Source organism: Cherax quadricarinatus, chromosome 11 (assembly GCF_038502225.1).
Source record: "Cherax quadricarinatus isolate ZL_2023a chromosome 11, ASM3850222v1, whole genome shotgun sequence".
NCBI classification, from domain to species: domain Eukaryota; kingdom Metazoa; phylum Arthropoda; class Malacostraca; order Decapoda; family Parastacidae; genus Cherax; species Cherax quadricarinatus.
This window is the reverse complement of record NC_091302.1, coordinates 44,271,500-44,343,588: the sequence shown is the minus strand read 5'-3', so window position 1 is coordinate 44,343,588 and position 72,089 is coordinate 44,271,500. Positions and strand designations below refer to the sequence as shown.

The 72,089-nt window shown below is 43.7% G+C and overlaps 1 long non-coding RNA gene across 1 annotated transcript; it reads right to left on the bottom strand.

Annotated features, from left to right (window-relative positions):
* Positions 1 to 26,339: 26,339 nt before the first annotated feature.
* On the bottom strand, positions 26,340 to 57,544 carry LOC128687628 (uncharacterized). The gene is made up of 2 exons (XR_008406867.1): positions 57,246 to 57,544; positions 26,340 to 26,781 (listed from the first exon to the last, which is right to left on the bottom strand). It is a non-coding gene; the product is annotated as an uncharacterized lncRNA (long non-coding RNA).
* Positions 57,545 to 72,089: the final 14,545 nt, after the last annotated feature.

Below are 72,089 nucleotides of genomic sequence, written 5' to 3'. Positions count from 1 at the left end.
TAAAAACCTCTCATAAGCTACCTTTTTCTCTTTTATCACACCCTTTACTTCATCATTCCACCAATCACTCCTCTTTCCTCCTGCCCCTACCCTCCTATAACCACAAACTTCTGCCCCACATTCTAATACTGCATTTTTAAAACTATTCCAACCCTCTTCAACCCCCCCCCCCCCCCACTACTCATCTTTGCACTAGCCCACCTTTCTGCCAATAGTCGCTTATATCTCACCCGATCTTCCTCCTCCCTTAGTTTATACACTTTCACCTCCCTCTTACTTGTTGTTGCCACCTTCCTCTTTTCCCATCTACCTCTTACTCTAACTGTAGCTACAACTAAATAATGATCCGATATATCAGTTGCCCCTCTATAAACATGTACATCCTGGAGCCTACCCATCAACCTTTTATCCACTAATACATAATCTAATAAACTACTTTCATTACGTGCTACATCATACCTTGTATATTTATTTATCCTCTTTTTCATAAAATATGTATTACTTATTACCAAATCTCTTTCTACACATAGCTCAATTAAAGGCTCCCCATTTACATTTACCCCTGGCAACCCAAATTTACCTACTACTCCCTCCATAACATTTTTACCCACTTTAGCATTGAAATCCCCAACCACCATTACTCTCACACTTGATTCAAAACCCCCCCACGCATTCACTCAACATTTCCTAAAATCTCTCTCTCTCCTCTACACTTCTCTCTTCTCCAGGTGCATACACACTTATTATAACCCACTTTTCACATCCAATCTTTATTTTACTCCACGTAATCCTTGAATTAATACATTTATAGTCCCTCTTTTCCTGCCATAGCTTATCCTTCAACATTATTGCTACTCCTTCTTTAGCTCTAACTCTATTTGAAACCCCTGACCTAATCCCATTTATTCCTCTCCACTGAAACTCTCCCACCCCCTTCAGCTTTGTTTCACTTAAAGCCAGGACATCCAGCTTCTTCTCATTCATAACATCCACAATCATCTCTTTCTTATCTGCACAACATCCACGCACATTCAGACTTCCCACTTTGACAATTTTCTTCTTATTTTTTTTTAGTAATCTTTACAGGAAAAGGGGTTACTAGCCCATTGTTCCCGGCATTTTAGTTGACTTTTACAACACGCATGGCTTACGGAGGAAAGATTCTTATTCCACTTCCCCATGGATATAAAAGGAAAAGTAATAAGACCAAGAACTATTAAGATAAAATCAAAGAAAACTCAGATGAGTGTGTATAAATAAATGTGTACATGTATGTGTTGTGTGACCTAAGTGTAAGTAGAAGTAGCAAGACATACCTGCAATCTTGCATATTTATGAGACAGACAAAAGACATCAGCAATCCTACCATCATGTAAAACAATCACAGGCTTTCGTTTTACACTCACTTGGCAGGACGGTAGTACCTCCCTGGGTGGTTGCTGTCTACCAACCTACTACCATTGTTTATATTTAATTATCTGAAATCAGTAGAAAGGGTGACTGGTCCTGCTGGGCCAAGGTTGGTGGTTGTGGATGGGGAGGTACTGTTAAACGGTAGGGATCTTGTATTGATGTCAATGCTATATTGTTAGTTGATGGTTGCACTGATGTACTCTGGTATTGTCATGTGTCTGTTTTACAGCAAATGATAAGGCCCAAGTACCTGCTCTTGTGTGTGCTTCATAACACTCACTAGAGCAGGTACTTAGGCTTTATCAGTGAGTCATGGTACCTTTCAATACACAAATCTACAACTTTATCTATCATTCAGCAACTTGTGTATCTCTTGGGGTGGGAGGCACCAACATTGTCATCGTCATCTGTTCTCTGCATCCCTTCCATCCAGGAGTTGAATTCCTGCCACAGTTCCTCTGTGATTAGTTTATCATCTAGTTCATTCATCCTTTGGTTACATATCTTCAAATCCCTCATTTGGCAGTCTGCTTGCTAGATCAACAAGCCTGACTCTCCACTGAGGGGAAAAACCCTGTGAATCACACACCACATTAGGCCATACGTTTCTTCAGCATCTGTATTTATTGTCCCATGCAAATTTCATGTAGGCTGTTCCATATGTAGTGTTAAATTTATACCAGAACCCTGGCACTCTACTGTGTTAGTCATCTGTTGTGAAGTGTTTCTGCACAGTCCTGCATGTGTAGTGACACTTAAATATTTTAATCACTCCATGATGCAGTGGTTATATCGAGGATGTTGCATTAGGTTGTTAAAAAAAAATCTTTCACTTGACTCCACATTCTCTGGAAGTTGAGGATGACTATAACAACTATTAAGATAGAGAACCTTGACTGTAAGATTATTCAGGGTCAGGTACATCCTGACTTCAGGAATAAAATGAAGGCCTCAATCACCCATACTGTGGTGTTAGACTTCCAAATAGCAGGCAACATGTTCTTGTCTACTTTTTAAAGTACAGTGATTCTTAGATCAACAAATAAGCATGGATTTACAAGTCACCAGATGCATTACTACACACAAGCCAGCTGAAATGATCTTTCACAGTCTTGAATCCAGCTGTGATTCTCTCTGGCTTGCTGATGTAAGTTCTAGATGATATCTTCCAGAATAACTATCTTATCAACATTGAACACTTCTTGCTCATGTTCGTAGCTGTTTTCAAAAAAAAATTTTGCCAGCTTGGGTGAGAACTTCTCAGCAGTATGGTAGGCAGTGTCACTTTCCTCACTGAATTTTGCTTTATTACCTGGAGTTTACCTGGAGAGAGTTCCGGGGGTCAACGCCCCCGCGGCCCGGTCTGTGACCAGGCCTCCTTAGGTCAGTGTCCCAGGATGCGACCCACACCAGTCGACTAACACCCAGGTACCCATTTTACTGATGGGGAACATAGACAACAGGTGGAAAGAAACACGTCCAATGTTTCTACTCTGGCTGGGAATCGAACCCAGGCCCTCACCGTGTGAAGCGAGAGCGTTAACCACCAGGCCACCAGAGTCAATGTACATATTAAAGTGGTTAATCCATCCAGTACTAAATATACACTTGATTTTCACATACTGTTTTATAGTATGATGGCTTTTTTACCTGATTAAGGCCAAGATGGAACACCTTTTTTGTTGCCCTTATTGGGGATGTTCTAGATTTCCTGGATGTGCTTTTGATGTGGGCATGCCATCAATACTATTCTCAAGAAACAGGCACAACCAAGTCCTCACTGAATTTTCACACACATCATCAGCATCTACTGTTTCCTTCATTTGATGGCCTACTTTGTTATCAAATGATCTATGCAATTGTCTCTTGAGTCAGCAATTTATTCCCTCCCACATTAATTTGTGAGTTGGCAAAAATGTCTGGGGAAACTCAGTAGTCAAGGCCACTGGGTGCAGGGGTCACACAAATCCAGCCATAACACAAGTATAGAAGGCACTTAGATACAGCTGGTAGCCTTACAGAATTCTGATACATCCCACCACAAGTTGCCAGGCCAGCATAATGTTGTCTATTTGAAACATCTACCATTAAAGTATGCCAAGTGCTTTCCATCTATCAAGCTATAGTGTCAAATGCTAATGCTGTATAGCCCTTGTGGCTTAGCGCTTCTTTTTGATTATAATAATAATATAGTGTCAAATACTGTAGTTTATTAAAACCAACTGAGGTTGAGGTTATGTGCCTAATACAGGTAGTTCTTAATCCTGCAGTAGTATTTCCTTTCCACCGTAGGAGGCCTGGCCTGAGACTGGGCTGCAGGGACAGTAATCTCCAGCACCACTAACAGATAACAGTGATTATGTCACTGTATTGTACTGTATGCCTGGTGGGTCCCTGTTTGTGCTCCCAAAATTCCTATCATTTTCATATACATATTCCATTTATTACCACTATTTATTGCTGCCTCTATCACTGTTGCAATTTTTTTTTTACTACTACTACTACTACTACTACTACCACCACCACCACCACCAGCACTGCCACTTTATACTATTCCCTCCTCTCTTTACAATACTTCCATCACTACCTCCCTCCTGTATATATTCTGACTCCCTTCTCTTCGCACTTCTGCATGTCTAGTTAATGTTGAAGCTGAACTGTAACATCATCATGAGTTTTTGTATGTGTAAATTATTTGTGTATTGTTGCAGTCATGGGATTGTGCCTTTTTATTCTTCATAGCCAATCAGCTAATCCTTAAGAGGATGGGTTGATACATAATGTATAATATTTTATTAAGAGAGAGTGTGAGTGAGTAAAATTTTAATGTAAATGGTTTTCAAAGAACATGTATGATAGTTTAACCAAGAATTGGAGAGATGTACTGAGTGGTGACAGTTCTTTAGTCTTTAATAATGAAAACACAGCATTATATATAAATAACTTGCTTAAGTCAAATTTTCTGAAAAAAAAAAAAGTGGGGGATGTATATTTTAAAACCTTTAACCTTTTCAGGGTCGACAGGCCCTCTCAGAGACTTGTTCTCAGGGTCGGCCAAATTTAAAAAAAAAAAAAAAAATTTTTCTTATGGAAAGATTGAGAATCTTTTCCCAATCATAATGACACCAAAAGTGTGAAATTTGATGGAAAACTTACGGAATTATGCTCTCGCGAAGTTAGCGGTCTTGACGATGTTTACATATTGGTGATTTTGCCCACTTTGAGCCCTATTTTCATCCAATTCCAGTGTACTAGTCGACAAAAATCATAACTATTTTCTTTAGAATCCATTTTTTCTATCGAATGAGTACAAGAAACCACCCATTTACCGATTTCAACTATCCAATACAGTGGTCAGAATTTAGCAATTTTGCCAATTCCACACAAATTTCAAAAGATGCCAATTTCCAAATAGGGTCCAGAATAAACAAGAAAGACATTCCTGGCACTAAAATAACATTTCCTATGTTCATTAGTCATGTTCCCACGCCCCTCTTACATTCTTTTGCTTTCCATTTTGAATTTTTATTCTCACAAAAAAACAAGATTTACTGTTACGCAGGCTACTGCATTAGTGTAGAAATGGTATAAATAATATCAGCGCACTTGTGAAAGAATATTAGACTCACCAGTTGATGTGTATTGGATGCATAGCATGATTTGTTGACTTTTGAACTTTGGTAAAAATCAAATATTTTTACTACTTTGAGCTCAATTTCAAGGTACAGTGGAACCTCAAATATCGAACTTTCTTCGGTCCAGAAGTCTGTTCGAGTGGCTTTACCGAATTAATTTATTCCCATCAGGAATAATGTAAATTAGATTAGTCCATTTCAGACCCTTAAAAATACACTTATAAAAGCACTTACAAAAATACACTTACATAATTGGTTGTGTTGGGAGCCGTTCGATTTTTGAGGTTCCACTGTACTTTTCATTGTAAAACCAGTCAAAATCATCTCAATTTCTGTAATATGTCTTCCATTCTGTAAAATGAGACCAGGAAAACTAGAATACAACAATAAATACCATACGAAAATACAGTGCAAAGTCGCTGTTTTAATCCAAAAACACGGTCAAAGTTTGTTTTTTCACATTACGCACTGTGTGCTACAGGATTTTTTTTTATACTGCGCACTCTGACCACATAGACCCATTCTTTCATATGTAGGCCTACCAGCTTTCTCTCATTAGATTTGAGGGTGCTAGAATTTAAGCGTACTAGTATGTCAAAAACCCTGGTGCGTAAGCCATACTAGTACGGCTGAAACCCTAAAAGGGTTAAGACAGAGAGCACATTTTCATGTTAGATGTAGAAGATAGCTGAAGATAAAGGCCTCTTCAAGGGGGGCTCCTTGGTGTGGTGAAGAGGCTCTTGGTCTGAGGAATTTGACATGTTGGTCTCCTTCCTCTGACCAAACCTAATTACCCCCCAATCCCACCTTCCCTATCCCATCCTTCCTTTTTCCTTTCCTCCCCCCCCCCATCCCTCCCTTATTCCCTTCCTCTTTTTGGCTTTTGGGATTCTTCCCACAGGCCTACTGGTTCCTAGGTAGGGGGAAGGGTACCGGGGTCAGTCCCATTCCGTTGAGGTTCTTGGCGGTGGTGTAGTTTGCCGTGGAATCTGGATCACCTGGGGATATCTCGTTCTCTCTCCGGTCTTCCAGGGGGTGGCTTTGGGTGTCTTTCGGGTGGCGGGTGTATCTCTGGAGGCCGCCTTACGGATTCCGGGGTAGTGGCCAAAGGAGGTATGCTTTGTGGAGGATATCCGGCCGCCGTCTCTTTTGTCCACGGAGGTAGCTCGGCAGATGGGAGGTTGCTATCCTGGATTGCTGGTTTACTGGCATGAAGGGTAGGGTATGGCACGGGTTCCATGCTGCACCTGCACTACTTGCGGTCTTGAGGTCCTCTTGGGCACTTTCATTCCTCCTAGGAACTATTCCTCCCCTTTCCCCCTTTTTGTGTTTTTATTTTATTTTATTTTATTTTTTTTTCTTAAAAACAAAAAGAAAAAAGTAACCTAACCATGGAAGCCCTAATCCATGAACCTGCTACCCCCGGGCCCCTTACTGATACCTCACCCCGTTCTGACCCTGCCTCGTTTTTTGACCACTCTTTGGACACTCCTGATGCCCCTGTAAATCTTGCTGGTGCTGTTTCATCACCAGCTTCAGGTACCGGGGTCTCGACTGACTCCTCCGATTTGTCTGACCTCTTCCCTCCTTTGACTATGCTTCCGGCCTCTCCCTCTACGGTGCAGCAATTTTCGAATTGCCAGCCCGTCCCACGTCGGACCAACTCTGGTCCCACTTCTAAACGCCAACGACAATCTCCTCATGATGCTACTTCATTACCTTCCCATTCTGTTCGGAAAAAACCAACATGTCATGCACTCACTCTCCACGCTCAGTTTCAGACCACACAATGGACTAAATTCTTTACTTTAAGACCGACGACTTCTACTGCCAACCATAGTACAGTGGACCCTCGCATAACGCTATTAATCCGTTCCTGAGAGCTCAATGTTATGCGAATGAATTTTCCCCATAAGAAATAATGGAAATCAAATTAATCCGTTCCTGACACCCAAAAGTATGAAAAAAAAAAAATTTTTACCTCATGAAATATTAATTTTAATACACAAAAACTGAAGAAGACATGCACAGTTACATGACACTTACCTTTATTGAAGATCTGGTGATGATTGATGGGATGGGAGGAGGGGAGTGTTGATGGTCTTAGTGTTTAGAAGGGGAATTCCCTTCCATTAGGACTTGAGGTGGCAAGTCCTTTTCCTGGGTTACTTCCCTTCTTCTTTTAATGCCACTAGGACCAGCTTCAGAGTCACTGGACTTCTGTCACACAACATATCTGTCCATAGAGGCCTGTACCTCTCGTTCCTTTATGACTTTCCTAAAGTGGTTCACAACACTGTCAGTGTACAGGTTGCCAACACGGCTTGCAACAGCTGTCTGAGGGTGATTTTCATCCATAAAGGTTTGCACTTTAAGCCACATTGCACAGATTTCCTTAATCTTTGAAGTAGGCAACTTTTGTGTACAGTTTTTTGAAGTTTGCAATAACCTGCTGGTCCATGGGCTACAGGAGAGGAGTGGTATTAGGAGGCAAAAACTTGACCTTAATGAAGCTCATGTCCCCACAAAGTCGCTCTGCCAAGTCTGTAGGATGACCAGGGGCATTGTCTAACACCAGGAGGCACTTAAGGTCTAATTTCTTTTCAGTTAGGTAATTTTTCACATTGGGGGCAAATGCTTGGTGTAACCAGTCATAGAAAAAGTCCCTAGTGACCCATGCCTTGCTGTTTGCCCTCCACAGCACACACAAATTAGCCTTGAGGATATTCTTTTGCCTGAACGCTCTGGGAGTTTCAGAGTGATACACTAATAAAGGCTTCACTTTGCAATCACCACTAGCATTGGCACACATGAGAAGAGTAAGCCTGTCTTTCATAGGCTTATGTCCTGGAAGTGCCTTTTCCTCCTGAGTAATGTAGGTCCTGCTTGGCATTTTCTTCCAAAACAGACCTGTTTCGTCACAAACACTTGTTCAGGTTTCAGTCCTTCACTGTCTATGTACTCCTTGAATTCATGCACATATTTTTCAGCTGCTTTGTGGTCCGAACTGGCAGCCTCACCATGCCTTATCACACTATGTATGCCACTACGCTTCTTAAATCTCTCAAACCAACCTTTGCTGGCCTTAAATTCACTCACATCATCACTAGTTGCAGGCATTTTTCTAATTAAATCCTGATGCAACTTCCTAGCCTTTTCACTTATGATCGCTTGAGAGATGCTATCTGTTTTTTGTTTATCCACACCAATAAGAGTCTCTCAACATCTTCTATCACTTGCGATCTGTTTCAAAAACCCAGTTGCACCTTTGGCAAGAACAGCTTCCTTGATTGCCGTTTTCTTGGACACAATAGTAGCGATGGTTGATTGGGGTTTACTATACAGCCTGGCCAGCTCGGAGACATGTACTCCACTTTCATACTTAGCAATGATCTCTTTCTTCATCTCTATAGTAATTCTCACCTTTATACCTGTAGGGTTGGCACTAGAAGCTTTCTTGGGGCCCATGGTCACTTATTTTGCAGATGAAATCACCAAAAACGCTGTAATAATACGAAATGTTCCGATTGTATGCTTAGATGTTACCGCGGAGGCTGGCTGGTAAACAATGCCATCGGCGGAACGTGAGGCTGGCTCAGGCCGCACATTAGACGCGTCTCGGACGAATAGCGTTGAGCGAGTTTTTTAGCGGTATGCAAGGCAAAATTTTAGCGATAAAATATATCAGTATGCGGATTTAACGTTATGTGATGCCAGCGGTATGCGAGGGTCCACTGTATTGGCAAAGCGCTCCTACGCCATGTTGGTAGAGATATTTCATTTCATGCTCTCAAGAACGGTACACACATCGTCACTGTCCAGAATGCTACCCAAGCTCATACTCTCTCTCCTTTCGCATATCGATAGTACTCCTATCACTATTGAAAAACATCTTTCTCTCAATTCATGTAGTGGTACTGTCATTCTGCCCCATACCATAGTCCAACAGAATTTCCAGACATGTGGCAATGATATTCTTGAACAGCTGAAACTCCAGGATCTCCCAATCCTCAAAGTAGACACGTATGTCCTTCCTGTCCTTCTGTGGAGACGATACTCTTGCAATGTGGCTCGATTAACTTTCGACAGCCGTGAACTCCCGTTCTCTATTTATGTTGCAGGACATCGGTTACAAGTTCGAAAGGTAATCCCTACACCGCAGCAGTGTAGAAATTGCTGGCGTTTTGGTCACCCAGCGAAATATTGCAGATCTATAGCTGAATGCCCAGTCTGTGGTGCCGATGACCATTCTAATACGTCTTGCAGTTGACCTCCCTCTTGCCTTAATTGTCATGAGGCTCACCCTTTGTACTCTCGCCGTTGCCAGGTCTACTTAAATGAGCGTGAAATCCGTTGCCTCAAAGAAGCAGAAGGTCTCCCTTATGCTATGGCAGTTTCTCATCTCCGCCTCCAAGGGAGACTACCCCGTGTTTCTTATTCTTGTGTTTCAAAACATCCCCCCACTTCTGGGGTCCCATCTTTTGCAGCCTCCTCTGTTGTTACCCCTCCCATAGTCACTTCTGTATCTAATTCTTTTGCTGTCCTGGGCTCAGACGTCCCTACTTCAACACCTCAGTCTGTTCTGACATCTTCGAGTTCTCGCTCACAAGCCCCGGTATCGACAAGATCTCGTATAACACCTTCTACCAATCGCCCCTCTACTTCTCAGAAGTCCAAAAAATCCTCTTTGCTCAAATCTTCCTTGCCCCCTCCTTCCCTTCTTCTGCCCCCACATTTTACCTTTCCAGTTTCTGTACCTGGTTCTTCCCCTCTCACTGGCTATTGCAAGTGCGGAGGTTCACCCCCCTCCTCGTTCTGTGCCTCCCTCCCCTGTCCCCTCTCGTGTCTCTCCCTCTTCTGCCGCCTCCCAGGTTTCCGCCTCTTCTGTCCCCTCCCACACTTCTCCAGTTCCCAACACGCTTTCGTCCTCCCCCCCCTACTTTAGTACAGTCCATTACTGTCCCAATCTTTACTCACCCTCCTCCTTCTATCTCCAATATTGTCTCCTATACAACATCTTAGCAACGCTCCGTTCCTTTGTTGCTTGAACGTCTTCCAATGTCACCGCATGTAGACTTTTCTAACCCCTCTAGTCTGTAGGCACCCTTCCCTATGGATTCCTGGTATTTTCCTCGTTGCCAATCATGGCTTATTTACAGTGGAATACCCGTGGCCTCGGGTAATCGGGGTGAGCTTCAGATATTGCTTTCCAGGTTTTCCCCTGTTGGTGTTTGCTTACAAGAACCAAAATTACACTCGGCTGTTTTCCAACCTATCTCAGGCTATAATTTATTGTATTCTTTGGATTCTTTCTCATTGCCAATCATGGCTTATTTACAGTGGAATATCCGCGGCCTCGGGTAATCGGGGTGAACTTCAGATGTTGCTTTCCAGGTTTTCCCCTGTTGGTGTTTGCTTACAAGAACCAAAATTACACTCAACTGTTTTCCAACCTATCTCAGGCTATAATTAATTGTATTCTTCGGATCCTTTCTCAGATGGGACCTTTAATGAAAGTGCCCTTCTTCTAGGCAATGATATTCTGTACTGTCAACTATTTGTCCATACCTCGCTGCATTACACTGCAGCCTGTATCCACTTGAATAAGTGGTTTACAAACAAAGAGGGATAGTAGAGGGCAACGAGTGACTAGCTCCCTTAAGGTTTATTATACAAATAGTAGGAGTCTAAGAAATAAGATAGATGAGCTAAGATTACTTGCAAGTGTAGGTAATATAGATAATATTGGTATAACAGAGACCTGGTTGAACCTGAAAGATAGAGAAATGCCTTCTGAATGCAACATACAGGGTTATAAACTATTCCACACTGATAGGGTCAGCAGGAAGGGTGGTGGTGTGGTGATGTATGTCAGAGAAAATTTAAATTGTTGTCTTAGACATGATATAAGATTAGAAACATCGAACACAGAATCTGTTTGGCTACAGTTTCTCGAGGGACATGACAAATTAATTTTGGGTGTGATTTATAGGCCCCCAAACCTTGTTAGGGAGGGCAGTAAGCTGTTATGGGATGAAATTCATAAGGCATCTAGATATGAAAATGTTGTGATAATGGGAGATTTTAACTTTAGAGAAATTGATTGGAACAATATGACAGGAAATCTTGAGTCTAGTGACTTTCTTTGTCACCAGTGTCGAGGTTGGGAGACTACTCTCTCCCGTCTTCGCATTGGCCATACTCGTCTTACTCATGGATATCTCATGGAGAGGCGCCCTGCTCCTCTGTGAGAATTGTCAGGTTCCATTATCAGTCAACCACATTCTGTTGGACTGCCCACTTTATCAACGAGCACGCAGAATTTATCTCCGTCGTCGTCTTCGCTCCGCTGCTCTCTCTTTACCTTCCCTTCTCGCTGATGGACCCACCTTTCATCCGGACTCTTTCATTGACTTTTTGACAACAACTGACTTGCTTCACAAACTCTGATACCTTCAGCCCTTTCTACCTCGATCTCTTGCTACCCTCTACCCCCGCACTATCCCCTGCCCCGCTGTTTTCTGTAACCTACAGATCATCCCTCCCCCCTTCTGCCGCCCAATACCCTCGCTTCCTTCCCTACCCTGCAGCTCTGTATAGCCCTTGTGGCTTGGCGCTTCTTTTTGATTATAATAATAATAGTGACTTTCTTGATACGGTTCAGGATTGCTTTTTAGAACAGGTTGTGACAACCAACTAGAGGAAACAGTCTGCTTGACTTGGTTCTTGCCAACAAAGATTCACTAATTAATAATCTTGAGGTTAATGATGAGCTTGGGGAAAGTGATCACAAATCACTTAGTTTTAATATATCATGGAATTACCCAGATAACTGCAATCAAATCTCTGTCCCAGATTTTTGCTTGGCCGACTTCATGGGACTGAAAAATTACCTGGCTGGGCTAAATTGGGATGTCCTGACTATGGGTCAGGTAGGTGATCTTGGTTGCCAATATGACGTTTTTCAGAGCATAGTTCTAGCTGCCCAGACAATTTTTGTTCCGAGTAGGGAAATTATATCTAACAAAAATTATCCTAAATGGATGAACAATAGATTAAAACATCTCATTGGGCAAAAGTTAGGCACATATAGGCGTATCAAAAGAGGGGATGGGCAGTTAAGAAATCAATATATTCGATTAAAGAGAGAAATAAAGAAAGGAATAAAAAAAGCAAAAAAGGATTATGAGGCTAAGGTGTAATGGATTCAAAGACTAACCCAAAAGGGTTCTTTCAGGTATACAGAAGTAAGATTAGGGACAAGATTGGCCCACTTAAGAGTAACTCTGGTCAGATCACTGACAGTGATAAGGATATGTGTGAAATTCTAAATACCTACTTCCTCTCAGTTTTCACCCAGGAAAATACTAGCGATATTCCTGAAATAATAGATTATGTAGAACAGGATGATGATAAATTATGTACGGTTGCGGTAACTAGTGACATGGTCCTCAGACAAATAGAGAAATTAAAACCTAACAAATCCCCAGGCCCTGATGAACTGTTCTCTGTGAGAATTGTCAGGTTCCATTATCAGTCAACCTCATTCTGTTAGACTGCCCGCTTTATCAACGAGCACGCAGAATTTACCTCCGTCATCGTCTTCGCTCCGCTGCTCTCTCTCTACCTTCCCTTCTCGCTGATGGACCCACCTTTCATCCGGACTCTCTCATTGACTTTTTGACAACAACTGACTGACTTCACAAACTCTGATACCTTCAGCCCTTTCTAACTCAATCTCTTGCTACCCTCTACCCCAGCACTATCCTCTGCGCCGCTGTTTTCTGTAACCTACTGATCGTCCCTCCCCCCTCCTGCCGCCCAGTACCCTCGCTTCCTTACCTACCCTGCAGCGCTGTATAGCCCTTGTGGCTTAGCACTTCTTTTTGATTATAATAATAATAATGATGAACTGTTTGCAAGGGTGTTAAAGGAATGTAAAGAGGAACTTAGCATACCTTTGGCTAATCTTTTTAACATATCACTACAAACTGGCATAGTGCCTGATAAGTGGAAAATGGCAAATGTAATGCCTATTTACAAGGCAGGTGACAGGCCCTTGGCTTCGAACTATAGACCAATAAGCCTTACCTCCATAGTGGGAAAATTTATGGAATCGATAATTGCCGAAGCAGTTCGTAGCCATCTTGACAGGCACAGATTGATTAATGAATCTCAACACAGTTTTACAAAGGGGCGTTCCTGTCTTAGGAATTTACTAACTTCTTTCACTAAGGTGTTTGAGGAGGTAGATCATGGTAATGAATATGATATTGTGTATATGGACTTCAGTAAGGCTTTCGATAGAGTTCCACACCAGAGGCTATTGAGGAAACTTAAGGCACGTGGAATAGGAGGAGAAATTTTTTCCTGGGTAGAGGCATGTCTGACAAATAGACAGAGTTTGCATAAATGGGGAGAAATCAGAATGGGGGCACATCACAAGCGGTGTTCCTCAGGGGTCAGTGTTGGGCCCGTTGTTGTTCACAATTTACATAAACGACATAGATGAGGGAATAAATAGCGACATAAGCAAATTTGCTGATGACACCAAAATAGGCCGTCCAGTTCATTCTAATGAGGACACTAGAGCACTCCAGGATGATTTGAATCGACTGATGCAATGGTCAGAGAAGTGGCAGATGCAGTTTAATATTGACAAATGCAAAGTTCTAAATGTTGGACAGGTAAATAATCATCCCACATATAAACTAAATAATGTAGATCTTAATACTACTGATTGCGAAAAGGATTTAGGAATTCTGGTTAGCAGTAATCTAAAACCAAGACAACAGTGCATTAGTGTTCGCATTAGAGCTAACAGAATTCTTGGCTTCATATCTAGAAGTATAAATAATAGAAGTCCTCAGGTTGTTCTTCAACTCTATATATCCTTGGTTAGGCCTCATTTAGACTATGCTGCTCAGTTCTGGTCACCGTATTACAGAATGGATATAAATGCTCTGGAAAACGTACAGAGGAGGATGACAAAGATGATCCCATGTATCAGAAATCTTCCCTATGAGGATAGACTGAGGGCCCTGAATCTGCACTCTCTCGAAAGGCGTAGAATTAGGGGGGATATGATTGAGGTGTATAAATGGAAAACAGGAATAAATAAAGGGGATGTAAATAGCGTGCTGAAAATTTCCAGCCAAGACAGGACTCGCAGCAATGGTTTCAAGTTGGAAAAATTCAGATTCAGAAAGGATATAGGAAAGCACTGGTTTGGTAATAGAGTTGTGGATGAGTGGAACAAACTCCCGAGTACAGTTATTCAGGCTAAAACGTTGTGTACTTTTAAAAATAGGTTAGATAAATACATGAGTGGGTGTGAGTTGGACCTGACTAGCTTGTGCTGCTGGGTCTGGTGCAGTGCTCCGTCCTTGAGTGGAGAGGATCAGACTGGATGGGTCATTGGGCTAATCCGGGGGGAGTCATTGGTCTAATCCGTGGGAGGGGACATGGACCTGCTCCACATGGGTCAGTAGGCCTGTTGTAGTGTTCATTCTTTCTTATGTTCTTATATGTTCTTTATATCTTTCTCCTTCTCGGGCATTTTCTATCCCAGATTTTGCCTTTCTTGTTTCATCCTTACCACCACCACCACTTCTGTTACTTGGCGATTTTAATGCCCACCATTTCCTCTGGGGGGGTCTCATTGTGACTCGTGTGGCATCCAGTTGGAGGCTTTTCTCGCCTCACCCCTTCCATGTTTTAAATACGTGTACTCCCACCCATTTTGATCCTCATACTCATACTCTCTCTTGCATCGATCTATTGGTCTGCTCTTCCTCCACTACACTAGACTTTGCCTGGTCTGTTCTACCAGACTTGCATGACAGCGATCATTTTCCAGTCATTCTTACTTTTCATTCATATTCACCACCTTTCCATAGCCCTCGCTGGCAATTTGATCGGGCAAATTGGGACCTTTACTCGCAACTCACTGCTTTTAGTGAGGTTCCTTCTTCATCCTCCATTGATGAGCTCCTACGCCTCTTCTCGACATCAGTTTTAACCGCAGCTTCTCATTCTGTACTCCAAACCTCAGGCAGGCATTCTCAGAAGTGCATGCCTTGGTGGTCTCCTGCTTGTGCTCGTGCAGTACGTTTGAAACACGCTGCATGGGGCAGGTACCGGTAGAATAGAACCGATGAGAGACTTCTTGATTTTAAGCAGAAGCGTACAGTCGCTCGCCGTGTCATCCGTGACGCTAAACGCACTTGCTGGCGAGATTGTTTCAACCATCACCTCTGCTTCCTCTGTGAGTGCAGTCTGGAAAGCAGTGAGGAAATTGAGTGGTAAATACTCTCCTGACCCGGCTCCTGTTCTACGGGTCGCCGGTGTTGATATAGCAAACCCTCTTGACGTTGCCATTGAAACTGGCACTCATCTCGTCCGTATTTCCCGGGGGTTCCATCTATGCCCCTCGTTTCTTTCCTCAAAGTCCGCCAGAGAGTTGGTACCCTTGGACTTTTCTTCTCTCAGAGAAGAACAGTATAATGTGCCTTTTACACTTTGGGAACTGGAGGCAACACTCTCAGCTTGCTGACTACAGTCAGCCCCTGTAGTCCTCTTACACCTCTTCAATCTTATTTGGTCACAAGGAGTTCTTCCCCAGCTGTGGAAATCTGTCATTGTTCACCCTTTCCGCAAACCGAGTACTACGGGACATGATGCCTCCCACTATCGTCCCATTGCTCTTATTAGTGCAGTTTGCAAAGTGATGGAACATCTGGTAAATCGACATTTAATGTGATATTTAGAGAGACACAACAGTATCTCCACTAGTCAATATGGCACTCAACTACCATAAAGCCCTTACTACGCTTGGATACGTATGTTCATAATGCCTTTGCGAATAACCACTCGGTTATTGCCATATTTTTTGACCTTGAGAAGGCATATGACAACTTGGAGGTATAATATTTTGGCCCAAGCCCACTTCTTAGGCCTCCAAGGCAATCTGCCATCCTTCCTTAAGAACTTTTTAACTGACAGACATTTCCATGTTCGAGTCAATAATGTGCTCTCCCCGGACTTTGTCCGAGCTGAAGGTGTCCCTCAGGAATGTGTTCTGAGCACAACACTTTTTCTCTTTGCTATAAATAATTTGGCCTCTTCTTGCAGCCAATATTTGGTCATCACTCTATGTAGATGACTTCACTATTGCTTGTGCAGGCACTGACTGTCACCTCATTACAGTTTCTCTCCAGCATGCGGTTGACCGTGTTTCCAATTGGGCCACCATGCATGGGTTTAAATTTTCCAGTACCAAAACTCGCCAAATTACTTTCACTAGACACTCTGTCATCTCCGATCATCCTTTGTACCTCTATGGCTCCCGTATCCCAGAATGTGATACAGTCAGGTTTCTAGGCCTTCTCTTTGACCGTAGGTTATCCTGGAAACCCCACATTACCTCTCTGAAGGCAACTTGTCACAGCCGGCTGAACCTTCTTAAAACCCTTGCTCATCTTTCATGGGGAGCTGATCATCGAACTCTGCTTCGCCTACATTCTGCCCTCATTTTATTGAAACTCGATTATGGTGACCAGATCTATTCAGCGGCCTCTCCTGCTATTCTCTCTAGCCTTAACCCCATCCATCACCAAGGATTACGTTTATGCCTTGGTGCTTTTCACTCTTCCCCTGTTGAGAGCCTCTATGCAGAATCGAATGTTCCATCCTTGTCTGATCGCCGTGATGCCCATTGCCTTCGCTACTATGTACGCTCTCACGATCTCCGCAATCCTTCCATTTATAGAATGGTCACTGATATTAGTAGACATTTTTTATTTATTCGCCGCCCCTGTTTGCTCCATCCCTTCTCTCTTCACCTACATTCGCTCTTGTATTCTCTTCATTTACCGCCTTTATATGTTCATGTAGCATCTCACTTTTCCCTACCATCCTGGGAAGTTCCAGTTCGGGTCTGCTCTTTCTCACTCCCTTGCTCGAAAGCCCAACTGCCTACGGTAGCTTCCCACTCTCTTTTTCTTGACCACTTCCACTCTCATTCTCATGCCATCGCAGTGTACACAGATGGCTCTAAGTCTTCTGACGGCGTCGGATTCACAGCAATGTTTCCGGACAGCGTCATGCGAGGGCATTTACTATTTTTGGCTAGCATTTTTACTGCTGAATTGTATGCCATTCTTGCAGCACTTATTCGTATCGCATCTATGCCTGTGTTATCATTTGTGGTTGTCTCAGACTCCCTTAGTGCTCTACAGGCTATACAGAAATTTGATACACCTCACCCCCTAGTTCTCCGTATCCAACTTTGGCTACGCCGTATCTCTACCAAGCATAAAGATATTGTTTTTTGTTGGGTCCCTGGTCATGTTGACGTACAGGGCAATGAACAGGCAGACACTGTTGCGCGGTCAGCAGTAAATGACCTACCAATTTCATATAGAGGTGTTCCATTTCTGGACTATTTTGCTGTAATAGCTACCCACCTTCACACCCGTTGGCGACAACGTTGGTCAACTCTACTTGGTAACAAACTTCATTCTATTAAACCGAGCATAGGTTACTGGCCGTCGTCTTGTCATCATTGCCGAGGTTGGGAGACTACTCTCTCCTGCCTTCATGTTGATCACACTCGTCTTACTCATGGGTATCTCATGGAGAGGCACCCTGTTCCTCTCTGTGAGAAGTGTCAAGTTCCAGTATCGATTAGCCACATTCTGTTAGACTGCCCTCTCTATCAACGAGCACTCAGAATTTACCTCCAACGTCGTCTCCGCTCTACCACTCTCTCTTTATCTTCCCTTCTTGCTGATGGACCCTCCTTTAATCCTGACTCTCTCATTGACTTCTTGGCAACGGCTGATTTACTCCACAAACTCTGATGATGATACCTTACGCACTCCCCTCAGCCCTTTCTACCTCAATCTCTTGCTGCCCTCTACCCTTTCACCATCCAGTGCCCCACTGTTCTCCATAACCTATTACTCATCCATCTCCTTTTTACCACCTGATACCCTCGCTTCCTGCCCTGCAGCACTGTATAGCCCTTGTGGTTTAGCGCTTCTTTTTGATTATAATAATAATGAAGATAAAGGCAGCAGTGGTGACAGCCAGAGCCTTAGCAGTCTTGTGAATATGTAAATTTTTCAGAATTTGGAGCATCTGTAAGTCCAAAAAATTTATTTCATGATCTTTGGAATTCTCATATTAAATTCTCATTTAAAATTTTCCTCCTCTTAACTGCTGGACCTGCATTGATGCATGTCCCTTGACGCTTTACTTCAAAGTGCAGTCATAGCTGACTAGGATGATCAAATTTATTCTCAAAATAGGGTTAGAGTACCAGTAATTATGAACAAACACCTCTTCAAGGGGGGCTCCTTGGCATGGTGAAGAGGCTCTTAGTCTGAGGAATTAGACCTGTTGGTCTCCTTCCTCAGACCGAACCTAATTACCCCCCAATCCCCCCTCCCTTATCCCATCCTCCCTTTTTCTTTTCCTCCTCCTCCTCCCCACCCCTCCCTATTACCCTTCCTTTTTTTTTTTTTCCACAGGCATGCTAGTTCCTGGGTAGGGGAAAGGGTACTGGGGTCTATCCCATTCCATTGAGGTTCTTGGCGGTGGTGTAGTTTGCCGTGGAATCTGGATTGCCTGGGGATGTCCCAATCTCTCTCCGGTCTCCCGGGGAGTGGCTTTGGGTATCTTTCAGGCGACGGGTGTATCTCTGGAGGCTGCCTTTCAGATTCCGGGGGTGGTGACCAAAGGAGGTATGCTTTGTGGCGGATATCTGGCCGCCCTCTCTTTTGTTCACCGAGGTAGCTCGGCAGATGTGAAGTTGCTATCCCGGATTGCTGGTTTACTGGCATGATGGGTAGGGTATGGCACGGGTTCCATGCTGCATCTGCACTACTTGCGGTGCTGAGGTCCTCTTGGGCGCGGAGGGAGATTTCTGGCCCTTTCATTCCCCCCAGGAACTATCCCTCCCCAGTCCCCCCTTTTTTTATTCTTTTTTTTTTTTAAAAACAAAAAGGAAGAAGTAACCTAACCATGGAAGCCCTAGTCCATGAACCTGCTACCCCCGGACCCCTTCTTGATACCGCACCCTGTTCTGACCCCGCCTCGTCTTTGGACCACTCATCGGCCACTCCTAATGCCTCTGTACCTCTTGCCGGAGCTGATTCCTCACCCGCTTCAGGTACTGAGGTCTCAACTGACTCCTTCGATTTATCTGACCTCCGCTCTCCTTTGACTATGCTTCCGGCCTCTCCCTCTACGGTGCGGCAGAAATTTGGTATGGCAATGGGAAATCCTCTTTCACCTGTTCTTAGTAATCTATACATGGAATTATTTGAAACAAGATTGCTTAACACAATCCTCCCTAATAGAGCAAAATGGTTCAGATATGTTGATATTTTATGTCTTATGCCCAAGAATGTAGATATACACCATTTCCTTGGCAAATTAAATATCTTAGCCCATTCTATAAACTTTACTGTTTAGTTTGAGGAAAATAACTCATTGCCTTTTCTAGATGTTTTAATTATTAAGAGTAATAATGAATTAAAATTTAAAATTTACAGAAAACCTACAAATAACTGTTCCTTTGTACACTATTATTCTTCCCATCAAGATAGAGTTAAACTGTCTGTTTTCTCATCAATGTTTTTTTTTGAGAGCTTTACGTATTTGTAGTCCAGAGTTCATAGATGAAGAAATATCCAAAATTTATGAAATAGCCCCTCTTCAAGGGGGGCTCCTTGGCGTGGTGAAGAGGCTGTTGGTCTGAGGAATTAGACCTGTCGGTCTCCTTCCTCAGACCGAACCTAATTACCCCCCAATCCCCTGTTCCCTATCCCATCCTCCCCTTTTTCCTTTCCTCCTCCTCCTCCCCACCCCTCCCTTTTGCCCTTCCTTTTTGGCCTTTGGGATTTTTTTTTTCTCTTTCCCACAGGCACGCTAGTTCCTAGGTAGGGGAAAGGGTACCGGGGTCCACCCCATTCCGTTGAGGTTCTTGGCGGTGGCGTAGTTTGCCATGGAATCTGGATTGCCTGGGGATGTCCCGATCCCTCTCCGGTATCCCGGAGGGTGGCTTTGGGTGTGTCTCGGGCGATGGGTGTATCTATGGAAGCCACCTTTCGGATTCCGGGGGTGGTGGCCGAAGGAGGTATGCTTTGTGGCGGATTTCCGGCCGCCCTCTTTTGTCCACCGAGGTAGCTCGGCAGATGTGAGGTTGCTATCCCGGATTGTCTGTTTACTGGCATGATGGGTAGGGTATGGCACGGATTCCATGCTGCATCTGCGCTACTTGCGGTGCTGAGGTCCTCTTGGGCGTGGAGGGAGATTTCTGGCCCTTTCATTCCTCCTAGGAACGATCCCTCCCCGGTCCCCCCTTTTTTTATTCTTTTTTTATTTTTATTTTCTTCTTTCTTTTTTTTTCTTAAAAACAAAAAGAAAGAAGTAACCTAACCATGGCAGCCCTAGTCCATGAACCTGCTACCCCCGGGCCCCTTCTTGATACCGCACCCCATTCTGACCCCGCCTCGTCTTTGGACCACTCTTCGGACACTCCTCATGCCTCTGTACCTCTTGCCGATGCTGTTTCCTCACCCGCTTCAGGTACTGAGGCCTCGACTGACTCCTTCGATTTATCTGACCTTCGCTCTCCTCTGACTATGCTTCCGGCCTCTCCCTCTACGGTGCGGCAATTTTCGAATCGCCGGCCCGTTCCACGTCGGACCACCTCTGGTCCCACACCTAAACGCCAACAACAATTACCTGCTGATGATACTTCTCCACCTTCTCGTTCTTCTCAGAAAAGATCGACACGTCCTTCACTACCTTTCTACGCTCAGTTTCAGACTGCACATAATGGACTGAATTCTTCACTTTACGACCGACTTCCTCTACTGCCTATCTTTCTGACCACAGTATTGGCAAGGCACTCCTACGCCATGTTGGTGAAGATATTTCTTTTCATGCTCTTAAGAGCGGTACGCGCATCATCAGAATGCTACCCAGGCTCATGAGCTTTCTCGTCTTTCCCATATCGATACTGTTCCTGTCACTATTGAAAAACATCATTCCCTCAATTCTTGTAGTGGTACCGTCATTCTGCCCCATACCATAGTTCAACAAAATTTCCAGACATGTGGCACTGACATTCTTGAACAGCTGGAACTCGAAGATCTCCCAATCCTCAAGGTTGACACTTATGTTCTTCCTGCCCGCGGGAGGAGAAGATACCCTAGCAATGTGGCTCGTTTAACTTTTGACAACCGTGAACTCCCATCCTCAGTTTATGTAGCAGGACATCAGTTACAAGTTCGAAAGGTGATCCCTACACCGCAACAGTGTAGAAATATATATATATATATATATATATATATATATATATATATATATTTTTTTTTTTTTTTCAACAAGTCGGCCGTCCGAATGCGACCAATTATGTAAGTGTATTTATGTAAGTGCGTTTGTACGTGTATGTTTGGGGGTCTGAAATGGACTAATCTACTTCACAATATTCCTTATGGGAACAAATTCGGTCAGTACTGGCACCTGAACATACTTCTGGAGTGAAAAAATATCGTTAACCAGGGGTCCACTGTATATATATATCTTTTTCCTAGCTTTCAAGAGGGTGCTTTCATAATAGGGAGGGTGTCTTGATCTGAGAATTTGGAGCTATCATATTTTTTATAATATGCAATACCAACAAGTTACTGAACAGGACTCGTTTGCAATATTTGAGTATCTTCATTATGGAAATGTTTTGCTTGCACTTCAGGCTGCTTCAGGGACTGACAACCTCCCACCAAGTGATGGACTGATAACATCAATGCTACTTCGACTGCTTCCTGTCTTTGACGGAAGAAGCCTGTTGTGCAAGTGAAAAGTTTTGGTAGTAAAGAAACCCAAGTGCTTCAAATGTTTTCTTCATCAATTTGGAGCTACCGTCCCCTCCCCTCCCCTTCGTTGCCGTACCCCTGAATGCTTCCCATTCCCCAGGTGTAGCATGCCTCATCAATATAGTGATTAGATTCGTTGATACAAGTAGTGAAGAAATATGATCCTTTGTAATATATCAGATGCAGACAAAAATGGCTTTATCTTAAAAAAAAAAATCATTACTAATATATTACATAAAAAATAACAGCTAGCCTAACAGCAGCAGAATACCAGAATTTTGTCAATATAGTCATGGACTTGCAGCTGCAAGATTGCTGATTTAGTTGAGTAGTCCTTACACACACACATTTTTTTTACAATATGGTGAAATTCTCATTTCTTGGCATTGTTAAATTTTGTGCTGTTCTTAGTTTTTAACCTCGATAATGTAATTCTTCATTAGGAAATGTTCATCTTGTGAAATTGATGTCTAGCAATGTCACCCCTAGGCACAAAAATTAATTTCAGTAATAAATGACTATTCAATTTATTTCTAAGTCTTGTAAAATATTTTTTTTTTTTTTTTTTTTTTTCATTAGGAGATTTTCTCGCCTCTCACCCCCTCCATGTTTTAAATACGGGTACTCCCACCCATTTTGATCCTCGTACTCATACTCTCTCTTGCATCGATCTATCAGTCTGCTCTTCCTCCACTGCACTAGACTTCACCTGGTCTGTTCTACCAGATCATTCTTACTTCTCCTTCCTATTCACCACCTTTCCGTAGCCCTCGCTGGCAATTTGATCGGGCAAATTGGGATCTTTACTCACACCTCACTGCTTTTAGTGAGGTTCCTTCTTCATCCTCCATTGATGAGCTCCTACACATCTTCTCGACATCAGTTTATACCGCAGCTTCTCATTCTATACCCCAAACCTCAGGCAGGCATTCTCAGAAGTGCGTGCCTTGGTGGTCTCCTGCTTATGCTCGTGCAGTACGTTTGAAATGTGCTGCATGGGGCAGGTACCGGTACAATAGAACCGCTGAGAGACTTGTTGATTTTAAGCAGAAGCGTGCGATCGCTCGCCGTGTCATCCGTGAAGCTAAACACACTTGTTGGCGAGACTATGTTTCCACCATCACCTCTGCTTCTTCTATGAGTGCAGTCTGGAAAAAAGTGAGGAAATTGAGTGGTAAATACTCTACTGACCCGGCTCCTGTTCTACGGGTCACTGGTGTTGATGTAGCAAACCCTCTCGACGTTGCCATTGAACTTGGCACACATCTAGTCCGTATTTCCCGAGGGCTCCATCTATGCCCCTCGTTTCTTTCCTCAAAGTCTGCCAGAGAGTTAGTACCCTTGGACTTTTCTTCTCTCAGAGAAGAACAGTATAATGTGCCTTTTACACTTCAAGAACTGGAGGCAACGCTCTCAGCTTGCCGATCATCAGCAGCTGGGCCTGACGACATTCATATTTGTATGTTACAACATTTACATCGGTCAGCCCTTGTAGTCCTCTTACACCTCTTCAATCTTATTTGGGCACAAGGAGTTCTTCCCCAGCTGTGGAAATCTGCCATTGTTCTCCCTTTCCGCAAACCGGGTACTACAGGACATGATGCCTCCCACTATCGCCCCATCGCTCTTACTAGTGCAGTTTGCAAAGTGATGGAACGCCTCGTAAATCGACGTTTAATGTGGTATTTAGAGACTCACAACAGTCTCTCTGCTAGTCAATATGGCTTTCATAAGGGTCGTTCTACCATAGACCCCTTACTACACTTGGATACGTATGTTCGTAATGTCTTTGCGAATAATCACTCGGTTATTGCCATATTTTTTGACCTTGAGAAGGCATATGACACAACTTGGAGGTATAATATTTTGGCCCAGGCCCATTCCTTAGGCCTCCAAGGCAATCTACCATCCTTCCTTAAGGACTTTTAAACTGACAGACATTTCCGTGTTCGAGTCAATAATGTTCTTTCCCCGGACTTCGTCCAAGCTGAAGGTGTCCCTCAGGGACTTGGCAGACGATGCACCATCCCCCCAATGAAAAGCAGGGGTGTCACTAGCACGTTAAGAGACCATACAATAAGTGTCAGGGGCCCGAGACTGTTCAACTGCCTCCCAGCACACATAAGGGGGATTACCAACAGACCCCTGGCAGTCTTCAAGCTGGCACTGGACAAGCACCTAAAGTCAGTTCCTGATCAGCCGGGCTGTGGCTCGTACGTTGGTTTGCGTGCAGCCAGCAGCAACAGCCTGGTTGATCAGGCGCTGATCCACCAGGAGGCCTGGTCACAGACCGGGCCGCGGGGCCGTTGACCCCCGAAACTCTCTCCAGGTAAACTCTCTCTCCAGGGATGTGTTCTAAGCACAACACTTTTTCTCCTTGCTATAAATGATTTGGCCTCTGTTCTTCCACCCAATATTTGGTCATCACTCTATGTTGATGACTTCGCTATTGCTTGTGCAGGCGCTGACTGTCACCTTATTGCAGTTTCTCTCCAGCATGCAGTCGACCGTGTTTCCACTTGGGCCACCACGCATGGGTTTAAATTTTCAAGTACCAAAACTCGCCAAATTACTTTCACTAGACGCTCTGTTATCTCCGATCATCCTTTGTATCTCTATGGCTCCCGTATCCCCGAACGTGATACAGTCAGGTTTCTAGGCCTTCTCTTTGACCGTCGGTTATCCTGGAAACCTCACATTACCTCTCTGAAGGCAACTTGTCACAGCCGGCTAAACCTTCTTAAAACCCTTGCTCATCTTTCCTGGGGAGCTGATCGTCGAACTCTGCTTCGCCTACATTCAGCCCTCGTTTTATCGAAACTCGATTATGGTGACCAGATTTATTCCGCGGCCTCTCCTGCTACTCTCTCTAGCCTTAACTCTATCCATCACCAAGGCTTACGTTTGTGCCTTGGTGCTTTTCGCTCTTCCCCTGTTGAGAGCCTCTATACAGAAGCAAATGTTCCATCCTTGTCTGATCGCCGTGATGCCCATTGCCTTCGCTACTATGTACGCTCTCACGATCTACACAATCCTTCCATTTATAGAATGGTCACCGATATTAGTAGACATTCTTTATTCGTTCGCCGCCCCTGTTTGCTCCGTCCCTTTTCTCTTCGCCTACATTCACTCTTGTCTTACCTTCAGTTACCACCTTTATATGTTCATGTAGCATCTCACTTTTCCCTACCCCCCTGGGAAGTTCCAGCTGTTCGGATCTGTTCTTTCTCACTCCCTTGCTCGAAAGCTCAACTGCCTACGGTGGCTTCCCTCTCTCTTTTTCTTGATCACTTCCACTCCCATTCTCATGCCACCGCTGTGTACACAGATGGCTCTAAGTCTTCAGACGGCGTCGGATTCGCAGCAGTGTTTCCGGACAGCGTCGTGCGGGGGCATTTACTATCTTCAGCTAGCATTTTTACTGCTGAACTGTATGCCATTCTTGCAGCACTTATTCGTATCGCATCTATGCCTGTGTCATCATTTGTAGTAGTCTCAGACTCCCTTAGTGCTCTACAGGCTATACGAAAATTTGATACATCTCATCCCCTAGTTCTCCGTATCCAACTTTGGCTACGCCGTATCTCTACCAAACATAAAGATATTGTTTTTTGTTGGGTCCCTGGTCATGTCGACGTACAGGGCAATGAACAGGCAGACACTGCTGCGCGGTCAGCAGTACATGACCTACCAATTTCCTATCGAGGTGTTCCATTTCTGGACTATTTTGCTGCAATAGCTACCCACCTTCGCACCCGTTGGCAACAACGTTGGTCAACTCTGCTCAGTAACAAACTTCATTCTATTAAACCGAGCATAGGTTACTGGCCGTCTTCTTGTCATCAGTGCCGAGGTTGGGAGACCACTCTCTCCCACCTTCGCATTGGCCACACTCGTCTTACTCATGGGTATCTCATGGAGAGGCACCCTGTTCCTCTCTGTGAGCAGTGTCAAGTTCCAGTATCGATTAGCCACATTCTGTTAGACTGCCCTCTCTATCAACGAGCACGCAGAATTTACCTCCGTCGTCGTCTTCGTTCTACTACTCTCTCTTTACCTTCCCTTCTTGCTGATGGACCCTCCTTTAATCCTGACTCTCTCATTGACTTCTTGACAACGACTGATTTACTCCACAAACTCTGATGATACTTTTCGCACTCCCCTCAGCCCTTTCTAGTTCAGTCTCTTGCTGCCCTTTACCCTTTCACCATCCACTGCCCCGCTGTTATCCGTAACCTATTACTCATCCATCTCCCTTTTGCCACCTGATGCCCTCGCTTCCTTCCTGCCCTGCAGCGCTGTATAGTCCTTGTGGCTTAGCGCTTCTTTTTGATTATAATAATAATAATAATAATTCATTAGGAGAAGATAGTAGATCAGTGTTCTCAAATTCAAAAACAACTTTCATTTTTATATTTTATTACAAAAGATTTTGTTCCTGAAAAACAAACTAAACTTAACAAAGTAACATTTGAAACTTTATAATAAATAGTCACACGTGTCTTACTAATCCTATAACACTTCCTAATGTTACCTACAAGTCTGTTTTGTGATAGAATGAACCTAAGCAGACAAAGATTGAGTTACATAAGTGAGATATCTGAAACTAGGTTACACTGTTGAAGTGAACTCTTTCATTGATAATGTCACGAGGCAAACTGTGCATAAAGACTTTCAATAACTCAAGTGATATAAACAGTCATTGCAGAGGGAGTGACAGTAGCATACCAACATTAAGAAATTAGGTAAAGGATTGGCAGTGGATGCAGTGTTCACTTTCTTGGAGGTCATGTTGGGTCAAGATGTGAATTTGTTCTTTGGGCACTCACTTTATAATACTGTACCTGTAAAATAAATCAGTATGTATTGATTGTTTCTGATATAAAAACACATACTAGGTGCATCACAAATGTATAAATATCAATGTGTGGTGTGAATATTATGAAGAAAATATTTTTTTTTAACACATTGGCCATTTCCCACAAAGGCAGGGTGACCTGAAAAGGAAGAAGCACCATCATTTACTCCATCATTGACTTGCCAGAGGCACGGCTACACTACAGTTAAAAAACAAACATGAACACCCCTCCTTCAGAGAACAGGCACTGTATTTCCCATCTCCAGGACTCAAATTTGGCTTGCCGGTGTCCCTGAATTCCTTCATAAATTGTTACCCTGCACACACCAACATCATGTCAAGCCATAAAAACCATCTACTTACTCTTATCCTCTTCAAGGGGGGCTCCTTGGCGTGGTGAAGAGGCTCTTGGTCTGAGGAATTAGACCTATCGGTCTTCTTCCTCAGACCGAACCTAATTACCCCCCAATCTCCCCTCCCCTATCCCATCCTCCCCATCCTCCCCTTTTTCCTTTCCTCCTCCTCCTCCTCCCCACTCCTCCCTTTTGCCCTTCCTCTTTTTGTCCTTTGGGATTTCTCCCACAGGCGCGCTAGTTCCTAGGTAGGAGAAAGGATACTGGGGTCCATCCCATTCCGTTGAGGTTCTTAGCGGTGGCGTAGTTTGCCGTGGAATCTGGATCGCCTGGGGATGTCCCGATCCCTCTCCGGTATCCCGGAGTAGCTTTGGGTGTCTTTCGGGCGACGAGTGTATCTCTGGAAGCCACCTTTCGGATTCCGGGGGTGGTGGCCGAAGGAGGTATGCTTTGTGGCGGATATCCGGCCGCCCTCTCTTTTGTCCACCGAGGTAGCTCGGCAGATGTGAGGTTGCTATCCCGGATTGTTAGTTTACTAGCATGATGGGTAGGGTATGGCACGGGTTCCATGCTGTATCTGCGCTACTTGCGGTGCTGAGGTCCTCTTGGGCGCGGAGGGAGATTTCTGGCCCTTTTATTCCTCCTAGGACCTATCCCTCCCCGGTACCCCCTTTTTTTTTTTCTTTTTTTATTTTTATTTTCTTTTCTTTCTTTTTCTTTCTTAAAAACAAAAAGAAAGAAGTAACCTAACCATGGCAGCCCTAGTCCATGAACCTGGTACCCCCGGGCCCCTTCTTGATACCGCACCCCGTTCTGACCCCGCCTCGTCTTTGGACCACTCTTCAGACATTCCTCATGCCTCTGTACCTATTGCCGGTGCTGTTTCCTCACCCGCTTCAGGTACTGAGGCCTCGACTGACTCCTTCGATTTATCGGACCTTCGCTCTCCTCTGACTATGCTTCCGGCCTCTCCCTCTACGGTGCGGCAATTTTCAAATCGCCGACCCATTCCACGTCGGACCAACTCTGGTCCCACACCTAAACGCCAACGACAATTACCTGCTGATGATACTTCTCCACCTTCTCGTTCTTCTCAGAAACGATCGACACGTCCTTCACTACCTTTCCACGCTCAGTTTCAGACTGAACAGTGGACTAAATTCTTCACTTTACGACCAACTTCCTCTACTGCCTATCTTTCTGACCATAGTATTGGCAAGGCACTCCTACGCCATGTTGGTAAAGATATTTCTTTTCATGCTCTTAAGAGCGGTACGCGCATCATTACCGTACAGAATGCTACCCAGGCTCATGAGCTCTCTCGTCTTTCCCATATCGATACTGTTCCTGTCACTCTTGAAAAACATCATTCCCTCAATTCTTGTAGTGGTACCGTCATTCTGCCCCATACCATAGTTCAACAAAATTTCCAGACATGTGGCACTGACATTCTAGAACAGCTGGAACTCCAAGATCTCCCAATCCTCAAGGTAGACACTTACGTTCTTCCTGCCCGTGGGCGGAGACGATACCCTAGCAATGTGGCTCGTTTAACTTTTGACAGCCGAGAACTCCCATCCTCAGTTTATATAGCAGGACATCGGTTACAAGTTCGAAAGGTGATCCCTACACCACAACAGTGTAGAAATTGCTGGCGATTTGGCCATCCAGCGAAATATTGCAGATCTATCGCCAAATGCCCAGTCTGTGGTGCCGATGACCATTCTAATACGTCTTGCAATCAATCTCCCTCTTGCCTTAACTGTCATGAGGCTCACCCTTCGTACTCTCGCCGTTGTCAGGTCTATTTAAACGAGCGGGAAATCCGTTACCTCAAAGAGACAGAAGGTCTCCCTTATGCCATGGCAGTTTCTCATCTCCGCCTCCAAGGGAGACTCCCACGTGTTTCTTATTCCCGTGTTTCAAAACGTCCCCCCACTTCTAGTATCCCATCTTCTACACCCACCTCTGTGGTTACCTCTCCCATAATCACTCCTGTATCTAATCCTTTTGCTGTCCTCGGCTCAGACGTCCCTACTTCAACGCCTCAGTCTAATCTCGCTTCTTCGAGTTCTCTCTCACAAGCCTCAGTATCGACGAGACCTTGTACGACACCTCCTCCCAATCGTCCCTCTACTTCTCAAAAGTCAAAAAAAGGTCCGGTAACACCTCCTACCCATCTTCCACCTCCTCATTTTACCCTCCCTGTCTCTGTCCCTAGTTCTTCCCCTCTCACTGGCTCAGTTACAAGTGCAGAGGTTCACCCTCCTCCTCGTAATGTACCTTCCTCCCCTGTTCCCTCCCAAGTTTCTTCCTCTTCTGCCACCTCCCAGGTTCCTGCCTCTTCTGTCCCCTTCCACGCTTCTCCAGTTCCCTCTACCCTTTCGCCCCCACCTACCTTGGTACAGTCCATTACAGTTCCAATCTTTACTCATCCTCCCCCTTCCATTTCCAATATTGTCTCCCATACGATGTCTCTGAATTCCGAAACACTTGAAGCAATCTCTGAATATATTGCAGAGACCAAACCATCAATGGACACTGATCCACCCTCCGCTCCTTCTCTCTCCTCTGCTCTATCTGCGCAACTCCTTTCTTCACAGCACACTGTTCCTTCGCTGCTTGAACGTTTTCCACTGCCTCTGCATGTGGACTTTTCTAACCCCTCTAGTCCGTAGGAACCCTTACCTGGGGATTTCAGGTATCTTTATCATTGCCAATCATGGCCTATTTACAGTGGAATATACGCGGCCTCAGGGGTAATCGGGGTGAGCTTCAGATGTTACTCTCCCAGTTTTCCCCTGTTGGTGTTTTCTTACAGGAACCAAAATTACACTCTGCTGTTATCTCTCCCATCTCAGGCTATAATTTATTGTATTCTTCAGATCCTTTTCCTGATGGGACCTTTAATGAAAGTGCCCTTCTACACACTGATATTCCGTACCATCAGCTATTTGTTCATACCTCGCTGCATTACACAGCAGCCCGTATCTACTTGCATAGGTGGTATACGCTCTGTTCTTTATATCTCTCTCCTCGGGCATTATCCATTCCGGATATTGCCTTTCTTGTTTCGTCATTACCGCCACCGATTCTGTTACTTGGCGATTTTAATGCCCACCACTTCCTCTGGGGGGGTCTCACTGTGATTCCCGTGGCATTCAGTTAGAGGCTTTTCTTGCCACCCACCCCCTCCATGTTTTAAATACAGGTACTCACACCCATTTTGATCCTCGGACTCTCACTCTCTTGCATCGATTTCTCAGTCTGCTCTTCCTCCGCCGCATAAGACTTCACTTGGTCTGTTCTCCCGGACTTACATGACAGCGATCATTTCCCAATCATTCTTACTTCCCCTTCCTATTCACCACCTCTTCGCATCCCACGCTGGCAATTTGATCAGGCAAATTGGAACCATTACTCACACCTAACTGTTTTTAGAGAGGTTCCTTCTTCATCCTCCATCGATGAGCTTTTACACCTCTTCTCGTCCTCCGTTTTAACCGCAGCTTCTAATTGTATACCCCAAACTTTGGGCAGGCATTCTCAGAAATGCGTGCCTTGGTGGTCTCCTGCCTGTGCTCGTGCAGTATGTTTGATCAAACGCGCTGCATGGGGCAGGTACCGGTACAATAGAACCACGGAGAGACTTCTTGATTTTAAGCAGAAGCATGCGATCACTCGCCATGTCATCCGTGACGCTAAACGCACTTGCTGGCGAGATTGTCTCCACCATCACCTCTGCTTCCTCTATGAGTGCAGTCTGGAAAAAAGTACGAAAACTGAGTGGTAAATATTCTCCTGACCCAGCTCCTGTTCTGCGGGTTGCCGGTGTTGATATAGCAAACCCACTAGATGTTGATCATCTGGTCCATATTTCTCAGGGACTCCATCTATGCCCCTCGTTTCTTTCCTCAAAGTCTGCCAGAGAGTTAGCACCCTTGGACTTTTCTTCTCTCAGAGAAGAACAGTATAATGTGCCTTTTACACTTCAAGAACTCGAGGCAACATGATCAGCTTGCCGATCATCGGCAGCCGGGCCCGACGACATTCATATTCGTATGCTACAACATTTACATCAGTCAGCCCTTGCAGTCCTATTACGCCTTTACAATCTTATTTGGTCACAAGGAGTTCTTCAACAGCTGTGGAAATCTGCCATTGTTTTCCCTTTCCGCAAACCAGGCACTACGGGACATGAAGCCTCCCACTATCGTCCCATTGCTCTTACCAGTGCAGTTTGCAAAGTGATGGAGCGCCTGGTAAATAGACATTTAGTGTGGTATTTAGAGACACACAACAGTCTCTCCATTCCTCAATATGGCTTTCGTAAGGGACATTCTACCATAGACCCCTTACTACGCTTGGATACGTATGTTCGTAATGCCTTTACGAATAACCACTCTGTTATTGCCATATTTTTTGACCTTGAGAAGGCATATGACACAACTTGGAGGTATAATATTTTAGCCCAAGCCCACTCCTTAGGCCTTCGAGGTAATCTACCATCCTTCCTTAAGAACTTTTTAACTGACAGGAATTTTTGTGTTCGGGTTAATAATGTGCTCTCCCCGGACTTTATCCAAGCTGAAGGTGTCCCCCAGGGATGTGTTCTGAGCACAACACTTTTTCTCCTTGCTATTAATGATTTGGCCTCTAGTCTTCCATCAAATATTTGGTCATCACTCTATGTTGATGACTTTGCTATTGCCTGTGCAGGCGCTGACTCTCACCTCATTACAGTTTCTCTCCAGCATGCGGTCGACCGTGTTTCCAATTGGGCCACCACAAATGGGTTTAAATTTTCCAGCACTAAAACCCACCAAATTACTTTCACTAGACGCTCTGTCATCTCCGATCATCCTTTGTACCTCTATGGCTCCCGTATCCCTGAACGTGATACAGTCAAGTTTCTGGGCCTCCTCTTTGACCGTAGGTTATCCTGGAAACCTCACATTACCTCTCTGAAGGCAACTTGTCACAGCCGGCTGAACCTTCTTAAAACCCTTGCTCGTCTTCCTTGGGGAGCTGATTGTCGAACCCTCCCTCACCTACATTCCACCCTCATTTTATCGAAACTTGATTATGGTGACCAGATCTATTCAGCGGCATCTCCTGTTACGTTTATGCCTTGGTGCTTTTCGCTCTTCCCCTTTTGAGAGCCTCTATGCAGAAGTGAATGTTCCATCCTTATCTGATCGCCGTGATGCCCATTGCCTTCGCTACTATGTACGCTCTCATGATCTCCGTAATCCTTCCATTTATAGAATGGTCACTGATATTAGTAGACATTATTTGTTCACCGCCCCTGTTTACTCCGTCCCTTCTCTCTTTGCCTTCATTCGCTCTTGTCTTCTCTTCAATTACCATCTTTCTATGTTCATGTAGCATCTCAATTTTCCTTACCCCCCTGGGAAGTTCCAGCTGTTCGAGTCTGTTCTTTCTCCCTTGCTCGAAAGCCCAACTGTCTACAGTTGCTTCCCACTCTCTTTTTCTTGACCACTTCCACTCTCATTCTCATGCCATTGCTGTATACACAGATGGCTCTAAGTCTTCTGATGGCATAGGATTCGCAGCAGTGTTTCCGGACAGCATCGTACGAGGGCATTTACTATCTTCAGCTAGTATTTTTACTGCTGAATTGTATGCCATCCTTGCAGCACTTATCCATATTGCATCTATGCCTGTGTCATCATTTGCGGTTGTCTCAGGCTCCCTTAGTGCTTTACAGGCTATTCAGAAATTTGATACACCTCACCCCTTAGTCCTCCATATCCAACTTTGGCTACGCCGCATCTTTACCAAGCATAAAGATATTGTTTTTTGTTGGGTCCCTGGTCATGTTGACGTACAGGGCAATGAACAGGCAGACACTGCTGCGCGGTCAGCAGTACATGACCTACCAGTTTCATATAGAGGTATTCCATTTACGTACTATTTTGCTGCCATATCTTCCCACCTTCACACCCATTGGCAACAACGTTGGTCTTCTATGCTCGGTAACAAACTTCAATCTATTAAACCGAGTATAGGTTTCTGGCCGTCTTCTTGTCACCAGTGTCGAGGTTTGGAGACTACTCTCTCCCGTCTTCGCATTGGCCATACTCGTCTTACTCATGGATATCTCACGGAGAGGCGCCCTGCTCCTCTCTGTGAGAATTGCCAAGCTCCATTATCAGTCAGCCACATTCTGTTGGACTGCCCACTTTATCAACAAGCACGCAGAATTTACCTCCGTCGTCGTCTACGCTCTGTTGCTCTCTCTTTACCTTCCCTTCTCGCTGATGGACCCACCTTTCATCCGGACGCTCTCATTGACTTTTTGACAACTGACTTCACAAATTCTGATACCTTCAGCCCTTTCTACTTCAATCTCTTGCTACCCTCTACCCCTGTACTATCCCCTGCCCCGCTGTTTTCTGTAACCTACTGATCATCCCTCCTCCCTTCTGCCACTCAATACCCTCGCTTCCTTCCCTACCCTGCAGCGCTGTATAGCCCTTGTGGCTTAGCGCTTCTTTTTGATTATAATAAAGGGAGCATGGAAGCTAAACTGTATGCAGAGGTCCTGTCAAACCCACATGGGGGCAAAACAAAGACAGGGAGCACACTAGGACAGAATGAGAGGTTGGAAGACATTGAAGGAACTAGGACATGTGCAGGGACCTTACCAGACACTTGTGGGGGCCAGGAACAGGTGAGCAGGAAGGACAAACCAATGAGCATAGGGGCCACAGCTAGGGAAGGGACTGAAGGAACACTCCACGGGAAGGAACTGAAGCACCTCAGAGGATGCAATGGGAGTCACAGTGGGAGGTGGAAAGGGAGAGATCAGTTTTTGTCTTATGGGCTAGACGAAGCTAAAGGGGAAACTTAGGATGAAAGAAAGCAGGAGGAGAAAAAAGCGATTGAAGGTATCATGAAGGTGATAGGCGAAGGAGACATGACCCAGGTGGCAAATTTTCGGAGAATCGGGTGATTCACAAAGAAAAGGAATTGGCCTCTCAAAGTAATTTTCAAGGCAGAATCAACCTGAACCATGATCCTGCAGGAGAAAGCAAGGCTGAGAGGCAAGCAGGAGTTCATGAGTGTGTACCTTGATCGAGACAGAACACAGGAGGAAAGGATGATACTGAAAGAGAGAGTGCAAAAATGAAAGGAGGAATGGGAGGAAATGAAAAAGGAGAGCAGAATAACCCAGGAACAGGTGGAAGGACAAGCACACCCCCAGAAACACCTGCAGAAGGACTCCAGCCACGACACCCCCAAGGCAACTGAACAATCCAAACCATCACAAACTGATCCCTCTGTTCCCCCCCCCCTGCACCACAAACCCTACCCTTACAGCAACCCCCTATGGGAGCTCTTCCTCCACCTCCACTCCTCTTCAAGGGGGGCTCCTTGGCGTGGTGAAGAGGCTCTTGGTCTGAGGAATTAGCCCTGTCGGTCTTCTTCCTCAGACCGAACCTAATTACCCCCCATTCTCCCCTCCCCTATCCCATCCTCCCCATCCTCCCCTTTTTCCATTCCTCCTCCTCCTCCTCACCCCTCCCTTTTTCCCTTCCTCTTTTTAGCCTTCGTGATTTCTCCCACAGGCGCGCTAGTTCCTAGGTAGGGGAAAGGACACCGGGGTCGATCCCATTCCGTTGAGGTTTCTTGGCGGTGGCGTAGTTTGCCGTGGAATCTGGATTGCCTAGGGATGTCCCGATCCCTCTCCGGTATCCCGGAGTAGCTTTGGGTGTCTTTTGGGCGACGGGTGTATCTCTGGAAGCCACCTTTCGGATTCCGGGGGTGGTGGCTGAAGGAGGTATGCTTTGTGGCGGATATCCGGCCGCCCTCTCTTTTGTCCACCGAGGTAGCTCGGCAGATGTGAGGTTGCTATCCCGGATTGCTGGTTTACTGGCATGAAGGGTAGGGTATGGCACGGGTTCCATGCTGCATCTGCGCTACTAGCGGTGTCGAGTCCTCTTGGGCGCGGAGGGAGATTTCCGGCCCTTTCATTCCTCCTGGGAACTATTCCTCCCCGCTCCCCCCTTTTTTATTCTTTTTTTTGTTTTTATTTTCTTTTCTTCTTTCTTTTTTTTTCTTAAAAACAAAAAGCAAAGGAGTAACCTAACCATGGCAGCCCTAGTCCATGAAACCACTACCCCCGGGCCCCTTCTTGATACCGCACCCCATTCTGACCCTGCCTTGTGTTTAGATCACTCTTCGGACACTCCTGATGCCCCTGTACCTCTTGCTGGTGCTGTTTCCTCACCCGCTTCAGGTACCGGGGCTTCGACTGACTCCTTCGATTTGTCTGAACTCCGCTCTCCTTTGACTATGCTTCCGGCTTCTCCCTCTACGGTACGGCAATTTTCGAATCGCCCACCCATTTCATGCCGGACCAACTCCGGTCCTACTCCTAAACGCCAACGTCAATCTCCTGATGATGCTCCGTCGTTACCTTCCCATTCTACTCGGAAACGACCGACACGTCAAGCACTCCCTCTCCACGCTCAGTTTCGGACCACACAATGGACTAAATTCTTTACTTTAAGACCAACTTCTTCTTCTGCCTACCTTTCTGACCATAGTATTGCCAAAGCGCTCCTGCGTCATGTTGGCAGAGATATTTCATTTCACGCTCTCAAGAGCGGTACGCGCATCGTCACTGTCCAGAATGCTACCCAAGCTCATGATCTTTCTCTCCTTTCGAATATCGATACTACTCCTATCACTATTGAAAAACATCTTTCTCTCAATTCTTGTAGTGGTACTGTCATTCTGCCCCATACCATAGTCCAACAGAATTTCCAGTCATGTGGCAATGACATTTTTGAACAGCTGGAACTCCAGGATCTCCCAATCCTCAAAGTAGACACTTATGTCCTTCCTGCCCGGGGGCGGAGACGTTACCCTTGCAATGTGGCTCGTTTAACTTTTGACAGCCGAGAACTCCCGTCCTCTGTATATGTCGCGGGACATCGGTTACAAGTTCGAAAGGTGATACCTACACCGCAACAATGTAGAAATTGCTGGCGTTTTGGTCACCCAGCGAAATATTGCAGATCTATGGCCGAATGCCCAGTCTGTGGTGCCGACAACCATTCTAATACATCTTGCAGTCAACCTCCATCTTGCCTTAATTGTAATGAAGCTCACCCTTCGTACTCCCGCCGTTGCCAGGTCTACTTAAATGAACGTGAAATCCGTTGCCTCAAAGAGGCAGAAGGTCTCCCTTATGCTATGGCAGTTACTCATCTCCGCCTCCAAGGGAGACTACCCCGTGTTTCTTATTCTCGTGTTTCCAAACATCCCCCCACTTCTGGGGTCCCATCTTCTGCAGCCTCCTCTGTTGTTACCCCTCCCATAGCCATTACGGCATCTAATCCTTTTGCTGTCCTTGGCTCTGACGTCCCGACTACAACTCAGTCTGTTCTTACATCTTCGCGTCCTTCCTCACAAGCCCCAGTATCGACAAGACCTCGTACGACACCTAATACCAATCGCCCCTCTACTCAGAAGTCCAAAAAATCCACATTGCTCAAATCTTGTTTGCCCCTTCCTTCCCTTCTTCCACCTCCACACGTTACCTTTCCAGTCTCTGTACCTAGTTCTTCCCCTCTCTCTGGCTCTATTACAAGTGTGGAGATTCACCCTCCTCCTCGTACTATGCCTTCCACCCCCGTCCCCTCCCAAGTTTCTCCCTCTTCTGTCACCTCCCAGGTTTCTACCTCTTCTGTCCCCCCCCACACTTCATCTCCAGTCCCTTACACTTTTCCCTCCCCCTCTACTTTGGTACAGTCCATTACTGTCCCAATCTTTACTCACCCTCCTCCTCCTATCTCCAATATGGTTTCCCATACATCTTTGAATTCAGAAACACTTGAAGCCATTTCAGAATATATTGCAGAGACTAAACCTTCAATGGACACTGATTCACTTCCTGTTCCTTCTCTTCCCTCTCCTCCATCTTCACAACCCCATTCTTCGCAACGCTCCGTTCCTTCGCTACTTGAACATCTTCCAATGCCACCACACGTTGACTTTTCTAACCCCTCTAGTCCGTAGGTGCCTTTACCTACAGATTCCTGATATTTTCTTCATCGCCAATCATGGCCTATTTACAGTGGAATATCCGCGGCCTCAGGGGTAATCGGGGTGAGCTTCAGATGTTGCTTTCCAGGTTTTCCCCTGTTGGTGCTTGCTTACAAGAACCAAAATTACACTCGGCTGTTTTCCAACCTATCTCAGGCTATAATTTATTGTATTCTTCGGATCCTTTCTCAGATGGGACCTTTAATGAAAGTGCCCTTCTTCTACGCAATGATATTCCGTACTGTCAACTATTTGTCCATACCTCGCTGCATTACACTGCAGCCCGTATCCACTTGAATAAGTGGTTTACAATATGTTCTTTATATCTCTCTCCTTCTCGAGCATTTTCTATCCCAGACTTTGCCTTTCTTGTTTCATCCTTACCACCACCACTTCTGTTACTTGGTGATTTTAATGCCCACCATTTCCTCTGGGGGGGGGTCTCATTGTGACTCACGTGGCATTCAGTTGGAGGCTTTTCTTGCCTCTCACCCCCTCCATGTTTTAAATACGGGTACTCCCACCCATTTTGATCCTCGTACTCATACTCTCTCTTGCATCGATCTATCAGTCTGCTCTTCCTCCACTGCACTAGACTTCACCTGGTCTGTTCTACCAGACTTACATGACAGCGATCATTTTCCGATCATTCTTACTTCTCCTTCCTATTCACCTCCTTCCCGTAACCCTCGCTGGCAATTTGATCGGGCAAATTGGGATCTTTACTCACACCTCACTGCTTTTAGTGAGGTTCCTTCTTCATCCTCCATTGATGAGCTCCTACACATCTTCTCGACATCAGTTTATACCGCAGCTTCTCATTCTATACCCCAAACCTCAGGCAGGCATTCTCAGAAGTGCGTGCCTTGGTGGTCTCCTGCTTGTGCTCGTGCAGTACGTTTGAAACGTGCTGCATGGGGCAGGTACCGGTACAATAGAACCGCTGAGAGACTTGTTGATTTTAAGCAGAAGCGTGCGATCGCTCGCCGTGTCATCCGTGAAGCTAAACGCACTTGTTGGCGAGACTATGTTTCCACCATCACCTCTGCTTCTTCTATGAGTGCAGTCTGGAAAAAAGTGAGGAAATTGAGTGGTAAATACTCTCCTGACCCGGCTCCTGTTCTACGGGTCACTGGTGTTGATATAGCAAACCCTCTCGACGTTGCCATTGAACTTGGCTCACATCTGGTCCGTATTTCCCGAGGGCTCCATCTATGCCCCTCGTTTCTTTCCTCAAAGTCTGCCAGAGAGTTAGTACCCTTGGACTTTTCTTCTCTCGGAGAAGAACAGTATAATGTGCCTTTTACACTTCAAGAACTGGAGGCAACGCTCTCAGCTTGCCGATCATCGGCAGCTGGGCCTGATGACATTCATATTCGTATGTTACAACATTTACATCGGTCAGCCCTTGTAGTCCTCTTACACCTCTTCAATCTTATTTGGGCACAAGGAGTTCTTCCCCAGCTGTGGAAATCTGCCATTGTTCTCCCTTTCCGCAAACCGGGTACTACAGGACATGATGCCTCCCACTATCGCCCCATCGCTCTTACAAGTGCAGTTTGCAAAGTGATGGAACGTCTCGTAAATCGACGTTTAATGTGGTATTTAGAGACACACAACAGTCTCTCCGCTAGTCAATATGGCTTTCGTAAGGGTCGTTCTACCATAGACCCCTTACTTCGCTTGGATACGTATGTTCGTAATGCCTTTGCGAATAATCACTCAGTTATTGCCATATTTTTTGACCTTGAGAAGGCATATGACACAACTTGGAGGTATAATATTTTGGCCCAGGCCCATTCCTTAGGCCTCCGAGGCAATCTACCATCCTTCCTTAAGAACTTTTTAACTGACAGACATTTCCGTGTTCGAGTCAATAATGTTCTTTCCCCGGACTTCGTCCAAGCTGAAGGTGTCCCTCAGGGATGTGTTCTAAGCACAACACTTTTTCTCCTTGCTATAAATGATTTGGCCTCTGTTCTTCCACCCAATGTTTGGTCATCACTCTATGTTGATGACTTCGCTATTGCTTGTGCAGGCGCTGACTGTCATCTTATTGCAGCTTCTCTCCAGCATGCGGTCGACCGTGTTTCCACTTGGGCCACCACGCATGGGTTTAAATTTTCAAGTACCAAAACTCACCAAATTACTTTCACTAGACGCTCTGTTATCTCCGATCATCCTTTGTACCTCTATGGCTCCCGTATCCCCGAACGTGATACAGTCAGGTTTCTAGGCCTTCTCTTTGACCGTCGGTTATCCTGGAAACCTCACATAACCTCTCTGAAGGCAATTTGTCACAGCCGGCTAAACCTTCTTAAAACCCTTGCTCATCTTTCCTGGGGAGCTGATCGTCGAACTCTGCTTCGCCTACATTCAGCCCTCGTTTTATCGAAACTCGATTATGGTGACCAGATTTATTCCGCGGCCTCTCCTGCTACTCTCTCTAGCCTTAACTCTATCCATCACCAAGGTTTACGTTTGTGCCTTGGTGCTTTTCGCTCTTCCCCTGTTGAGAGCCTCTATGCAGAAGCGAATGTTCCATCCTTGTCTGATCGCCGTGATGCCCATTGCCTTCGCTACTATGTACGCTCTCACGATCTACACAATCCTTCCATTTATAGAATCGTCACCGATATTAGTAGACATTCTTTATTCGTTCGCCGCCCCTGTTTGCTCCGTCCCTTTTCTCTTCGCCTACATTCACTCTTGTCTTCCCTTCAGTTACCACCTTTATATGTTCATGTAGCATCTCACTTTTCCCTACCCCCCTGGGAAGTTCCAGCTGTTCGGGTCTGTTCTTTCTCACTCCCTTGCTCGAAAGCTCAACTGCCTACGGTGGCTTCCCGCTCTCTTTTTCTTGATCACTTCCATTCCCATTCTCATGCCACTGCTGTGTACACAGATGGCTCTAAGTCTTCAGACGGCGTCGGATTCGCAGCAGTGTTTCCGGACAGCGTCGTGCGGGGACATTTACTATCTTCAGCTAGCATTTTTACTGCTGAACTGTATGCCATTCTTGCAGCACTTATTCGTATCGCATCTATGCCTATGTCATCATTTGTAGTAGTCTCAGACTCCCTTAGTGCTCTACAGGCTATACGAAAATTTGATACATCTCATCCCCTAGTTCTCCGTATCCAACTTTGGCTACGCCGTATCTCTACCAAACATAAAGATATTGTTTTTTGTTGGGTCCCTGGTCATGTCGACATACAGGGCAATGAACAGGCAGACACTGCTGCGCGGTCAGCAGTACATGACCTACCAATTTCCTATCGAGGTGTCCCATTTCTTGACTATTTTGCTACAATAGCTACCCTCCTTCGCACCCGTTGGCAACAACGTTGGTCAACTCTGCTCGGTAACAAACTTCATTCTATTAAACCGAGCATAGGTTACTGGCCGTCTTCTTGTCATCAGTGCCGAGGTTGGGAGACCACTCTCTCCCGCCTTCGCATTGGCCACACTCGTCTTACTCATGGGTATCTCATGGAAAGGCACCCTGCTCCTCTCTGTGAGCAGTGTCAAGTTCCAGTATCGATTAGCCACATTCTGTTAGACTGCCCTCTCTATCAACGAGCACGCAGAATTTACCTCCAACGTCGTCTTCGTTCTACTACTCTCTCTTTACCTTCCCTTCTTGCTGATGGACCCTCCTTTAATCCTGACTCTCTCATTGACTTCTTGACAACGACTGATTTACTCCACAAACTCTGATGATACTTTTCGCACTCCCCTCAGCCCTTTCTAGTTCAGTCTCTTGCTGCCCTTTACCCTTTCACCATCCACTGCCCCGCTGTTATCCGTAACCTATTACTCATTCATCTCCCTTTTGCCACCTGATGCCCTCGCTTCCTTCCTGCCCTGCAGCGCTGTATAGTCCTTGTGGCTTAGCGCTTCTTTTTGATTATAATAATAATAATCCACCTCCACTGCAACCCCCTACAGGCCCCCACCAGGGCTCCTGCTCTCCCAACCCCAGTATTCCCCCAGGACCACAGTTACAGTATTAGAACAGAAGTTGAAGGTTTGGTACACAAATGCGGATGGATTAACGAATAAACATGAGGAATGGCAAGAAAGAATCAATGAGAAGTCTCCAGACATCATAGCAGTTACAGAAACAAAACTCACAGAGACAACAGACCCAATCTTCCCACCAGGATACCAGATCATGAGGAAAGATAGAAGGGGCAGAGGGGAAGGAGGGGTTGCTTTGCTCGTAAAAAAACTATGGAAATCTGAGAAAATGGGAGGCATAGACAAGACAGGAGAAAGGGACTACATAGGTACACTTCAGTCTGGGGAGCACAAGGTGGTCATTGCAGTGATGTATAATCCACCACAGAACTGCAGGAGGCCAAGAGAGGAATATGAAGAGAGCAACAGAGCAATAGTGGACACACTTGCTGAGGTGGCAAGAAGAGCTCACTCCAGCAGAGCAAAGTTGCTGGTTATGGGGGATTTCAACCACAGGGAGATTGACTGGGAAAACCTGGAGCCACATGGGGGTCCCGAAACATGGAGAGCCAAGATGTTGGATGTGGTGCTGGAAAACCTCATGCACCAACATGTTAAGGACACTACCAGAGTGAGAGGGGAGGATGAACCAGCAAGATTGGACCTTGTGTTCACCCTGGGCAGTTCAGACATTGAGGACATCACATATGAGAGTCCCCTAGGAGCTAGTGACCATGTGGTTCTGTGCTTTGAATACATAGAGTTGCAAGTGGAGAGAGTAACAGGAGTTGAATGGGAAAAGCCTGACTATAAAAGAGGGGACTACAAAGGGTTGAGGAACTTCCTGCAGGAGGTTCCATGGGACAGAGAACTGGCAGGAAAGCCAGTAAATGAAATGATGGAATATGTAACAACAAAATGCAAGGAGGCAGTGGAAAGGTTTATTCCCAAGGGCAACAGAAACAATGGGAAGACCAGAACGAGCCCCTGGTTTATCCGACAGTGTAAGGAGGCAAAAACAAAGTGCAATAGAGAACGGAAAAAGTACAGAAGGCAGAGAACACATGAAAATAGGGAGATTAGTTGCAGAGCCAGGAACAAGTATGCACAGGTAAGGAGGGAGGCCCAGTGACAGTATGAAAATAACATAGCATCGAGAATCAAGACTGACCCGAAACTGTTGTATAGCCACATCAGGAGGAAGACAACAGTCAAAGACCAGGTGATCAGACTGAGGACAGAAGGTGGAGAACTCACAAGAAATGATCAGGAGGTATGTGAGGAGCTAAACAGGATATTTAAGGAAGTTTTTACAGTAGAGACAGGAAGGGCTCTGGGAAGACAACACAGAAGGGAACATCAAGAGGGAATATACCAACAAGTGTTGGATGACATACGAACAACTGAGGAGGAGGTGCAGAAGCTGCTAAGTGACCTTGATACCTTAAAGGCGATGGGACCGGACAACATCTCCCCATGGGTCCTTAGAGAAGGAGCAGAGATGTTGTGCGTGCCCCTAACCACAATCTTCAACACATCCCTTGAAACTGGGCAACTACCTGAGAAATGGAAGACAGCAAATGTAGTCCCCATATTTAAGAAAGGAAACAGAAATGAGGCACTAAACTACAGACCTGTGTCTTTGACATGTATTGTGTGCAAAGTCATGGAGAAGATTATCAGGAGGAGAGTGGTGGAACACCTGGAACGGAACAAGATTATAAATGAAAACCAGCATGGGTTCATGGAAGGCAAATCCTGTGTCACGAACTTTCTGGAGTTATGACAAGGTAACAGAAGTAAGACACGAGAGAGAGGGGTGGGTTGATTGTGTTTTCCTAGACTGCAGGAAGGCCTTCGACAGTTCCCCACAAGAGATTAGTGCAGAAGCTAGAGGATCAGGCACATATAACAGGGAGGGCACTGCAATGGATCAGGGAATACCTGACAGGGAGGCAACAACGAGTCATGGTACGTGAAGAGGTATCACAGTGGGCGCCTGTGGCAAGTGGGGTCCCAGTTCTAGGACCAGTGCTATTTTTGATATATGCAAACGACATGATGGAAGGAATAGACTCTGAAGTGTCCCTATTCGAAGATGATGTGAAGTTGATGAGAAGAATTAAATTGGATGAGGATGAGGCAGGACTGCAAAGAGACCTGGACAGGCTGGACATGTGGTCCAGAAACTGGCTTCTCGAATTCAAACCTGCCAAGTGCAAAGTCATGAAGATTGGGGAGGGGCAAAGAAGACTGCAGTCAGAGTATAGGCTAGGTGGACAAAGACTACAGACCTCACTCAGGGAGAAAGACCTTGGGGTGACCATAACACCGAGCACGTCACCAGAGGCACACAACCAAATAACTGCTGCAGCATACGGGCGCCTGGCAAACCTGAGAATAGCGTTCCAATACCTTAATAAGGAATCGTTCAAGACACTGTACACTGTGTATGTTAGGCCCATACTGGAGTATGCAGCACCAGTCTGGAACCCACATCTGGTCAAGCACGTCAATAAGTTAGAGAAAGTACAAAGGTTTGCAACAAGGCTAGTCCCAGAGCTCAGGGGAATGTCGTATGAGGAAAGGTTGAGGGAAATTGGACTGACAACACTGGAGGACAAGGGTCAGGGGAGACATGATAACGACATACAAGATACTGCGGGGAATAGACAAGGTGGACAGAGATAGGATGTTCCAGAGAGGGGACACAGAAACAAGGGGTCACAACTGGAAGCTGAAGACTCAGACGAGTCACAGGGACGTTAGGAAGTATTTCTTCAGTCATAGAGTCGTCAGGAAGTGGATTGCGAAAAAGATTTAGGAGTTCTGGTTAGCAGTAATCTGAAACCAAGACAACAGTGCATAAGTGTTCGCAATAAAGCTAATAGAATCCTTGGTTTCATATCAAGAAGCATAAATAATAGGAGTCCTCAGGTTGTTCTTCAACTCTATACATCCTTGGTTAGGCCTCATTTAGATTATGCTGCACAGTTTTGGTCACCTTATTACAGAATGGATATAAATTCTCTGGAAAATGTACAAAGGAGGATGACAAAGTTGATCCCATGTATCAGAAACCTTCCCTATGAGGATAGACTAAGGGCCCTGAATCTGCACTCTCTAGAAAGACGTAGAATTAGGGGGGATATGATTGAGGTGTATAAATGGAAGACAGGAATAAATAAAGGGGATGTAAATAGTGTGCTGAAAATATCTAGCCTAGACAGGACTCGCAGCAATGGTTTTAAGTTGGAAAAATTCAGATTCAGGAAGGATATAGGAAAGTACTGGTTTGGTAATAGAGTTGTGGATGAGTGGAACAAACTCCCAAGTACCGTTATAGAGGCCAGAACGTTGTGTAGCTTTAAAAATAGGTTGGATAAATACATGAGTGGATGTGGGTGGGTGTGAGTTAGACCTGATAGCTTGTGCTACCAGGTCGGTTGCCGTGTTCCTCCCTTAAGTCAATGTGACCTGACCTGACTAGGTTGGGTGCATTGGCTTAAGCCGGTAGGAGACTTGGACCTGCCTCGCATGGGCCAGTAGGCCTTCTGCAGTGTTCCTTCGTTCTTATGTTCTTATGTTCTTAAGTGAAGTAGTGGAGGTAGGAACCATACATAGTTTTAAGAAGAGGTATGACAAAGCTCAGGACGCAGAGAGGGAGAGGACCTAGTAGCAATCAGTGAAGAGGTGGGGCCAGGAGCTGAGTCTCGACCCCTGCAACTACAATTAGGTGAGTACACCTGCTGGAAGTCCAAGTCCCTCACACACAAAACCTCCTTTAACCCCTGCCTCCAACATTTCCTAGACTGACCCCTACCCTGCCTTCCTTCTACTATAGATTTATAAGCTCTCTAAGACATTGTTTAATTCCATCCTCTCGAAATGTCTGGACCACCTCAACAACCCCTTCCCATCCCTCTGGATAATACTTTTAGTAACCCCGTACCTCCTCCTAATTTCCGAACTATGGATTTTCTGCATTATATTCACACCACACGTTGCCCTCAGACACGACATCTCCACTGCCTCCACTCTTCTCCTTGTTGCAACATTCACCACCCATGCTTCACACCCATATGAGAGCATTGGTATAGCTATACTCTCGTACATTCCCCTCTTTGCTTCCATGGATGACTCTTTTGTCTCCAGATTCCTCGGTGCACCACTCATCTTTTTCCCCTCATCAGTTCTATGATTCACCTCATCTTTCATAGACCCATCTGCTGACAGGTTCACTCCCAGATATTTGAATACATTCACTTCTTCCACACTCCCTCCTTCCAATCTGATATCTAATCTTTCATTTTTTTCCTATGTTCACTTTTTATTTCCTTCCTTTACATACCCTTCCAAACTCGTCCACCAGCCTCTGCAACTTCTCTCCAGAATCTCCCAAAAGCACAGTGTCATCAGCAAAGAGCAACTGTGACAACTCCCACTTTGTGTTAGATTTTTTATCTTTTAATCCACACCTCCTGCCAACACCCAAGCATTCACTTCTCTTACAACCCCAGCTATAAGTATATTGAGCAACCATGGTGACATCACACATCCCTGTCTAAAGCCTACCTTTACTAGGAAATAATCTCCCTATCTTTCCTACATACTCTAACCTGAGCCTCACTATCATAAAAATTATTCACTGCTTTTAGTACCCTACCTCCTGTTCCATACATTTGCAACATCTGCCACATTGCCCCCCTTATCTACCCTATCATATGCCTTTCTCAAATTCATAAATTCAACAAAAACCTCTTCACTCTCATCTAAATACTGTTCTCCTATATGTTTCACTGTAAACACACCCTCTACCCTTCCTAAAGCCGCCTTGTTCATCTGTGATCCTGCTCTCTGCCTTAATTCTTTCAATAATAACTGTATTACATACTTTACCAGGTATACTCAACAGGCTTATTTCCCTATAATTTTTACTCTTTTGTCCCCTTTGCCTTTATAGAAAGGAACTATGCATGCTTTCTGCCAATCCCTAAGTACCTTACTCTCTTCCATACATTTATTAAATAAAAGCACCAACAACTCCAGCACTATATCCCCACCTGCTGCTTTACTTTCTGTCATTCCACCCACTGCCTCGTGCACCTCTATAGAGCATAGAAGATCTAAGACATGGTGGTACAAAAAATATAATTCTGAGAACAAAAGAGGGATTGTTAAGATGGTCTGGCCATTTAGAAAAGATGGAGCAGGATAGGTTAACCAGAAGAGCATATAATTTTAGTGAAGTATGTATAAATTGGTTAATACGTAACTAGTTAAACATTATACTATGATACAATGTGTATACTAGTGCTACCATTTTGTGTAAAAGTGAGTGAAAGCTGCTGCTTCTAGCACTTAGGGCATAACACTAAAGAAGTAGAATTGAACTGTTGGTACTTAACTGGAGGTGCAGTTTCATTTTCTTATCTTCATTCCCCTTAAGGGAGGTTCCTTGATGCTGGTAAGGAGCTCTTGTTCTAAGGAATTGGACCTGTGTTCCATTTCCTTGGACGAAACCTGAATACCTTCCATTCCCCCAGAAGCTGTATAACCTCTAAGTTTGGTGCTTCCCACGTATACAATAATTTTAAAGTATGTAATATAAGAAAGGTGGCAGAATTTATTTTTTTAAATGCAGTTTTTTGATGCAAATTGTCTGGTGCAGCTATGAGTATCACTCGTACACCATCTGATGCACATCTACCTCGTCTTGAACACTTTTTACTTAAATATAGATTGATTATTTTGGCTTAGCTATACTTAGACACCCAGTCACATACCTAAACTAGTGGTAGCCAACCTTCTTGTAATCCTCAGGTTGCTGGACATAAAAGCCCCAAGGGGCAAAGACGTGGTAGCCTTCACCCTTGCTGGGTCCGCGGTAGATTTGCATTTTGACTCTACCTAATTCCTCCTTAGGATAGCCGTCTGGTAGTGCATTCACCAGGCCCACCACCACCAGCACAAATATGAGCAGCTGTAGGTAAGAATGAAGTTAACTTTAGAAGGGAAGGGTGAAGAATTTTTTTTTTAAATATCGTGAAATTACTTTCAGAGGGGTTAATATTTACTATATATGGACTCCACAACTTAGTTTGAAACCATAGCAACATCACTCAAATTTAAATGCCAGTACACAAATTTTCTCAAAATTTATAACCAGCAGGTGGGACTTGAGTCCTGGAGATGGGAAGTAGTGTCTGCACTCTGAAGGAGGAGTGTTAATGTTGCAATTTTATAACTGTAGTGTAAGCACGCCTCTGGCAAGACAGTGATGGCGTGAATGATAAAAACTTTCCTTTTTCAGGCCACCCTGCCTTGGTGGGAGACGGCTGATGTGTTAAAAAAAAATATTGGTACTTGGCTTCACAATGAATACCATTTAATTGAATACATATTTGCCCCCACCCCCTTATAGCAACTGATTTACTGCACAAACTCTGATGATGATGCCTCTAGTACTCCTCACGGCCCTTTCTACCTCGATCTCTTGCTACCCTCTACCCTTGCACTATCCACTGCCCTGCTGCACTCCATGACCTAATAATCATCCCTCTCCCTCTTGCTACTCATTACTCCTGCATCCTTCCCAGCCTGGCGGTGCTGTATGACCCTTGTAGGTTTAGTGCTTCTTTTTGATTATACAAGTAATTATTTACCCCTTCAAGGGAGTGGGGGGTAGTTCTTTGCCACAGCAAAGGGGCTTCTGATCCAAGGAACTGAACCTAGTATTTCCTTCCACGTGCAATTCTCGTTGCAATTATCTGTATTGCATCTGTGTCTACCTCAACATCTGCAATCGACTCTGACTCCTTTAGTGCTTTGGAAGCTATTAAATAATTTTATTTCGCCTCATCCCCTAGTTCTTCGTATATAACTTTGGTTGCGCCACATTACCAGCAAAAACAAATAAATCGTTTTCTGTTGGGTACCTGGTCATCTTGATGTTCAGGGCAATGAGCAGGCAGACTGCTATGCAGTCAGCAGTACATGACCTCCCAGTTTCATATAGAGGTATTCCATTCTCAGACTTTTCCTGTAGTCTCTAACCATCACCGCATCCATTGGCAACAACGCTGGTCTGATATGACAAATTACATTATCAAACCAAGTTTAGGTTATTGGCTTCCTCCTTTTCATCATTGTCGGGGTTGGGAGAACGCTCTCCCGTCTTACTCCTGGGTATCTCATGGAGAAGCACCCTGTTCCACTCTGAGAATTGTCCGGTTCCAATTTCAGTTTGCCATATTCTACTGGACTGTACTGTACTGTCGAGGTGTATAGCCCTTGTGGCTTAGTGTTTCTTTTTGATTATAATAATGTACTGTCAACGAGCATGCGGAATTTTCCTTCATCATCACTGTTCTAATACCCTTATTTCATCTTCCCTCCTCGTTGATGGTCCCACCTATGACAAACTCCCTCTGACTTTTTAACTGCTACCAATTTATTACACAGACTTTGATAATACTTCCTTTAGCACACCTCATAGCCCTTTCTAACCCTACCTCTGTTATCCTCTCCACCCTTGATACTCTATGATCCAGTAACACTCCCTGCCCTGCACCACTTTATGACCCTAGTGGGTTTAGTGCTTTTTTATTATTATTATAATGCCTTCCACAGAAATCTAAATGTTTTCAAACCTCCACAGTCTTCTCCATTTCACTAGTATGTTTTCTGAAGAAACGTCCATTAAAACCACAAAAACCACCCTATAAAAAATGCTCGAGAGTTACTATTTCAACCCAAATGCAGGGCAAGAGGTTAACTGTTGCCATCTTGCACTGTGGAGGGGTAGGAATTTGTGTGTGAGAATTTGTGGTCCATTGGATAGAATGACACGTACTGTGTTCGGTTCTCATGGCTGGGCATGGAAGCGCAAGATCGAGTCCTGGCCAGCCACAGTTCTGCTAATGATTCAGAATCGCTTGTTTCATGAGATTCTCTTGCACCATTTCTCTTCTGTATAGCAGTTAGGGAAATCATAGTCAGACTGACCAGTGAGCTAAACATCTGGTTCCTGGATGTTGGCACAATAGCAGGTACAAAGGAGTCCCCTTAAGTGATCTTACACAATTGATGACAAGGGGACAGGAAATGGGTCTCATCCTGAATCCATCCAAATGTGAAATCTCAGTCAGTCAAGTGATAAATGCAGTGAGATCCAAACTACCAGGAGCATCAGTCATTGCCCCTACAAATAACGTCTTCTTTGGAGCACTTCTGGAAGCAATGCCATTGACACAATCCTCAGGAAGAAATTGGAAGAATTGAGGAGAATGGAACAAAGAATAGGCAATCTTGACACCCACGATGCCTTGTACCCTTTCACAGAGTGATGGAGTCGGCCCAGGTTGACATATTTCCTAAGATGTGCACCTTCATACGATAACCCTATACTGCACAAATATGACGGTATCCTGAGGCAGATTTTTATGAAAGTACTTAACCTTACTCTAGAAGACGGGTAGTGGAACCAAACTACACTTCCAGTCAGACTAGGAGGCATTGGTGTCTGCAAGTCATCACAGATTGCACTACCTGCTTTTCTGTCCTCATGCGTTGCATCCAGAGGGCTTGTAGCAGCAATTCTCCCTGAACATCTTAGGGACAAGATTGGAGTCCAGGACCAAAAGTTCATTGACAGAGCCATGATCTGGGATAATCTAATGGGCTCTGAAACCAGACCTGCTCCCACCAATAACTACAAACAGTTGCACTGGGATGGCCCGATAGTGGAGAAAATAGCCTCAACAATGCTTCAGTGTGTGTCACGGGAGGATAGCGCCTGCCTCCTGGCAGTGAGAGCTCATCATGCAGGGGACTTTCTGTTGGCCATTCTCAACTCCAGCCTTGGCACACGGCTCGACCCACAGACCATCCGCATTGGTGTTGCCCTTCGACTTGCTGACCCTATTCTCGCCGAACACAGGTGCATTTGTGGCAGTGAAGCAGCAGACCGATTAGGGTACCATGATCTTGTGTGCCGTAAATCCGAGGGAAAGATTACAAGACATGAGGAGGTTCATAACATTATCAAGAGGAGCCTCACAACAGCCGGATGCCCAGCAATAAGGGAGCCACCCCAACTATGCAGATCTGATGGCAGCCAGAAGCGTCTAGATGGTATCACACTTCAAGCCTGGACACACAGTAAGCAGGTGGTGTGGGACTACACATGTGCATCTACCCTGGCTGATACCTATCTCTAATACACCAGGGAGGAAGGAGGGGCAGCCGCCAGCTTCAGGGAGTCCCAAAAGTCTAAGAAAATATGGAGAACTTGCCCATCATTATATGTTTGTTCCCATAGGCTCAGAGACCCTTGGCTGGTGGGAAAAGAGTGCATCCAAGATCCTTTAGGAGCTAGGCAAAAGACTCATCAGGGTAACTAGGGATCCCAGGGTAACTAGTTTTCTGTTCCAGAGACTCGGCGCTGCTGTTCAGAGGGGTAATGCCTGCTCTATTTTGGGCATGCGCCCCAGTTCTGAAGAGCTGGATGAGATTTTTGTATTATAATCAGTGACAAACGCGTAACAATATGTAATAGACATGTATCACTCACATCTCATATACTGTGTATGCCATCTTTATATCAACAATGTATCTCTTAAACCTTTTGTACCATATTATGTAATAAAATATACCTATTAGTAAAAAAGAATGAAAAGATGGGGTGGTAGGGGAAGTGGAATATTCAAACGGCTTCAGGAAGAAATCCAAATATTCTTCCTTGAAGCCTTTTTATCCACTTCTCCGAGGCTCTGGGTCCCACAATTTACACCAGAGGTGGACCCCATCTCTCTCTCTCTCTCTCTCTCTCTCTCTCTATATATATATATATATATATATATATATATATATATATATATATATATATATATATATATATATATATATATATATATATATACAACAAGATCACAATAAACAGGTGATATCAGAATATGCAAAAACAACCACTGTGAAAGAATAGAGAAATTCCAAGCGCTTTCGTGACTACTCACATTATCAAGGATGTGAGTAGTCACGAAAGAGCTTTGAATTTCTCTACTCTTTCACAATGATTGTTTTGCATATATATATATATATATATATATATATATATATATATATATATATATATATATATATATATATATATATATATATATATATATATATATATATTTTATTATTATTATTATTATTATTATTAATTACTACTACTACTACTACAGGCACCCATAAGATAGACCCATTCTTTCTGAATGCACTATAAATTGTGTACTAGTGCACCATGGACACTGATCTCCCTGACATTTTAGTCGGCGATGAATGACCCTTGTAGGTTCAGCGCTTCATTTTGATTATAATAATAATATGACTTTCTGGTACGCGAGACAGTAGTTAAGGCTAAAATCTACAGCTTAAGCATAAAAAGTATCATCCTCTATATAAAATCCATCAACCATTATGAAGTACAATAGTCATTTCATAGGAAAAAATATCATACCATTTTAAAGGTAAATTCATGCATGCGCACTCCAATAATCCCAACATTTTTAGGTAGGATGATCGGTTTAGCGCTTTCTTTGATTATAATAATTTTAGGTAGAATGCACCAGTGGTAATTTGAAGGCGATCAAGTGAGGGAGTTTATCAAGTTATTCCCTCAAGGGAGGTTCCTTGATGCTGATGAGGGGCTCTTGATCTGGGAAATTGGATCTATGCTCCAGTTCCCTGAATGGAGCCTGAATACTTTCTATCCCATCCGTACAGGCGCTGTATAATTCCTATGGGTTTAGCGATCCCATGATTATTATAATTCTCAAGTTGTTATATAGATGCCAGAAGTGGAAATGATCTACGTCAAGCTGATGAGGTCACATACACACCAATGTTTCCATTAACCTTCACAAGTGATAGTTCATTACTGTTGAAAAATTTGAAACCAATGGTAAAAGGCAAAAAACGCTGACGGAAAAAAAAAACATCTAGGTGATGCCCCTCATAAAAACTAAAGAAAATATGAAATTTGTTGGCTCGTGAAACTTAACTTGCATTTTTTTCATATTTCAAATTCTTTACAATTCTTACTGCTGTATAGACCTTGTGGCTTAGCGCTTCTTTTTTATTATAATAATAATAATTTACAATTCTTACTTGTTTAGCGCTTCTTTTTTATTATAATTTACAATTCTTACAAGTCAAATGCTGTATAGCCCTTGTGGCTTAGCGCTTCTTTTTGATTATAATAATAATTTGATTATAATAATACGAGTCAAATGTTTCTTCAATTTTAAGGAACGAATTTCATATCTTTTCCGAGCTAGAAGACGAGAACTGAGACGTTGTAAGTAAAATTTTTCTACGTTACACCTTTATAGTTCATTACCTTTTAGCGCTGATTTATAATTATAATAATAATAGTTCAATACCTTGTGGGCTTAATGCTTAGTTATGATTATAATAAGATCTAATAACAATTCATAGCTTCATGTAATATAGATCAGTGTGTAGGCTAGGAGACAGTCGGTTTATGCATTAAAACATATCGCATGGAAAGTAAAAGTTTGATAAAATTGACAAATTGGCACTTAAACAGGCCAATTAAAATCCAAAAATGAAGCCGATCCGGTGAGGCCTCCAGTTACTGTTCTGACTTCAACTACGTACGTTTATTAACTAAATTAGAACATTGGCAAATTTGCGTCTTCGAAACGTAAACTTATTGGTAGCATTCTGTCTTAAGATGCTACATCCACCCCTCAAGAAAGGTTCCTTGATGTTGGTGAGGGGCTCTTGATCTAGGGAACTGGATCTGTGCTCCAGTTCCATGAATTAACCCTGAATACCTTCCATCCCCCCACAGGCGCTGTATAATCCTAGATAAGATAAGATAAGATTTCGTTCGGATTTTTAACCCCGGAGGGTTAGCCACCCAGGATAACCCAAGAAAGTCAGTGCGTCATCGAGGACTGTCTAACTTATTTCCATTGGGGTCCTTAATCTTGTCCCCCAGGATGCGACCCACACCAGTCGACTAACACCCAGGTACCTATTTGCTGCTAGGTGAACAGGACAACAGGTGTAAGGAAACGTGTCGAATGTTACCATCCGCCGGGAATCGAACCCGGGCCCTCCGTGTGTGAAGCGGGAGCTTTAGCCACCGGGCCTGCGGGTTTAGCGCTTCCCCCTGATAATAATAATGCAACAGCCATTGATGACCGAAAGCATTTAGAAAAGGCATGCTCAAGTTATTAAAATACGGGGAAAAAGAATGCTGCATAATAAAAGATAAAATGGACAATTGATAAAACACCTCAATTACTGGGAGCGCTTGAGGTTCCTAAACCTGTATTCCCTGGAACGCAGGCGGGAGAAATACATGATTATATACACCTGGAAAATCCTAGAGGGACTAGTACCGAACTTGCACACGAAAATCACTCACTACGAAAGCAAAACTGTATAGTCCTTGTGGCTTAGCGCTTCTTTTTGATTATAATAATAATACGAAAGCAAAAGACTTGGCAGACGATGCAACATCCCCCCAATGAAAAGCAGGGGTGTCACTAGCACGTTAAGAGACCATACAATAAGTGTCAGGGGTCCGAGACTGTTCAACTGCCTCCCAGCATACATAAGGGGGATTACCAACAGACCCCTGGCAGTCTTCAAGCTGGCACTGGACAAGCACCTAAAGTCGGTTCCTGACCAGCCGGGCTGTGACTCGTACGTTGGTTTGCGTGCAGCCAACAGCAACAGCCTGGTTGATCAGGCTCTGATCCACCAGGAGGCCTGGTCACAGACCGGGCCGCGGGGGCGTTGACTCCCGGAACACTCTCCAGGTAAACTCCAGGTACACACCAATAACAATACTAACTTCTTTGTACTTTGGTTTTGTTTGATGTGAACCTAAAGTAACAGTTGGAAGAAGTTATGACAATATACGAGAGTTTATTGTCCGTAGGAGAAAAGTATGTCCATTGTAGATTATTATTATTATATCTACCCCCGCACTATTCCCTGCCCCGTTGTTTTCTGTAACCTACTGATCATCCCTCCCCCCTACTGCCGCTCAATACCCTCGCTTCCTTCCCTACCCTGCAGCGCTGTATAGCCCTTGTGGCTTAGCGCTTCTTTTTTATTATAATTATTATTATAATCATGGGGGAGCGCTAAACCCGTAGGATTATACAGCGCCTGGGGACGGGATGGACGGTGTTCAGGCTTAATTCAGGGAACCGGAGCACAGATCCAGTTGCCTAGATCCAGAGCCCCTCACCAGCGTCAAGGAACCTCCCTTGAGGGGTGTATCCATTGTGGAGTTAAATGATTCGACTCACGAAATCGTAATGACACGATTGCAAACAAACCATACCACAGGTGGGGTTTGAACCCGCGGTCAGAGAGCCTCAAAATTTGAGCTAGAGTTCGTCACGGCCACGCTAGCGGGAGATTTGTCTGTAAAAACTTTCATTTGTGATCACAGTGGCGCCTATGCTAACCTTCCTATGGTGTAGAAATATACCTAGTTGGATGAATCTTATTGTGGCAAGCTGACCCAGTGGCTAACGCGACGGTCTGGAGTTTTGAGACACTCTGACCGCGGGTTCAAACCCCACCCTTGGTTTAGCGCTTCTTTTTGATTATAATAATCAAACCCCACCCGCAGTAAGAATAATCACTAAATCCCATCCCTGACAACACCCCCCCCCCCACTCTTCATAGATCTAAACTTACTCCCTGTTCAGTACATCCACACTTACTACTGTGCAATCTATATCAACAGGACCTTAAATTCCAATATTAACCTTGACCTAAAACGCTTTCTTGATAGTTGCGACAGAACCCACAGGCACAATACCAGACACAAACATCTCTATGACATTCCCCGTGTCCGACTAAACCTTTACAAAAATTCAATGCATGTCAAAGGCCCTAAAATCTGGAACACCCTACCTGAAAATTCTAAAACTGCAGACACATTCATCACCTTCAAAACTACCATCAGAAAACATCTTATCTCCCTGATACACCCTGTCAACTAATTACACGAATACCACCTGGTGGTTAACACTTACACTCACTCACCCATTTGACCATAAACAGAAATATCAATCTCAATCTCAAAATAATGAATCTTAACTAGTCATAAGTTGGCCTGTGATACTCCAAAACTGAAACTATGTATAGTGCCAAAACAAAAGCATTCACATTGCTAAACTCACAAACTAGTATTTAGTCACTTAGCCATAATACCAACTTACCTCATAATTTTTTTTTCCCTCAGGGAAGGTTCCTTGATGTTGGTGAGGGGCTCTTGATTTAGGGAATTGGATCTGTGCTCCAGTTCCCCGAATTAAGCCTGAATGCCTTCCACATCCCCCAGGCGCTGTATAATCCTCCGGGTTTAGCGCTTCCCCCTTGATTATAATAATAATAATAATAATTTGTAATATTTTAAACTTAAGATTTAATTTAAGTCTGCCCGAAATGCCTAGCCATGCTAGGTGTTCTAGTCGTACACTCTGTAATTATTATTTTACTACTTGTAAACAATACAATAACCAAATTCTGTAAACTCAGCATTGTAATCCTTATAGAGAATAAACTTTGAATTTGAATTTGAAAAGGATTCGTTTGGTAAACATGGGAACCCGAAGCTCCGGCGGAGAGTCTTCACGGCTCCTTACAACCATTAATAACACCCTTCTATCAGGAGTCAGTCGACGCTGCACGGTCTATCAGGTAGGTACGCTGTGTATGTACCTCGCAAAAAATATTTACTTGTACGGATGGCACTCAACATTATACTTGATATAAGTAGTATGGGTCGGTATTATTATTATAATCAAAAAGAAGCGCTAAGCCAGTATGGGTCGGTAGAAAGTGTATATTTTCATATCTTAAAAATTATTCAAATCTCGGGTTTTTCTGCTAGAAGGGTCTTCGTCAGATGGTAGATGAATGGTTCAAAGAACCGACATGTTAAATTAGACATGTGCAACTCTTGGGTATCTTTATTGAGGAAACGTTTCGCCACACTGGCTTCATCAGTCCATACAAAGGATAAACTTGAACAGGAGGAGAATGAGGTAATCAGTCCCTCAGCCTTGAGTCGATGATGGTCAGTCCATCAATCTTGATTGATGGACTGACCACATCGACTCAAGGTTGAGGGACTGATTACCTCATTCTCCTCCTGTTCTTCAAGTTTATCCTTTGTATGGACTGATGAAGCCACTGTGTGGCGAAACGTTTCCTCAATAAAGATACCCAAGAGTTGCACATATGTCTAATTTAACAACTTCGTCAGATGGTTGTATTGTATATTGTGAGGGGCTCCTGAGCCATGGAATTGACCCCGATCTTCCCTTCCTTGGACAGAACCTGGTTACTTACAATTTTCCAAGACTATAACTTGCGGGTTTAGCACTCTCCGTGCCCCTATTAATGTAATAACCAACGTAATTAATCCTGGCCTTATATTTGATCTTAACCATATACGCTGCACTATGGCAGGGTATATGGTTAAGGAAGGCAGAGGGAGGCTTTTATATTAATGAAGAGCTCTTGGTCCTCCAAGATTCAGCTATTCTCCCTCTCCTCGGATCAAATCTGATTCCTCTTAGTCCCCGGGCGGTGTGTGATTTACGGCTTTAGTGCTTCACAATTATACCTTAAATTCTGTGCCTAATCATCAGTTCCTAAACAGTTTTATGCTTGCGTACTGCTGCCCTATTCATATCTAGACAGTGGTAGCTAAAATGTAGTTTATCTATCAGCCGGGATACAGACTGTGGTCTCTTGTTACTGAACATTACACCCATCTTGATTTTTTTGACCAACAGATTTATTACACAAACTGATTATACTTCCTTGAGCACTTCTCACCGCCCTTACTAACTCTACCTCTATTATTCTCTCCTCCCTCGTTAGTCTCTGATCAAGCAGTTACTGCAGCTACCTTGCCATATATTCTACGCAGCCTTCACTTATTCACAAGTATCACGCTATAACTTTTTTTTCGACGATGAAGAAATAAATTCAAACTTACACGCTTGAAGGCCACCATGTTGACTCTGTGAAAAGTGATGAAGAACTGTGGTTTAGGTTGTTCGTGTCTGGTTATATAGTCCTGATGCTGTAAGTGAAAGCTGCGCTGTAACTACGCTCAAGGTGCAACTCTTCTTATTTACACTTCTTACAATGGGGATCTTGATCCAGGGAATTAGACCTATCATCCGTTTCCTTGAACAGAACCTGATTTCCTCCTATTTTCTAACTAGTTGCATGATCCCTACGAGTAATAGCGCCCCTCCATGAAAGTGGTAATACTTTTTCAAGGATGGCCCTTGATCCAAAGCACTAACATTATAGCTCTTACGTGATGAGAGCTTCCCTATGAATATAAAAATACTGAAATGGCACAGGTAAGTGACTGTGCTGCTCCTGCGCACCCACTTTCTTCGTAGAAAAAATGACTGACCTCTTTGAGCTTTTGCCGACTCTCTATTTATCCAGCTTTCCTTATTTTCTTAGCTGCTTCCGTGAATATAATAATCCGTTGTTTTTAACGTCTCTGTTGCTTGTATCAGTGGCAGAGTTCCATTCATTAGCAGCGCTGTATGAACCTTTCTAATTCAGTACTTAATAATAATAAAGCCCTTTATTTTATTTTCAGTTATAAACGTGGATTCTCATGTCTGGAAGAGTTTTATTATAGTTTTAGGTGAAGTGTAGCTCAATGATCTAAGTTTTTTCTCTCTCTCGCTAGATTATGGTCTTGTGTACCTGTGTTCGATTTCTGTGAAGGCAGCGACTCAGCGAGATATAAATAGGTTTGATGCTAGGGAAGGACTCTTGATCCAAGGAACTGGACCTATACTCTCCTTCATTAGATCGAATCTGATTCTTCCCTTCCCAGGCTCTGTGTGACCCATAAGAGTTTAGCGCCTCTCCATTAATACTAATAACTACAATAACAAGAACGCTTAGCAGTAAGTAGGTACCTGGGTGTTAGTGAGGTGTTATAGGTGGCATCTTGGGCATGGTATAATATAACTAAGGCTACACTTTGAAATATATGTGCAGTATTTAACATAGAATAACTCAATGCTTCTCTAGTTGCATGTAATCAAACGTGGATTTTGTTTATAAGTTACTTGAGGTGTTCCTTAACCTTGCTATAACTATGTATACATACATATATATATATATATATATATATATATATATATATATATATATATATATATATATAATTGTGTGTGTGTGTGTGTACTCACCTAGTTACACGGTGTACAGGGTCCTGAATGATTCCTTATTAAGATGTCGGAATGCTGTTCTGAGGTTTGCCAGGCGCCCATATGCTGCAGCAGTTATTTGGTTGATGTGCGCTTCAGGAGATGTGCCTGGTGTTATACTCACCCCAAGATCTTTTTCCTTGAGTGAGGTTTGTAGTCTCTGGCCCCCTAGACTGTACTCCGTCTGCGGTCTTCTTTGCCCTTCCCCAATCTTCATGACTTTGCACTTGGTGAAATTGAACTCCAGGAGCCAATTGCTGGACCAGGTCTGCAGCCTGTCCAGATCCCTTTGTAGTTCTGCCTGGTCTTCGATCGAGTGAATTCTTCTCATCAACTTCACGTCATCTGCAAACAGGGACACCTCAGAGTCTATTCCTTCCGTCATGTCGTTCACAAATACCAGAAACAGCACTGGTCCTAGGACTGACCCCTGCGGGACCCCGCTGGTCACAGGTGCCCACTCTGACACCTCGCCACGTACCATGACTCGCTGCTGTCTTCCTGACAAGTATTCCCTGATCCATTGTAGTGCCTTCCCTGTTATCCCTGCTTGGTCCTCCAGTTTTTGCACCAATCTCTTGTGTGGAACTGTGTCAAACGCCTTCTTACAGTTCAAGAAAATGCAATCCACCCACCCCTCTCTCTCTTGTCTTACTGCTGTCACCATGTCATAGAACTCCAGTAGGTTTGTGACACAGGATTTCCCGTCCCTGAAACCATGTTGGCTGCTGTTGATGAGATCGTTCCTTTCTAGGTGTTCCACCACTCTTCTCCTGATAATCTTCTCCATGATTTTGCATACTATACATGTCAGTGACACTGACACTGTGTGTGTGTGTGTGTGCGCGCGCGCGCGCGCGCCATTGTAGGAACATAAGTAAATGAACATAATTTTAGCACTAAGCTGGCATAAGGTCATATAAATCAGGGTAGCCGCACATTATAGCATTTAAAGCAAAAACTTTGTCTAACTCAAACTTGCTGTACTTTACCTTAATTAAAAGGAACTTGAAGCCATAAGTGGCAGTATTAGCGAGCGTCCTCACGGAACAACAACACTGGTCCAGTGTTAATATCCATTTTCTCCGCCTTAAGACAGTTTTCTTTAATATCTCTTCAATTAACACATTTAAGATATTTCCTCTTCACGAGGTATTTCAGACTTCTGTTGCCTAAACCAACACATTTATTTGTCTGTTGGAAGTAAAAAACAGTTTTTCATTTCAGATGTTGTATGACCCTTGACGGTTTAGCGCTTAATTATGATTATAATAATTCATTTAAGATGAAGTGGTCAAAGAGATGACTTCATGACTTGGAGATTATCTGTTTCGTTATATAAGTATGGACAAATACATCTGAAAGTGTTTTAGAGGATTATAAACAGACGAACAAGAGCTAAAACGCTACACGTTAATAAAAGAGTGTCGACCATATGGTTGCTGGAACCTGACATTACTAACCTGAGGAGCTGCTCAAGAATGATGGCAAACTTTCTAATTTCTTAAATTACCGCCAGGCTGAGTCCATCTACCGTTATATAAACCCTCTCTGTACCACTCAAGGAAGACCACAGACATTGTTGTTATCCCTCTCAAGGGCTCTTGATCCTAGAACTTGTTTGATGTTTAGGTAATATAGTTGACAGGCTTTAAACCTATTGTGCGCTGTGACTCATGCGGGTTTGGCGCTTGTTTTCGAGTAATTAATAATAGTGTTATCATTATTGTTGTTTAGTGAAGAAAAGAATCTGAAAAACAACTTATTAGTAAAACATTTTTATTTGCCTAAATCGAAGCTATTTTTTTTTTTTCCCCAAGGTGTGAGTTTTCTTGTGTTGTCGCCCCTTAAGGGAGGTTCTTTGACGCTGGTGAGGGGCTCTTGATCTAGGGAATTGAATCTTTGCTCCAGTTCCCTGAATTGGGCCTAAATACCTTCCATCCGCCCCCCCCCCCTTCATGCGCTGTGTAATTCTACGGGTTTAGCGATCCTCATATTATTATTCAGTGTTGTCGGCAGCACTCCACTTAGATTAAACCTAACAAACAAATCTTCATCGGACACAAACTTTCAGAACCATACGACTGTGTGTAGTACAGAGGAGACAACAACCTAGTTTGACGTGGTCGACCTGTGTGTCGGTCGGGTTTCACTACCCTGGGCGCTCTTTTCTAAATTTTATCTGATACCAATGTAATCTGTTTCAAATGTATTTTACAATATATATATATATATATATATATATATATATATATATATATATATATATATATATATATATATATATTGTGGTGGAAAATTTTGGATTTCCCTAAATTCATCATGTGTAAATCTGAATAATAAAATATGATGCTGATTTGACCCTTCGAGAAATTTCGAGTGAGGGGGAAGGCAGAACAGCCGGGGAAGTAATGGGGGACACCATTTGTGATTTGTGGGCACTGGCTGTCGTGGAAAATACAGCAAATAATCCAGCATCTTCTTGGCTAAATTGGGGTTTTCCGGCTTGAATTTGTAAAAGGAACCAGTGTTAATGTCCCCTGCTGAAGAATTGGGACAGGGAATTTGCGGGACCTGAAAAATTGTGTGGAAGGCAGAAGATATAATTATAATCATGGGGAGCGCTAAACCCGTAGGATTATACAGCGCATGTGGGGGGATGGAAGGTATTCAGGTTCAATTCAGGGAACCGGAACACAGATCCAATTCCCTAGATCAAGAGCCCCTCACCAACGTCAAGGAACCTCCCTTGAGGGGAGGCAGAAGATAAATAATACGACCATCACTCAAGGGAAGTGCACCATTAGTCTCTAGCTGGCCAGTGTAGGGTCTAGGTGTCATGCAGGTGTTGTGGTGTGATCCATCTACAGTAATTAAATGGTAAGTGGTAACATGAATTTCTTTTGTGTACCCAGCAAGACTAATCATATACAGTCCACAATATTTTTTGCTATATTAGCTGGGTTTAATATTGTAATTATTAATTTAATGTCAGGTCTAGCTTTTCGTGAGTGGTGAAGTGGGCATCGAGGAAGTTACAGTTTGGTGACCTACTGTGACTTAAATTTCATTTATCTCACCCACATTACTTGTACGTAATATTTCAGGTAATACCCCGTAAACCTCATGTAGGTAATTTACTCGCATGAAAATTCACAATGTATATATATATATATATATATATATATATATATATATATATATATATATATATATATATATATATATATATATATATATATATATATGTCGTGCCGAATATGTAAAACTGGCCAATTAGCAAGAACTCATTTTAAATTAAGTCCTTTCTAAAAATTTCTCTTATACGTTTAAAGATATATTTTTTTCATTAATGTTAATGTAAAAATTATAATTTTGCACCAAAATAATCTTAGAAAACTTACCTAACCTTATTATAACAAGAACAATTTATTTTAGCCTAACCCAACTAAATATATTTTAGATTTGTTTACAGTAATTTAATACTAAACAAACACAGTGAAATATATTTTTTTCGTTAGGTTCAGAATGATTTTGGCGAAATTATTGCATACACAAATTTTCGCTTGTCCTATATGGCAAGATGAGCGTTGCTATTTAAGCCAAGATCGCAAGTTCTGCCTATTCGGCACGACATATATAATACTAAACAGGCGATATCACACTATGCAAAGCAACCACTATGAAAAAATAGCTTCCAAGCGCTTTCGTGATTTCTCACATAATCAAAGTTCTTTGATAATGTGAGAAATCGTGAAAATGCTTGGAAGTTCACTATTTTTTTTTCACAGTGGTTGTTCTGCATATATTTATTTATTTGCAAGCAATTATATACTACATCTGCCAATTAGTCAACACAGACCCGTCAAGGGAGGGAGGGTCCTAATGCGGATGAAGGGATCTTGATTAAATCAAATCAAATTTTATTTCTTTGCATAAGTTACAATGTGTGAATACATATAAAGCATGTTGATGGGTACAAAGAAATATACTAGCATGCCGGGACGTTTCGGGCAGACTAAACCTAATGCTTACAGACTACTTAATGCTAGACATATAATGAGTGGTATATTTTATTTATACGTTGTTTGTAATTAAATTTATAGTTGGGATGAAGTATATAAAACATTACAGCATTACAATTTAGCACAATTTGCAATAATGAGATTGACACAATTTTAAAATTGAAATAATGCATAACTGAGCAGCCGTAAATTATATGGAATTTTCTGAGTTACTGGTAGATGATAAAGTATAGTGTTTATTTGGTTAATTTTTGAAGATGAGGTGATTTCCAATTAAAGCCTTAAATTGATTTGCAGGTGGACCTGTCCTCCGTTTCCTTATATCAAGCCTCAGTGCCTCTCAAACGCTATATGACCCCTACAGGTTTAACATTCCACCATGAATGAAATAACTTAAACCTAGTAAACCTATTCAGTAGAATATACAATGAGAAGTCTCTTAATACAAAACATATTTTAGTAAGATATAGTAGTCACGATGGATTATGGTCTTGACTCTTACGATAGATAGGTTTTAATCCTAATAATTCTCAACCCTTGTAAGCTTAGCCCTTCCCTCTAAATATAATACGAAAGCTTAGAACTAGTGCTTATGGTGTAACATCTAGCTATAAGTGTGAAGATTATTATTATTATTATGTGAGCAAATTACCTGCAGGAGCCTTACAGGGCCTGACCTGAATTATCTGCAAATAATCTGAGTGAGGTAAGTGGGACTTAGTCACAGTATGTCGGTGAACTGTAACTCCTTTGATGCCCACTTCTTACCATTCACAAAAGCTAGACCTGACATTAAATTAATAATTATAATATAAAAACCAGCTACTCTGATCAATTAAAGTTGTGGACTGTATATAACTAGGCTTGCTGGGTATACAAAAGAAATTCATACTAACACTTAGATTTAATTACTGTAGATGGATCACATTACAACACCTGCCTAACACCTAGACCCTACACTGGCCAGCTAGAGATCTAAATGCAAGGACTAATAGTTTACTTTCCTGTGAGTGATGTTGGTATCCCATATCCACCATCCACACGTAATTCTTGAGGTCCTGCAAATTTCCTGTATCAATTCTTCAGCAGGGGACATTAACATGGGTTCCTAATTACAAATTCAGGCCGAAAAAGCCCAACTGACCTTCGAGAACCCCCATGTATCCAAAATGGTTGCTTAGGACTCTCATTTCCTCTTTCATTCTAGGTATCTACTGTATGAAGGAATACATTGCCTCCTACATAATGTAATGGTATGGGCTATTGCTATCCTCATTGATATCAATCAATCCAACTGTTATTTTTTTTACATTCATTTGTAAATTTATATAATAATATCTTGACTTCACACGAAGGCGTTTCCAGCTTCAGTTCACGGAGACTCGATATATACTGTTCATGTTGCTTCCCCTCCCAGGGTAGATATCTCTCATCAAGGGCTTTCTGCTCATCTACGTTCGAAAGTTTGTGGATTCTAATTTCTTTCATTAGGGCTCCTCAAGGGAATTGCTTTGAGTCGGTGAGGGGCTCTTGATCCAAGGATCGGCTTATCCTTCCCTTTTTTGAATAATGATTGTTCAAGGTTTTCTGTGGAAATCTTTCCAGCTACCTGGTATGGACTTGTGGTGTGTTTTCTCTTGTGTCATTCGCACATCTTATCACTGCCATCGGTTGGCAGATCACTCGCCTCACGCACTTTAGTGTTCGTGGTTAAATCTCCGGCTCGGGTAGAAACTTCGGGCATGTTTCCTTACACCTGCTGACCCTGTTCACCTAGCAGTCAGCGCTGTATAACCCTGGTGGATTTAGCGCTCAGTTTTTATAATAATAATTAATAACCTAGCAGTAAGTAGGTACCTGGGTGTTAATCGACTGGTGTGGGTCGCATCAGGGGGACAAAATTAAAGGACCCCACTGGAGACAAGACTTGGATGACGTACTGACTTTCTTGGGTTATCCTGTGTCTAATCCTCCGGGTTAAAAATCAGAACAAAACTTAAGTAAGTTATCTACAGTAATATTTCTTTTGGGAAATATACACTGTTAAAGTAATGGTTCATTTATAAAATATAACTCGTGTATAGTGTATTGAAATGCACCGGCACTCTAGAAGATATTGTCACAATTTATTCTTCCTGAGCACTGGTCGGGTTCTTGATTCTAGGAGTTAGAGCAATCATCCTCTTTCTCGGGAGAAGAAAAAGAAAAACTTTCATCAGTTCACCTTGACAGTAGCCACAAATTCCAGACACATATACAACAAATTTCCAAGAAAATGTCTAAGATAGTAGGCATACTATCAAAGATATGGTACTATGTTCCACAATCAGCTCTCCTTGCACTGTATCATTCACTCATCTACCCTTATCTCACATATGGAATTTGTGCATGGGGATCAACAACATTAAATCACCTAAGACCACTAATAACACAGCAAAAGACAGCAGTCAGAATGACAACAGATTCCCACTCCCGACAGCATACTCCACCAATATTCAAAAGTCTAAATCTGCTCACCATAAAGAACATCCATACTGCTTATGTTCTTATCATTCACTCCATCACTGTCTTGCCAGAGGGGTGCTTTACACTACAGTTATAAAACTGCAACATTAACACCCCTCCTTCAGAGTGCAGACACTGTACTTCCCATCTCCAGGACTCAAGTCCGGCCTGCCGGTTTCCCTGAATCCCTTCATAAATGTTAATTTGCTCACACTCCAACAGCACGTCGAGTATTAAAAACCATTTGTCTCCACTCCTATCAAACACGCTCATGCACGCTTGCTGGAAGTCCAAGCCCCTCGCACACAAAACCTCCTTTACCCCCTCCCTCCAACCCATCCTAGGCCGACCCCTACCCCGCCTTCCCTCCACTACAGATTTATACACACCATACCACGGGCGGGATTTGAACCCGCGGTCAAATCCCGCCCGTGGTATGGTTTGTTTGCAATCAATTCAATTCAAATTCAAAGTTTATTCTCTATAAGGATTACAATGCTGAGTTTACAGAATTTGGTTATTGTGTGGTTTACATGTAGTAAAATAATAATTACAGAGTGTACCACTAGAACACCTAGCATGGCTAGGCATTTCGGGCAGACTTAGATTAAATCTTAAGTTTAAAATATTACAAAATTATGAGGTAAGTTGGTATTACGATTTCGTGAGTCAGATTTATACACTCTCGAAGTCATTCTGTTTTGTTTCTTTTTCTCTACATGTCCGAACAACCTCAACAACCCCTCCTCAGCGCTCTGGATAATATATATATATATATATATATATATATATATATATATATATATATATATATATATATATATATATATATATATATATATATAATTTAGAAGTGATTCACCAGAAAGGAAGTGGGATTCGAACCCATTACAAACCAGACCTAAAAGCATCAGATCAGGACTCCCTCGCCATGGGTTCGAACCTCACTCCGTTTAGTGAGTTGCTTACAGTCGTGTCATTACTATTTCGCGAGTCAATTTAGAAGTGTTTTATATTAGCCTCGTGGATATATGTACCATAAATATACCTGGGCAGTGTGAAATTGTTTCTAAAATAGTTCTAGCTATAGAATCCAAAATTCTGGTAAGAGAATCGAGTGAGTTATAATTATAATGGACTGTCATATGGAGACCATTTAGGTGAAGAAATCTATCTTCAATTAGAAATAAAATAACGGAAAGTTGTGGAGTGTGTCAGAGCACCAAGAACACCGTCTTTATAGGCCATCACTGGCCAGGGAAAGTGCTGCAACTTGGGCCACGATTTTCTATAGTGAGAGTGGCAGGTGTGTTTGTGTGGACACACTGCATGAGTTATGTTGGTAGCCATGCTAGTAGCCATGTTGGTAGCCATGTTGGTAGCCATGTTGGTAGACATGTTGGTAGATATGTTGGTAGCCATGTTGGTAGCCATGTTGGTAGCCATGTTGGTTGCCATGTTGGTAGACATGTTGGTAGCCATGTTGGTAGATATGTTGGTAGCCATGTTGGTAGACATGTTGGTAGACATGTTGGTAGCCATGTTGGTAGCCATGTTGGTTGCCTAGTGTGTATACTCACCGATTTGTGTTCATCTATTTGTACTCCCCGATGTGTTTTCAACTTTGTACTCTCTTCGGTTTGTGTTTGAATATTTGTATTCATATTACAACAATGACGGGAAAGAGGAACTTTAAACATATAAGGGTCATGCAGCGCCTGGGAAAAAGGGAGACAGTCAGGTTCGATCCAGAGAATGGGAGGATGGATTCCTTGGCTCAAGAGCCATTCACCGGCATCAAGGACCTCCCGAGGAATATTTATTCATAAGCCCTTCAAAGAGGGGAGAGGTACCGTGATGTCGGTGAAGGGGTCTTGATGCAAGGAATTAGAGCTACCTTCCCCTTGCCTCACTCTGGTTTATCTCCCAAGTGCTGGATAACCCGTACGGAATTAGCGCTTCCAAATATAAAAAAATATATAATGTACTAACTGATTTGTACTTAAGCGCTGTTATCTAATATTATTATTATTATTATTATTATTATTATTATTATATATGGGTTTATCACTTTCATAGTATTATAAAATTGGTTTCTGTCTTCTTAAGGCTTGTCATACGTAATCTTAAATCTTTTTATGGAGTTTGTCTTCACCTTTCCACGTACACATTATTAATGTTCTCCCCTCGAAGAAGGGCCCTTGATGTTGGTGAGGTGCTCTTGATACAAGGAACTGGACCACTGCTGTAATTCCTTGAATCAAGCCTGAATGCCTTCCATTTCTTGAGTCACTGTATGACCCCTGTGGGTTTAGTGCTCCCCTGTTTATTAAGCAGGACCAGCAGGTCCATGAAGAGGGTCGTATGACACACCCGCAGCTGAAGACATTTTGAACATCCAAATGGTATACAATACCGACAGGTTGGTAGGTAAGACACATAGGCAACAGACGATTACATCGTCTTCACATCTCTACTGTTCCTGCCTACTTTCTGTATTCGACTGAAGAAGTCTAATGTGTAGGCGAAACGTTTCGGAATAAAGTTGCCTAACTGTTGCCTATGTGAAGACATTTTCTTATTTCTTCTGACTGCAAATTACAACCACCACTACAATTACCTTCCGAATATTATATTATACTTAGTGGGAAGCACTAAACCCATTGAACCAAACAGTACCTAGGGAGTAATTCCGATTCCTTGGACAAAGAGCCCTTCACCCTTGAAGGGCGAATATTACATACATTTCAAATTACGTTTTCAATTAGTTTTAATTCTGATCGAAATGCTAGGCATACTCTTGAGATATATTTAATGTAAACATTATGTAGTGTCATGGCAACCAGCTCTCCACAGCTCTTTCCAGAAAAGTGCGGGAGAAAGTAACGGGGAAAACGAGTTCATCTTGCGAGGCAATTTTGGCGCCATGTTTAGATATAATTGCTGTGAACGATGACCAAAATCGATGTGGGTGCTCATAGTGGCGAGGCTCCATTTGTTTTAGAGAGTCATTAAAGACCATAAGTAAGGTTCTGTACAATTTCAAGCAACTTGAAGAGAATCGTAAGAAATTTTTGGAAAAAGTGATATTATATCAATTTGATTTTGAGTACAGTGAATTTGCACCTACACCTTTAACCCTTAAATGGTCCAAACGTATACATACGTTTTTTCAACATTTGAAAGTATGTAAAAAAAAATGTACATCATCTTTTGTTTTTTTTTACATTTGAAAATGTGTAAAAAAACTTTTATCTATATTTTTTTTATATTTGAAAATATGTAAAAAAAACATAGATCTACTTTTGGAGCACTACGGATATGAACGTCGATCTATTTAGACTGTTTAAGGGTTAAAATATTTAAATCCATCAATAAAAAAGTTAATTAATATCAGAGACTTTTAGGTAAATCTATTTGGGTTAACGCTACCGTACAAAACCACTGAATGGGAATATATTATGTGGTGGTGTGATGAGGTCTTGAAATGACCAGGTAGGTATGTGGGTAGGTAGGCATGTAGTGTACTCGCCTAATTGTGGTTGCAGGGGTTAATACACAGCTCCTGGCCCCGCCTCTTCACTGATCGCTACTAGGTCCTCTCTCTGCTTCCAGAGCTTTGTCATACCTCGTCTTAAAGCTATGTATGGTTCCTGCCTCCACTACATCACTTGTTAGACTGTTCCACTTCCTGACGACTCTATGACTGAAGAAATACTTCCTATCATCCCTATGACTCGCCTGAGTCTTCAGCTTCCAATTGTGACCCCTTGTTTCTGTGTCCCCTCTCTGGAACAACCTGTCTCTGTCTACCTTATCTATTCCATGCAGTATTTTGTATGTCATTATCATGTCTCCCCTGACCCGCCTGTCCTCCAATGTCGTCAGTCCGATTTCCCTCAACCTTTCTTCCTAGGACATTCCCCTGAGCTCCGGAACTAGCCTTGTTGCAAACCTTTGCACTTTCTCTTAAGTTCTTGACGTGTTTGCCCAGGTGTGGGTTCCAAACTGGAGCTGCATACTCCAGTATGGGCCTGATGTACACAGTGTACAGTGTCTTGAACGATTCCTTACTAAGGTATCGGAACGCTACACTCAGGTTTGCCAGGCGCCCATATGCTGCAGCAGTTATCTGGTTGATGTGTGCCTCCGGAGACATGCTCGGTGTTCTGGTCACCCCAAGATCTTTCTCCTTGAGCGAGGTTTGCAGTCATTGGCCACCTAGTGCGTGTGTGTGTGTGTGTACTCGCCTATTTGTGGTTGCAGGGGTCGAGTCATAGCTCCTAGCCCCGCCTCTTCGTTGAATGTTACTGGATCCTCTCTCCCTGCTCCGTGACTTTTATCAAACCTCGTCTTAAAACTGTGTATGGTTCCCGTCTCCACTACGTCACTTTCTAGGCTATTCCACTGCCTGACAACTCTATGACTGAAGAAATACTTCCTAACATCCCTTTGACTCATCTGAATCTTCAACTTCCAATTGTGACCTCTTGTTTCTGTGGCCCATCTCTGAATTATTATTATAATAAAAAAGAAGCGCTAAGCCACAAGGGCTATACAGCTCCCATCTCTGGAACATCCTGTCTTTGTCCACCTTGTCTATTCCGCGCAGTATTTTATATGTCGTTATCATGTCTTTCCTGAACCCTCCTGTCCTCCAGTGTCATCAGGCCAATTTCCCCTAGTCTTCCTTCGTAGGACATTCCCCTTAGCTCTGGGATTATTCTTCTTGCAAACCTTTGCACTTCTCTAATTTCTTGACGTGCTTGGCCAGGTATGGATTCCAAACTGGTGCTGCGTACTCCAGTATGGGCTTGACGTATATGGTGTACAGAGTCTTGAACGATTCCTTACTGTCCTAGGCACATGTCGATTAGACACTAGGCCTGTTGTATATGCATGTATGTATCAGTGTGTACTCACCTAGTTGCGGTTGCGGGAGTCGATTCACAGCTCCTGGCCCCGCCTCTTCAACTGGCAGCTACCCGGTCACTCTTCCCGCTCTGTGAGCTTTATCATACCTCTTCTTAAAGCTATGTATGGGACCTGCCTCTACTACATCACTACCCAGGCTATTCCACTTCCTGACAACTCTGTGACTGAAGAAATACTTCCTAACATCCCTGTGGTTCATCTGAGTCTTCAGCTTCCAACTGTGACCCCTTGTTGTGTCCCATCTCTGGAACATCCTGTCTGTCCATCTTGTCAATACCTCTCAGTATTTTATGTCGTTATCATATCCCCTCTAACTCTCCTGTCTTCCAGTGTCGTCAGGTCGATTTCCCTTAACCTCTCCACGTAGGACATACCCCTTAGCTCCGGAACTAGTCTTATTGCAAACCTCTGCACTTTCTCTAGTTTCCTTACATGCTTGGATAGGCGAGGGTTCCAAACTGGCGCTGCATATTCCAATATGAGCCTAACGTACACAGTGTACAGGGTCCTGAATGACTCCTTATTTAGATGTCGGAATGCTGTTCTTAGGTTTGCAGGCGCCCGTATGCTGCAGCAGTTATTTGGTTGATGTGCGCCTCAAGAGATATTCCCGGTGTTATACTCACACCAAGATCCTGGCCCCCTAGACTGAACTCCGTCTGTAGTTTTCTTTGCCCTTCCTCAATCTTCATGACTTTGCACTTGGTGTGGATGAACTCCAGGAGCCAGTTGCTGGACCAGGCCTACTGTCTGTCCAGATCCCTCTGTAGTTCTGCCTGGTCTTCGTCCGACTGAATTCTTCTCATCAACTTCATATCATCTGCAAACAGGGACACCTCGGAGTCTATTCCTTCCGTCATGTCGTTCACAAATACCAGAAACAGCACCAGTCCTAGGACTGATCCCTGTGGCACCCCGCTCGTTACCGGCGCCCACTGACACCTCGCCACGTACCATGACTCGCTGTTGGCTTCCTGACAGGTATTCCCTGATCCACTGTAGTGCCTTCCCTGTTATCCCTGCTTGGTCCTCCAGCTTCAGCACAAATCTCTTGTGTGGAACTGTGTCAAACGTCTTACAGTCCAAGAAAATGCAATCTACCCACCCCTCTCTCTCTTGTCTTACTGCCGTCACCCTGTGTGTATGTATGTGTGTGTGCATCTGTATGTGTGTACTGTGTGTGTGCATCTGTATGTGTGTACTGTGTGTGTGCATCTGTATGTGTGTACTGTGTGTGTACTCGCCTAATTGTACTCACCTAATTGTGGTTGCAGGGGTCGAGACTCAGCTTCTGGCCCTGCCTCTTCAATGAACGCTAGTAGGTCCTTTCTCTCCCTGCTCCATGAGCTTTATCATACCTCACCTTAAAGCTATGTGTGTATCTGTGTGTATACTCACCTATTATGTGTGTGCACGCACTCACCTAATTGTGGTTGCAGGGGTCGAGTCATAGCTCCTGGCCCTACCTCTTCACTGGTCGCTACTAGGCCCACTCCCTTCTCCATGAGCTTTATTGTACCTCTTCTTAAAACTATGTATGGATCATCCCTCCACTACATCACTTTCCAGACTATTCCGCTTCCTGAAAAAATACTTCCCAATATCCCTGTGACTCATCCGAGTCTTCAACTTCCAATTGTGACCCCTTGTTACTGTGTCCCATCTCTGGAACTCCTGTCTCTGTCCACCCTATCAATTCTGCTCAGTATTTTATGTCTTTATCATGTCCCCCCCCCCCCATCCTAGTGTCATCAGGTCAATTTCCCTTAACCTCTCCTTGTAGGAAGTACGTACATACGCACATGCGTGTGTGTACTCACCTATTTGTGGCTCCTGGCCCCTCCTCTTCACTAATTGCTACTAGGTCCTCTCTCTCCCTACTCCATGAGCTTTATCAAACCTTGTCTTAAAACTATGTATGGTTCCTGCCTCCACTACGTCACTTTCTAACAACTCTATGACTGAAGAAATACTTCCTAACATCCTTTTGACTCATCTGAGTCTTCAACTTCCAATTGTGACCCCTTGCTACTGTGTCCCATCTCTGGAACATCCTGTCTCTGTCCACCTTGTCAATTCCTTGCAGTATTTTGTATGTCATTATTATGTCTTCCCCTAACCTGTGTGTGT